This window comes from Tachyglossus aculeatus, chromosome 3 (assembly GCF_015852505.1).
Source record: "Tachyglossus aculeatus isolate mTacAcu1 chromosome 3, mTacAcu1.pri, whole genome shotgun sequence".
Lineage (NCBI taxonomy): Eukaryota > Metazoa > Chordata > Mammalia > Monotremata > Tachyglossidae > Tachyglossus > Tachyglossus aculeatus.
In genome coordinates, this window is record NC_052068.1 from 37409363 (window position 1) to 37481451 (window position 72089).

Genomic DNA, 72089 nt, shown 5'->3' on the forward strand with positions numbered 1-72089 from the left:
ACGTTAGATAATTGAAAGCTATTAATTTTTTAAGACTTGAACCAATTTTTATTCAAGTAGATCTGCTCAGTGGAGCACAACATTTTTAGTTTCCTTAGGTGGAATGTAGTTTAGGCAGACAATCTTGTTGGGATTTGTAACTTTGGCATATTATTGTTTGAACAGGTGAAACATGAATGGCGTAGGACCGTTCATTTCCCTAATTCTAGCTCATAGCTTGCTTAATATTCTCAACCGGCCAGAGGTAGTGAAATAATAAATGGGTGGCCCAGAGAGCCCCCCTATATGTTAAAAAGTATTTACTGTGAGAAGCAGCGTGGACTAGTGAAAAGAAAAGAGGATGGGTTTGGGAGTCAGAAGACTTGGGGTTTTAATCCCTGCTCTGCCAATTGCTTGCTGTATGAGTTTGGGCAAGTCACTTAACTTCTTTTTGCCTCGGTTCTCCTGTTTTCCCTCCTACATAGACTATGAGCCCCATGAGAGACAGTGACCTACCTAATTAACTTGCATCCACCCCGATTCATAGCAAGCACTTAACAAATACCATAAATATGGATAAAAATGATCATTCATTCGTTCATTCAATCGTATTTTTGAGCACTTACTGTGTGCAGAGCACTGTGCTAAGCGCTTGGGAAGTACAAGTGCTATAGTATTCCTAAATATGTCTTTTTAATACCAGCATGGCCTAGTGGACAGAACATGGGCTCGGGAGTTAAGAAGACCTGGTTTTTATTTATTTATTTATTTATTTATTTATTTATTTATTTATTTATTTATTTATTTTATTGGTACATATTTATTCTATTTATTTTATTTTGTTAATGTGTTTTGCTTTGTTCTCTGTCTCCCCCTTCTAGACTGTGAGCCTGCTGTTGGGTAGGGACCGTCTCTATATGTTGCCAGCTTGGACTTCCCAAGCGCTTAGTACAGTGCTCTGCACACAGTAAGCGCTCAATAAATACGATTGAATCCCTGCCCCACCACTTTCTGCTATATGACCCTGGGCAAATCCCTTAACTTCTCTGGGCCTCAGTTACCTCATCTATAAAATGGGGATTAAGGCTGCGAGCCCCTTTCGGGACGGGGACTGTGTCCAACCTGATTAGCTTGTATCTCCTTGACACAGAGTAAGCACTTAACAAGAAGCAGCGTGGCTCAGTGGAAAGAGCCCGGGCTTTGGAGTCGGAGGTCATGGGTTCAAATCCCGGCTCCGCCCCTTGTCAGCTGTGTGACTTTGGGTAAGTCACTTCACTTCTCTGGGCCTCAGTTACCTCATCTGGAAAATGGGGATGAAGACTGTGAGCCCCCCGTGGGACAACCTGATCACCTTGTTAACCTCCCCAGCGCTTAGAACAGTGCTTCGCACATAGTAAGCGCTTAATAAATGCTATCATTATTATGATTATTAATTACTACTAGTACCGCTACTACTACTGCTGTTACTAAAGATGGATTCCATCCATCCATCAATCAATCAATCGTATTTATTGAGCCCTTACTGTGTGTGCAGAGAGGGTACAGTATAAAAGAGGTGGGAGACATGTTCCCTGTCCACGATGAGCTTACAGTCTACCATGTGATGTGTACCCGCCTGTGAAGCTGGTTTCTCCTATGATGGAGGAGTCCTTTCCGGGGTCTGTGCCCCTTTGCAGGATGTTTTTCTCACTTCACTCTCCCTAATCTGTTCCTAGAGTAGCTTCTCCCCCACCACCGCCCAAAACCCTCCTCCCCATGGCTTTTGTATGTATCTTTAAACTCATTTGATTCTCCCTACCTGTAATTTACTGTCCATCACCTCTGTCCCATCATACTCTCCCAAGCACTTAGTACAGAGCTCTGCATACAGTAGGTGCTCAATAAATTGATAGAAAGTCTGTCTGTCTCACCTGCTAGATTGTAAATTCCTTAATACAGTACTCTGCTCAGTGTAAGTGCTTAATAAATGCTATTTATTGTGTCAACCAGTGATTCCCATCGAACATTTCTATGGGTAATGTTACCTGTCTACATGTTTTGTTTTGTTGTCTGTCTCCCCCTTCTAGGCTGTGAGCTCGTTGTTGGGTAGGGACCGTCTTTATATGTTGCCAACTTGTACTTCCCAAGCACTTAGTACAGTGCTGTGCACACAGTAAGCGCTCATTAAATACGATTGAATGAATGAATGAATGAACAGTAAGTGCTCAATAAGTATGATTGAATAAATGAGTGAATAATGTATTCTTCCATGTCTACCACATTTCTGGCACTAATGCATTCTGCCACCTTTGCCACATTTCATTCATTCATTCATTCAGTCATATTTGATGATGATGATGGCATTTATAAAGCGCTTACTATGTGCAAAGCACTGTTCTAACTGCCAGAGAGGTTACAAGGTGCTCAGGTTGTCCCACGGGGGCTCACAGTCTTAATCCCCATTTTACAGATGAGGTCACTGAGGCACAGAGAAGTTAAGTGACTCACCCCAAGTCACACAGCTGACAGTTGGCAGAGCCGGGATTTGAACCCCTGACCTCTGACTCCAAAGCCCGGGCTCTTTCCACTGAGCCACCCTGCTTCTGCTATTTACTGTTACTGTGTGCAGAGCACTGCACTAAGTGCTCGGGTAATGCATTTCTGCCACATTTCTGGCAGTAATGTCTTCCATTTTTGCTGCATTTCTGTGGATAGAAGCAGCATGGCTTAGTGGAAAGAGCCCGGGCTTTGGAGTCAGAGGTCATGGGTTCACATCCCAGCTCCGCCAACTGTCAGCTGTGGGACTTTGGGCGAGTCACTTCACTTCTCTGGGCCTCAGTTACCTCAGCTGTAAAATGGGGATGAAGACTGTGAGCCCCCCGGGGGGCAACCTGATCACCTTGTAACCTCCTCAGCGCTTAGAACAGTGCTTTGCACATAGTAAGCGCTTAATAAATGCCATTATTATTATTATTATAGTGCAGTTCTTCCCCCTTTGCCACGTTTTTGTGGGCAGCGCATTCGTCCCCCTTTAACAGATCTCTGGCAGTGTTCATTTTTGCCCCATTTCTGGTTTTCAGGTAGGGCCCCCAGAGCAGTTTCTGCCAGAAACGGGGCAGACCTGAGCGAGGAAGGGCAGCGAGGGAGAGCCGGGGTCAGGAGGCCTCCCTCCGGCCTCCCACTCCCTGCTTTCTCCGAAAACATCAGCCTACTTCCACACTGGCACACTCCATGTGTGCCACCATCAGCCAGTTCTCCATGCAGACTGCGCGGGCACCTTGGTTTTGCCCTGGGTCCTGCCTGTCTTGTTTCATCAGAGGCACACTGCACATGTCCTTGCAAGTGCCTTGCACATAGTAAGCGCTTAACAAATGCCATCATCATCATCATTATTATTCTCCAGCCGCCCTGGCATTTTGTCAGAGACGCTGTGGCCAAGTGGAAAGGGCCTGAGCGTCAGAGGATCCGGTGAACGAATGAACAATCTAACTTGTATCTTTCTCAGACTCAGAACGGTGCTTGACATATAGTAAGCATCTTACTGTGTATATATGTACATAGACTGTGCGCTCACTTTTTAGACTGTGAGCCCACTGTTGAGTAGGGACTGTCTCTATGTGTTGCCAATTTGTACTTCCCAAGGGCTTAGTACAGTGCTCTGCACATAGTAAGCGCTCAATAAATATGATTGATGATGATGATGACTGTCTCTATATGTTGCCAACTTGTACTTCCCAAGCGCTTAGTACAGTGCTCTGCACACAGTAAGCGCTCAATAAATACGATTGATTGATTGATTGATTATTCTATATATTTTATTAATGATGTGAATATATCTATAATTCTATTCATTTATTTGGATGCTGTGAGAAGCAGCGTGGCTCAGTGGAAAGAGCCCGGGCTTTGGAGTCAGAGGTCGTGGGTTCAAATCCCGGCTCCGTCACCTGTCAGCTGTGTGACTCTGGGCAAGTCACTTCACTTCTGTGGGCCTCAGTGACCTCATCTGTCAAATGGGGATGAAGACTGTGAGCCCCCCGTGGGACAACCTCATCACCCCGTAACCTCCCCAGCGCTTAGAACAGTGCTTTGCACGTAGTAAGTGCTTAATAAATGCCATTATTATTATTATTATTATGTCTGTCTTCATATTTTGTTTTGTTGTCTGTCTCCTCCCTTCTAGACTGTGAACCCATTGTTGGGTAGGGATTGTCTCCATAATGTTGCCAATTTGTACTTCACAAGTGCTTAGTACAGTGCTCTGCACACAGTAAGCATTCAATAAATACTATTGAATGAATGAATCTAACAAATGCCATCATTTTTATTATTATCACGCCTCCTAGTTTCATCCCCAATCTCACAGCCCTTTAGGGATGCAAGTAACCAGGTTTGTCCCAAAGCCGGCACTTTGGCCATTCCCACCTACCCCCAGAAGTCACGTGTCACCCCCGCCTCTCCCTTTTTTGGTGTCTAAAAGGGACTTGACATCTGGAAAATCCGAACCTCAGATGATAAAATCGAGAGAATTTTGATTGCTATTGTTTTTAGGATGCTAATCCATTAAGGCACCCAGCACAAATTTAAGAGGGGTGCTTCATGATAAGAGATCACTGGAGCCTTCTTTAGAGAGGGAAAGAAGATCATCCCGGCTCCACCAATTGTCAGCTGTGTGATTTTGGGCAAATCACTTCACTTCCCTGTGCCTCAGTTCCCTCATCTGTAAAATGGGGATGAAGACTGTGAGCCCCCATGGGACAACCTGATCACCTTGGAACCTCCCCAGCGCTTAGAACAGTGGTTTGCAAATAGTAAGCATTTAATAAATGCCATTATTATTATTATTATTTAGTAGACATGTGGTTTTTTTGTTTTTGTATTGGTTTAATTGGAAGGTGGGGTGTCAAGTCGGATCGGGGCTACGGAATTCTGTTGTACTCTCCCAAGTGTTGCGCAGAGTAAGTGCTCAGTAAATGTTATCGATTGGTTGATGGATGAATAGTCAGAATTCAGTTTACTGAGGGCCGGCTCCCCAGACGCCCCCAAATCGTCGCCCTCCCTGCAAAGCGAAAAGGCTACACATTGCATTCAAAGCTGAGAAGCAGCATGGCTCAGTGGCAAGAACCCGGGCTTGGGAGTCAGAGGTCATGGGTTCTAATCCCGGCTCTGCCACTTGTCAGCTGTGTGACTTTAGGCAAGTCACTTGACTTCTCTGTACCTCAGTGACCTCATCTGTAAAATGGGGATGAAGATTGTGAGCCCCTCGTGGGACAACTTGATTACCTTGTATCTACCCCAGCGCTTACAACAGTGTTCTGATGGTGTTGACACCTGTCTACTTGTTGTGTTGTCTGTCTTCCCCTTCTAGACTGTGAGCCCATTGTTGGGTAGGGACCGTCTCTTTATGTTGCCGATTTGTACTTCCCAAGCACATAGTACAGTGCTCTGCACACAGTAAGTGCTCAATAAATACAGTTGAATGATTGAATGCTTGGCACATAGTAAGCGCTTAACAAATACTATTATTATTATTATTTTAAACCTGAAACAGTGTGTCTTTCTTGAGAATCTGCCTTCTCGATGGTCCATTCCTGATGGAATGCAATGGAATTATTCTCTTGTACATATTTACTATTCTATTTATCTGGTACATATTGCTATTCTCTTGTACGTATTTACTATTCTATTTACTATTCTATTTATTCTATTTTGTTAATATGTTTTGTTTTGTTTTGTTGTCTGTCTCCCCCTTCTAGACTGTGAGCCCACTGTTGGGTAGGGACCATCTCTATCTGTTGCCGACTTGTACTGCCCAAGCGCTTAATACAGTGCTCTGCACACAGTAAGCGCTCAATAAATACAATTGAAAGAATGAAGAGTAACCGGAAATCTTCCAAACTGCAGTGGGATGGGCAGTCCGGTGGACTGCAGCCGGTGGGAAGCCCGCTCCGATTCCCGCCAGGAAAACTACCTGCGAAGCTTGCCCTCCGAGGTGGGGAATTCCCGGGTTCCCTTCCCCCTCCTCCTCCTTCTCCTCCTCTTCCTTCCTCTCCTCCTCCTTCCCCTCCCAGGGCCCAACCCATGCTTTACATTTTATCTCTGCTGCGGGGGAATAATAATAATAATAACAATAATAATGGCATTTGTTAAGCGCTTACTATGTGCAAAGCACTGTTCTAAGCGCTGGGGAAATTACAAGGTGATCAGGTTGTCCCACGGGGAGCTCACAGTCTTAATCACCATTTTCCAGATGAGGTAACTGAGGCCCAGAGAAGTGAAGTGCCTTGCTCAAAGTCACACAGCTGACAAGTGGCGGAGCCAGATTTTGAACCCATGACCTCTGACTCCAAAGCCTGGGCTCTTTCCGCTGAGCCATGCTGGGAAGACAGAAAAAGACCCAGAGAGACAGGAGACAAAGACAAAGAGACAGACAGGGAGACAGAGGTAGAGAATGACAGAGACACGGAGACAGAGATAGGCAGAGAGAGACATGGAGACAGAGATAGACAGGGACAGGGACACAGATCAAGACAGAGACACGGAGACAGAGATTGACAGAGACAGAGATTGACAGAGACAGGGAGACTGAGATAGACAGAGAGACAGAGACAGAGAGATGGGGAGACAGAGAGAGAGAGAGAGAAACAGGGAGATGGAGATGGACAAAGAGAGAGACAGGGAGACAGAAAAGGAGACACTGAGAGAGAGAGACAGGGATAGATGCAGAGAAACAAGGAGATAGATAGATAGATAGAGAGAGAGAGAGAGAGAGAGAGAGGAAGAGAGAAAGAGAGAGAGAGACAGGGATAGACACAGAGAAACAGGGAGATAGAGCGAGAAAGTGAGAGAGAGACAGGGATAGACACAGACAGGGAGACAGAAACAGGGAGATAGACACAGAGACACGGAGACAGAGGTTGACCGAGACAGGGAGACCGAGATAGACAGAGAGACAGAGACAGAGAGACGGGGAGACAGAGATAGACAGAGATAGACAGAGAGAGAAACAGGGAGATGGAGATGGACAAAGAGAGAGACAGGGAGACAGAAACGGAGACACTGAGAGAGAGAGACAGGGAGAGACACAGAGAAACAAGATGAAAGATAGATAGATAGAGAGAGAGAGAGAGAGAGAGAGAGAGAGAGAGAGACAGGGATAGACACGGAGAAACAGGGAGATAGAGAGATAGACACAGACAGAGAGACAGGGAGACAGAAACAGGGAGATACACACACACACAGAGGCAGAGATAGACACAGAGAGACAGGGATAGACACACACAGAGAGATAGGGAGAGACAGAAAGAGAAGGAGATAGGCAGAGACACAGAGACAGAGAAAGACAGAGACCCAGAGAGCGGGGGAGGGAGGCAGTGAGAGGGAAAGGGAGAGAGGGAAAGGGAGAGAGAAAAAGGAGAGGGAAAGAGGGAAAAGGAGAGAGGGAAAGGGAGAAACGGAGAGAGGGAAAGGGAGAAAGGGGAAGGGAGAGAGGGAGAGAGGGAGAGAGGGAGAGAGGGAGAGAGGGAAAGGGAGAAAGGGAGAAAGGGAGAGAGGGAGAAAGGGAGAGAGGGAGGGGGAGGAGGAGGAGAAAGGGAGGGAGGGAGGGAAGGGATCCTGGGGGAGGGGGAGGAAGGGAGCTTGCGGGCGGGGCGGGGGCGGGGCAGGAGGTTAGTAAAGGCGGGCCCGGCTGAGCGGCTCAGCACACCGCCTCACGATGAACGGCAGCGGCGGCGGGAGCGGCTGCGTTGGGTCGGGCGAGCGCATCAGCTGCATGAGCAGCGTCCAGTGGGCAGGCCCGTTGGCTGGCCCGGCCCGGGGCCCCCTCCAGCCCCTCTGGCTGCTGCTGAAATCCCGGGAGGCCCTGCTCCAGTCGCCCCTGTTCCCCGGGACGTTCTCCTTCGTGACTTACATGGGCTTCTGCCTGCCCTTCGTCCTCCTGGACTTTCTCAGCTGGAAGGTGCCAGCCCTGCGGAGGTACCAGCTCAACCCCCAGGCCTCGCCCTCTCCGCGTCAGATGCTGCTTTGCTTGGCTCAGTCCGTCTACCACCACCTGGTCTTCATCTTCCCTCTGACGGTGGCCCACTGGGCCTGGAGGCCGGTGGACTTCCCGGAGGCGGCCCCCGCGCTCCTCGAGGTCCTCAGCCAGGTGATCGCCTGCTTGCTGCTCTTCGACTTCCAGTACTTCCTCTGGCACTGGCTGCACCACAAGGTGCCTTGGCTCTACCAAACCTTCCACAAAGTCCACCACAAGCACACCTCCGCTTTTGCTCTGGCCACCCAGTATTCCAGCATCTGGGAGCTCCTGTCCCTGGGATTCTTCGCCACCGTGAACCCTATGCTCCTCCGGTGCCACCCTCTCACCGAAATGACCTTCTTCCTCGTCAACATCTGGCTCTCCGTGGAGGACCACTCGGGCTACGACTTCCCCTGGTCCACTCACCGGCTGGTGCCCTTCGGCCTGTACGGGGGAGCGCCCCACCATGACATTCACCACCTGAAGTTTAAGTCCAACTATGCCCCGTACTTCACTCACTGGGACTGGCTATTCGGGACCCTGGCCTCTCGCCATCCCAAGTAAGAACTTCTCTCCTCGACAAGTGCTTCTCTACTGAAAGGGGACCCTCCGGCATTTCACACGGGGATGGAGAGGGAAAGTATTTTTTTAAAAGTAATTTATGATCCAGATTTAAACCGTTATCACAGAAGTGTCTCCTGCGCCTTCTGCTATTTTTGTAGGGGGATGGCTAGAGTAGAATGGACTAGGTACCTGGGACGGTGCCCACCGCAGAGTGCCTGAGAGAGAGCGATGGCGATGAGACATTTGGCATTACTTTGTCAGATCTGTCATCGTCGACCAGTGGCTCCGCTCGTCTTTCGACACGTTCCTGAGAAGGGGATTGATTGTTACAGGCTTATTTCCTGTGAAGTATTTATGCTGGCTTATCCAGAATTCAGAATCGAATTCCAAGTTTCTACACGTGAAAAATGTTCCTGCTGTGCAGGAATGAATATGACTCTGTTCTATGTCTTTTCAATGTGTATTTCTGTTCCCCTCATCTGACATGATCTTTGTTGTACTCTCAAGAGAGTTTGATAATCACCTGCTACCTTAGTCAATGCTGTGAATGTAATTATAACAGAATATAACGTAGCAAGTCCTAGCTATAAGTCACTTCAGGCTTCCTCCCGCATTTAAGTTATCTAGTTTCATAGGAAGCCTATCCCAGATATAGAAGCTTTCCTATTATCCTCCGTAGTAGGGCACTTTGATGGGAAATGTTTATTGATCATTGTCAGTGTGCTGAGTATCATCTGGGATGTAAGGTAGGCTGGTCCTACTAATTATTACTATTAATAATATTTTTTTATTGTACCCTCTCAATATTGAGCACAGTAAGTGCTCAATAAATGTGATTGATTGTTAAGTGTGTCCACTACCGGAATAGATACAAGATAATTAATTTGGTGTATTAGGAGGGCAGGAGTGAGGGCAGTTGAGGGATAATGGGTATCGAATCTCCATTCAACAGAGGAGGAGTTAAGAGGCACAGAGAAGTTAAGTGACTTGTCCAAGGTCAGACAGCAAGTGGCAAGTGGACATTTCACAGTCCAAGAAGAGTCCATGCAATTTTGCCAAAAATCCATGAGGAAAGACACTTCCTCACTCTAACCTCTGGCTCCAGAATTTCCTTCTCAATCAGTCAGTCAGGCAGCCTGACTGGATTTAAAATAATAAAATTGCCCTTGCGAGTGGACTTTTCAGCAAAACAAGCGTGAGGTGAGAAGAGTGCAGGACATTCCAGAAAAAAGAGGAAGTGGGGATCGGAAGTTATGCACGTGGGAGGTGAGGGAATGAGGGAGCGGGCGAGGGCGGGTGGTGCTTTGAGCCAGTCCCGTGCTCTCAGGGTTTGCTGGGACTGACCCATCGCTATACAATCATGATGCCGAGCGTACATGGACAGTGAAAACATATCATGACTTTGCTATCTGTGCCTGGGATAGTTGAATGGATTGTATCTTTCGTGTGTGCCCTCGCCATTGCCCAGGGACAGAATTAGGGAAAGATTATAAGAACTGGCCTCAGAGTCAGAGGGCTGGCCACCTTAGACTCTCACCTCAGGGCTTTTGTGGGCAGCACTAGTTTCTGGCTGCTGCTGCTGCACTGTGGGGAAGAGTTTGTGGGAGAGGAAAGAGGCTCTTTTAGCTCCTGGCTTGAATTGCCCCAAAGCAATGTACCTAAAGAGGATTTCTGGTGAGTCTATTTAAAATTGATAAAATAGGTTCACAATGAAGCCATTACATCAGACAAAGAAAAATCAAGCTCTAACTGCCTTGGAGACCATTTTTATTCAGGTTCTATTTTGTAATGTGTACATTTCTCACAATTTTAATGGGGTTCCACTCATCACTCACTGGAACGAATCCTTTACAAAGCTTCTGTGAGACTTTGGCCTGTTTCTTCCCTACAGAAATTCAAAAGAACAAGCAATTTAAAAGAACACTCTGTTCAATGACTTGCATTTTGTCCTACTAGCCCTGTGGAAAAGCATTTTGCTTTCTTGTTCTACAAGTGGATTGATTTGTCTCACCACCTGAGCATTGGCGATGTACTGTTGGGATCGGGTCTGTCGTAAAGTCATGTGCGTTGACCGAGTGAAGATGGGGAGGGCCATTCTTGGGGCTGCAGGGGAATGCTGCGGTGGGTGTCGGATCTTTGGCTTTACCCCACCCAAAGTCCCGGAGCCCTCGCTGGATTTGAGAACTTTTGCATGTGAAATATGTGGAATAGTGGAGTGGATGAGGGAAGTTGAGTTTTAGGAGGGCAAGAGTTAGGTTAGTTAAGGGTAAAATGGTTGGCTAGTTCAGCCACCTGAGCAACTCAGGGCAGAGAGGACACTGAACTGAAAGACAATGGGAGACCACTGGGAGGAACCAGTGGAAAGTGGAAAGCTTTAGAGAGAGAAGATGGGGCAGGAAAGGTTCAAGTGGTCGCCGAGGAAGAGGCTTGGGGGTGGAGGGAGATTGGGAGAGCAGGGAGGGGCTGACTGGTTCATCGGGAGTTGGGAGCCATGGAGGACTAGAAGGCAGATCTTGAGAAGAAAGAAGAAGATATCTGCAGGGCTTCTGAGAGAATGAGAGAGAGAGAGAGAGACTTTTCTTGGGGAGGAATCCCTTTTCTCTCATCCTGACCTTCGGCAGGCAATCTCAGGAAGACCAGTTGTATTTCTTTTTGACCTTGACTAAATGGTCCCTTTCAAATGTATGGTTGGTTTTTACTTCCTCTGTAATGTTTATTATTTATTAATCATTGTACCAATTTGTAACTCTGAAATAAATGACTTCTTTTACAAAGATTCTCTCTGGAACGATACTGCCATCATCATCACGGTCAGCAGTGTGGCTCAGTGGAAAGAGCGTGGGCTTGAGAGTCAAAGGTCATGGGTTCTAATCCCTGCTCTGCCACTTGTCAGCTGTGTGACTTTGGACAATCAATCAATCATATTTATGGAGTGCTTACTGTGTGCAGAGCACTGTACTAAGCGCTTGGGAAGTACAAGTTGGCAACATATAGAGATGGCCCCTACCCAACAGTGGGCTCACAGTCTAGAAGGGGGAGACAGAGAACAAAACCAAACATGTTAACAAAATAAAATAAATAGAAGATATGTACAAGTAAAATAAATAAATAAATAGAGTAATAAATATGTACAAACATATATACAGGTGCTGTGGGGAAGGGAAAGAGGTAAGATGGTGGGGCTGGAGAGGGGGGAGGGGGAGAGGAAGGAGGGGGCTCAGTCTGGGAAGGCCTCCTGGAGGAGGTGAGCTCTCAGTAGGGCCTTGAAGGGAGGAAGAGAGCTAGCCTGGCGGATGGGCAGAGGGAGGGCATTCCAGGCCCGGGGGATGACGTGGGCCGGGGGTCGATGGCGGGACAGGTGAGAGCGAGGTACGGTGAGGAGATCAGCGGTGGAGGAGCGGAGGGTGCGGACTGGGCTGGAGAAGGAGAGAAGGGAGGTGAGGTAGGAGGGGGCGAGGTGATGGACAGCCTTGAAGCCCAGGGTGAGGAGTTTCTGCCTGATGCGCAGAGTGATTGGTAGCCACTGGAGATTTTTGAGGAGGGGAGTAACGTGCCCAGAGTGTTTCTGGACAAAGACAATCCGGGCAGCGGCGTGAAGTTTGGATTGAAGTGGGGAGAGACACGAGGATGGGAGATCGGAGAGGAGGCTGATACAGTAGTCCAGACCGTTCTCTGAGCCTCAGTTCCCTCATCTGTAAACTGGGGATTAAGACTGTAAGCCCCACGTGTGACAACCTGATTACCTTTAAGACTTTTAGAGAGAGACTTTTAGAGACTTTTAGACTGTGAGCCCACTGTTGGGTAGGGACTGTCTCTATATGTTGCCAACTTGTACTTCCCAAGCGCTTAGTACAGTGCTCTGCACACAGTGAGCGCTCAATAAATACGATTGATTGATTGATTTTATTCTCCCCAGTGCTTAGAACAGTGCTCTGCACATAGTAAGCGCTTAACAACTGCCATCATCATTATTATTATTATTGTTATCATTCTGAGGTGTTTATTAAACACCTACTGAGTGCCGAGCACCTACAGTAAAAGTTTAAGATATGGAATCAGCCCTCAAGGCACATATATAATCTAATAGGATCTGAACTGAATCAGAATTCTGGGTCACGGTCTGGGCACCTGAGCCTGGGGCTCTGAGACCTTCAGAGGGAATCAATCATTCAGTGGTGTTTATTGAGAGCTTACTATGTACAGAACACTGTACTAAACACTTGGTCAAGTACTTAGTACAGTGCTCTGCACACAGTAAGCGCTCAATAAATACGATTGAATGAATGAATGGATGAAAGTACCATCCAATTGAGTTGGTAGACACAATTGCTACCCTTAGGGAGCTTGCAGAGAACTTCCTCTCTCTGCAAAGTGGTGGTCACTTTCTATGGGTTTATGGACTCCTACCATATACTGTACCATAGAGAAGCAGTGTGGCTCAGTGGAAAGAGCACGGGCTTAGGAGTCAGAGGTCATGGGTTCAAATCCCGGCTCTGCCGCTTGTCAGCTGTGTGACTTTGGGCAAGTCACTTAACTTCTCTGTGCCGCAGTTACCTCATCTGTAAAATGGGGATTAAGATTGTGAGCCCCACATGGGACAAACTGATCCACCTTGTTTCCTCTCCAGTGCTTAGAACAGTACTTTACACATAGTAAGCACTTAACAAATACCAAAATTATTATTATTATTACCAGAGCCTGGACTCTGAGCCTGGAAGACCAGCAACTAGGTCCCAGCCCAATGCTCACTAGGTTCTTCCATACTCTGCCCCAATCCCCTGAGCTGGGGCTGGTCCCGTCAGGGCACTTCGAGGAGAGCATATCCCAGCTCTCAGATAATGATAATAATCATAATAATAATGGTATTTGTAGGGCGATTACAATGTGGCAGGCACTGTACTAAGCACTGGGATGGATAAAGGCAAATTGGGTGTAACACAGTCCCTGTCCCATGTGGGGATCACAGTCTTAATCCCCATTTTACAGATGAAGGAACAGAGGCACAGAGAAGTGAAGAGACTCATCCATGGCCACACAGCAGACAAGTGGCAGAGCCAGGAATAAGATTCCCAGGTCCTTGTTCTATCCACTGCTTCTCAGATCTGGGGTTATCTCTAGTGGGATCAGAGACTGAGACTGGGTTGTAGGAAGCACCCTGCCCTGGGCACCATTACAGCTATGAAGGATTTTCTAAGGCCTTCTAGAGTGGGGAAGCTCACCTCAAGCCAAAAGTGTTTCACCTTTCAGAAATGGGATCAGTATGATTTCCCCACTCTCAACTCAGCCAGATTAGAATTTATTGCTTTTCCTCTCTGGGAACTCCGATCGGGAAGAGTCCAGGTGCACAACACCGCTGGCGGAAAGCAAGGCACCAAGTCAGCCTCATCCAACTTAAACTCATCCATTTTTTGTTTTTATTTTTTTAAACTATGTGCCAGGTACTGTACTAAATGCTGGGGTAGATACAAGATAATCAGGTTGGATACAGACCCTGTCCCATATAGACACAGGCTTAATCTCCATTTTGGAGATGAGGGAATTGAGGCACAGAGAAGGTAAGTGATTTGCCCAAGGTCACAGAGAAGACACGTGGTGGAGCAAGGTTAAGAATCTAGGTCCTCTGACTCCAAGGCTCGTGCTCTTTCCACTGGGCCACTTTGATTCTCATAACAATAATAATAATCATAATGATGGCATTTGTTAAGCGCTTACTATGTGTAAAGCACTATTCTAAGTGCTGGGGAGGATACAAGGTGATCAGGTTGTCCCACTTGGGGCTCACAGCCTTCATCCCCATTTTACAGATGAGGTAACTGAGGCACAGAAAAGTGATGTGACTTGCCCAAAGTTACACAGCTGACAATTGGTGGAGCTGGGATTTGAACCCATGACTCTGACTCCCAAGCCCGTGCTCATTCCACTGAGCCACGCTGCTTCTCCTCACTGCCTCACTGCCGCAACTCTGCCTTCTCCCCTCTTCAGCCACACTATGACTCCTCCCTCACTGACCCCCATTCCCACTGCTCCCCTCAACGATTCAGTAGTTTTAACTCCCTCAAACTCCCAGTGCCCACGCCTTCTCCCCTCTGTCACCTTCTATGAGCAGGCCAACTATTTTTTTGATGAAATTGAAACAGGTGTGAACTTCCCTAAATCTTCCTTTCACTTCACCAGTCCTCTCCTAACCCTCCATTAACTCTCTCATCCTTCACAGCTGTCTCTCCAGAGGAGATCGTCCACCTGCTTCCAAAATCTACTCTCATCTTAGAAAAACACCTGTGCCCAATATCCTTGCCTCCCAGAGTGCCATCTCCAACTTCTTTCTCTCCACTGGCTCGTTCCCCTCTGTTTTCAAAAACACCCGTGTGTCCTATCTTTTTAAAAAGCCTTCTCTCGACCCCACTACATCATCTAGTTATCACCCCCATCTCCCTCCTCTCATTTCTATCTAAACTCTTAAAGGGATTGCTCACTGCTTCTACTCCCTCTCTTCTAACTCCTCCTTTGATCTTCTGCAATCTGACTCCCTCTCACTCCATTCCACTCCATTCAAACTACTCTCTGCAAAAGAACTCTTAGCATCAAACCTAACTCTCTCTATCTCTGAGCAGCCTTTGGCACTGTGGACCACTCTCGTCTCCTGGAGACACTCTCCAACCTTGGTTTTTATGACCCAGGTTCTCTCCTGGTTCCTCTCTTACCTCTCTTGCTGTTCCTACTCGGTTTCTTTCACTGGATCTTCATCTGCCTCTGATTCCCTGATTGTGGTGGTCCCTCAAAGCTCAGTTCTGGTACCTCTTCTTTTCTCAATCTCTACCCACTCCCACGGGGAGTTCCTCTGCACTCACACCTTCAACTTTCACCTCTACATGGTTGATTCCCAAATCTACCTCACGATCCCTGATCTCTCTCCTCTGAATCAGTTTTATTTATTGAGTGCTTACTTGTGCAGAGCACTGCACTAAGCACTTTGGAGAGTAAAATATAACAGAGTTGATAGACATAGTCCGTGCCCAGAGGGAGCTTGCAGTCTATATGGAGGAGTTTACAGTCTGGAGGGCTTAAAGTCTCAGTCTCACATTTCTTCCTGCCTCCAGGACATCTCCACTAGGTTGTTATTCATTCATTCAATCGTATTTATTGAGCGCTTACTGTGTGCAGTGCACTGTACTAAGCGCTTGGGAAGTACAAGTCAGCAACATATTCAGTCCCTACCTAACAATGGACTCACAGTCTAGAAGGATGTCCCACCAACACCTCAAGCTCGACATGTCTATAAGTGAACTCATTTTCCTGCTCAAATCCTTTTCTCCCCCAACACCACTACCATCCTTTCCATCTTTCAAGACTGCAACTTTGCATTATCCTTGACTCCTCTTCCTCTCTATCCACCACCCCCCATATTCAGTCAATCACCAAATCTTGTTGGTTCTTTCTTCACAGCATCTCCAGAATCTGGTACATTCATTCCATCCAAATTGCCACCATGCTTCTCTGAACAAGTCTTATATCCTGACTCTACTGCATCAGCCTCCTCGCAGACCTCACTGCTTCTAGCCTCTCCTCTCTCCAGTTCATTCTTCACTCTGTTGCCCCGATCATTTTTCTAAATCCTCTTTCTGCACATATCTCCCCACTCCTCTAAAACCTCCAAAGACTGCCCACTTCTTTCCACCTCAAAAATAAATTCCTCACCGTTGATTTTAAGGCACTAATTCATCTCTCTTTCCCCTCTATTAATCCTCACACCTCTCTCATTACACCCCAGCTAGAACCTTTCACTCCTTCCAAGTCAACCTATTTACTCTGAATCTTCAAAGCCCTTCTAAGGTCACATCTCCATCTTATTTCCCCCTCTACTCTCACCCCAACACTTTTGTGCCACCTAAGCACTTGGGTACTTAGGTAGCACTTAAGAACATATTGCTAAACTGTGTTTTTTTTCTTTTTTTTTTTTTTGGTATTGTTAAATGTTTACTATATGCCAGGCACTGATTTAAGAGTGGGGTAGAAACAAGCTAATCAGACTGGACAATGTCTCTGTCCCACACAGGGCTCACAGTCTTAATCCCCATTTTACAGATGAGGTAACAGAGGCTCAGAGAAATCAAGTGACTTGCCAAAGGTGGGATAAGAATCCAGGTCCTTCTGACTCTCAGGCCTGTGCTCTATCCACTAAGCCACATCCATGTTGTACTCCTCCTCTGGATGTTCCTAATGTATGTACATGTCTGACTAACTGGGGCCAATGATAGATAACCCACAGAGACCAAGGAAAGTTTGGAAAGTTAGAAAGTTTCATGTCTGTTGCCCAGATTTCAGCTAGTAGTTAGTATTGGCAGGAACCAGAGGCATACAGAGTAGCCAAGTCTGGATTTATTCCTCCCAGTCTGGTTTTGCCCCGGACAGAGTGTTTTTTAATTGGGCTGTTAAATTGGACATAAACACTTTTATGTTGGTGTTAGTATATTTGGACAAAGCCTCCCCTCCCTCCGCCGTGGCTCCTGCCACCAATCATATGGCTCAGATACCACGCCAAACACCTCCTAGATCGGACGGGGAGGGCAAAGGCTCCCAAGCAAGTGGGGGGATTAGAGCTTCCCCTTAAGAAATGCTCTAAGGCTACATGAAATCCATATATTTCAAAAAAAGGTAGCATCATGGTGTAGTAAATACAGCAAGGACTTGGAAGTCAGAAGGTCCTGGGTTCAAATTCTGGCTCCACCACTTGCCTCCTGAGTGACCTTGGGCAAGTCACTTGTTACTCTGTACCTCAGTTACCTCATCTGTAAAATGGGGATTAAGACTGTGAGCCTCGTATAGGACAGAGAATGTGTCCAACTTGATTTGCTTGTGTCCACCCCAGCGCTTAGTACAGTGCCTGGCACATAGCAACAAATGCCACAATTATTTTTTTTAAATTTTTTGAGAAGCAGCATGGCCTAGTGGATAGAGGACGGGCTTGAGAGTCAGAAGGTCATGGGTTCTAATCCGGCTCTGCCACTTACCTGCTGTGTGACTCAGGGCAAGTCACTTAACTTCTTTTTGCCTCAGTTTCCTCATCTGTATAATGGGGATTAAGACTATGAGCCCTATTTGGAACAGGGATTGTGTCCAACCCGATTAGCTTGTACCTACACCAATGCTTAGAACAGTGCCTGGCACATAGTAAGCACATAATAAATAATAATAATTATCATTATCATTATTATTATTATCATCATCGCTTCAAGCCATGTGCCTGGCATGCCATGCTGACATATATGATGCTACACTAACGTGTGATGTCATACATGCTCCTTACCTGTGCTAGGGAAGGACCATCAACAGCCCTCCCACTGGGAAACCAGACAGGACAAGAAAGGAGTACCCTCCGGGCAACCAGATTTCTAACTTTGATGGAAATTTGAGGTAAGATTTCTAAGGTGCTAAAATAAACAAATAAATCTGAAGTGAACTGATTTTCCCCATCGTGCTTTGCACTGTTTGGACCATAATTTTCTGGGGGTTTTTTAATGGTATTTGTTAAGAGTTTACTATATGCCAAGCACTGAACTAAGTGATGAGGTAGAAACAAGATAATCAGATTGGACACAGTCCATGTTCTATGTGGGGCTCCCAGTCTTCATCACCATTTTCAGATGAGGCACAGAAAACTGAAGTGAGTTGTCCAAGGTCACACAGCAGATAAGTGGTGGAGGACGGATTAGAACCCAGGTCCTTCTGACTCCCGGGATTTTGCTCTATCCATTAGGCCACACTGCTCTTCTTGTCTTATACTTGCCATTCTACTTAATCATTGCAAATGAAGAAGTTTCTACTGCCTTTCGTCATCAAACATTCCCAGCTCTCTCTCACTTTAATCTAGGGCAAGTATAAAGAAAGTAGAGAAAAATCGAGCAAGAGGAGCCAGTGCAAAGGAAAAGGGGCTTAGGTTCCCAAGATTGGACTGGGATGATGGCACAATTTGCCTAAGAGTTGTTTGGTTGGCTTACAAAGTTGTCTGGGTGTCCTACCAATCCCAAGGTGAAAGAGTTGAACTATGGTCCAACATGGTGCCGCTTCCCCTCTCCCCTTTCCCCTAGTCACAAGGTGCAATCTGACACCAGCTTTTTTGCCCGATAAACATTTTGTAGAGCAAAATCCTCTGAATTGTTGTGGAAAATCACTGATTCTGGCTGGGAGCTGGGCTGGTGATACAGAAGAGGAGGAACCAGTAGCAAAACTGAGAAACAGCATGGCACAATGGATAGAGCATGGGCCTGGGAATCAGGAGGTCATGGGTTTTGATCCTGACTCCTCCACTTGTCTGCCATGTGACCTTGGATAAGCCACTTCACTTCTCTGGGCCTCAGTTACCTCATCTGTAAAATGAGGATTGAGATTGTGAGCCCCATGTGGGACAGGGGCTGTGTCCAACACAATTTGCTTGTATCCACCCCAGTGCTTAGTACAGTACCTGACACCTAGTAAGGGCTTAACAAATACTATAATTATCATTATAATTATGAATAAAACCCTGGGTTACTGGGGTGGAGAATAAAGGAGATTGTGGGCAGGGAATGTATCTGTTATATTGTTTTGTCACGTGCTCCCAAGCGCTTAATACAGTTTCCTGCACACAGTAAATGCTCAAGAAATATGATTGATTGAATAATGAAAGAGAGGGTGAAATTACCATCAAAACACAAAGACCACTGTAAAGGGTTAATATCAATTCCTCCCTCCCTTCCCTAAATAAGATTTTGTTCCCATCTCAGACTGTAAGCCTGATGTGGGCAGGGACTGTCTCTATTTGTGTATTGTATTTTCCAAGTGCTTTAGTACAGTGCTCTACACAGTAAGTGCTCAATAAATACAATTGAATGAATGAATGAATCTGGATGTTGGCCCCGATGGAAGGGGAATCTGAGGAAGGGTTGGGAGAGATACCTCCCCGCTCCTGACCTTGAAGGACACAGGACAAGTGGAAGTCAGGTCAAATTGAGACCCAAATTAACAGGGCCGGTTGTCCTAGACACAAATAATAATAATAATTATGATATTTATTAAGCACTTACTGTGTACCTATTGTCCCTATGTGCTTATAGTCTCTGTTTGGGGGAAGCTGTTATTTGAAATAGCCAGTAGCCGAATCCGGTGAATTCTATCGGTCCATCTAACCATGACGTGAATGTGTCAGCTTGAGGAAAATGCAATAGTAGATGTGGAAAAGTTAGAAAATCCACATCCATCTTAATGATGCCAGCTTATACTTCCCAAGCGCTCAATAAATACGACTGAATGAATGAATGAATGATATCACTAATATCTGATCTGTAGCCAGTCAGCATGTGAGGGATTTTAATCTAGTTCCAGTTGCAATCAGCTTGATAGCAGAGAGTCTGTACCGTGATATGTTGTTCTGGTGTGTCCACTGAAGGTTGGTAGCCCTAGCATGGGGTTTCTGGCCCTGGGAGGCTGGTCATCTGGGACAGCCGATTCCAGTTGGCTAGTAGTGCCACCTCAGGGCCGTGGGCACTGCTTTCAGGCAGACACAAACTGTCCCGGAAACTCAGAATGTTGATCCTGAGCGCAAGGTGCCTGCAGACGCTCCACGAGCCCAGTGGCTTCCAGTGGACTTTAATGGACCATCTGGGAAAGCCTGGAATGCCTCTGCTCTACCTGCTTGGAGAACTTAAAAGGGACTTAAAATGGTCTAAACACCATGCCAACCTCGTTCACTTCAAGTTTATCCTTTCCTGCCTTAACTCAGCCCTCTCCTCTGCCAGACTAAACTATTTCTCCTCCCTTATTGACACCCATGCCCATCATCCCTGTCAGCTCTTCTGTACATTCAACTCCCTTCTCAGGCCTCCGGTTCCTCCCCCTCCTCCTTCCCTCACCCCCAATGATCTGGCCTCCTACTTCATTAACAAAATTAAATCCATCAGGTCTGACCTCCCCAAAGTCACTCCCCCCTCTTCCCCAACCCCCCGGCTCTCAACACTCTTCGCTACTCTCCCATCCTTCCCAGCAGTATCCTCAGAGGAGCTCTCCTCCCTCTTCTCAAGTGCTACTCCAGCCACCTGTGCTTCTGACCCCATTCCCTCTCATCTCATGAAATCTCTTGCTCCATCCCTTCTCCCCTCCTTAACTTCCATCTTCAACCGCTCACTCTCCACTGGTTCCTTCCCCTCTGCCTTCAAACATGCCCATGTCTCTCCCATCCTAAAAAAACCCTCTCTTGACCCCACCTCACCTTCTAGTTATCACCCCATCTCCCTCCTACCATTCCTTTCCAAACTCCTTGAACGAGTCGTCTACACGCGCTGCCTCGAATTCCTCAATGCCAACTCTCACCTCGACACCCCCCGGTCTGGCTTCTGTCCCCTACATTCCATGGAAACTGCCCTCTCAAAGGTCACCAGTGACCTCCTGCTTGCCAAACCCAACGGCTCATACTCTATCCTAATCCTCCTCGACCTCCCAGCTGCCTTTGAACCTGTGGACCACCCCCTTCTCCTCAACACGTTATCCAACCTTGGCTTCACTGACTCCGTCCTCTCCTGGTTCTCATCTTATCTCTCTCTGGTCATTCATTCTCAGTCTCTTTTGCAGGCTCCTCCTCCCCCTCCCATCCCGTTACTGTGGGGGTTCCTCAAGGTTCAGTTCTTGGTCCCCTTCTGTTCTCGATCTACACTCACTCCCTTGGTGACCTCATTCACTCCCACGGCTTCAACTATCATCTCTACACTGATGACACCCAAATCTACTTCTCTGCCCCTGCTCTCTCCCCCTCCCTCCAGGCTTGCATCTCCTCCTGCCTTCAGGACATCTCCATTTGGATGTCTGCCTGGCACCTAAAACTCAACATGTCCAAGACTGAACTCCTTGTCTTCCCTCCTAAACCCTGCCCTCTCCCTGACTTTCCCATCACTGTTGATGGCACTACCATCCTTCCCGTCTCATAAGCCCTCAACCTTGGTGTCATCCTCGACTCCGCTCTTTCATTCACCCCTCACATCCAAGCCGTCATCAAAACCTGCAGGTCTCAGCTCCACAACATTGCCAAGATCCACCCTTTCCTCTCGATCCAAACTGCTATCCTGCTCATTCAAGCTCTCATCCTATCCCGTTTGGACTACTGTATCAGCCTCCTCTCCGATCTCCCATTGTCCTGTCTCTCCCCACTTCAATCCATACTTCACGCCGCTGCCCGGATTGTCTTTGTCCAGAAACGCTCTGGGCATGTTACCCCCCTCCTCAAAAATCTCCAGTGGCTACCAATCAACCTACACATCAGGCAGAAACTCCTCACCCTGGGCTTCAAGGCTGTCCATCACCTCGCCCCCTCCTACCTCACCTCCCTTTTCTCCTTCTACAGCCCAGCCGGCACCCTCCACTCCTCTGCCGCTAATCTCCTCACCATGCCTCGTTCTCACCTGTACCGCCGTCGACCCCCGGCCCAAGTCATCCCCCTGGCCTGGAATGCCCTCCCTCTGCCCATCCGCCAAGCTAGCTCTCTTCCTCCCTTCAAGGCCCTACTGAGAGCTCACCTCCTCCAGGAGGCCTTCCCAGACTGAGCCCCCTCCTTCCTCTCCCCCTTCTCCTCTCCATCCCCCCCCCCGCCTTACCTCCTTCCCTTCCCCACAGCACCTGTATATATGTATATATGTTTGTACGTATTTATTACTCTATTTATTTTACTTGTACATAGCTATTCTATTTATTTTATTTTGTTAATATGTTTTGTTTTGTTCTCTGTCTCCCCCTTCTAGACTGTGAGCCCACTGTTGGGTAGGAACTGTCCCTATATGTTGCCAACTTGTACCTCCCAAGTGCTTAGTACTGTGCTCTGCACACAGTAAGTGCTCAATAAATACGACTGATTGATTGAACTAGAATCACTCATCTCGAAGCAGACTGGCAAGCCACGGACTCTGCTTCTGTACGTTAATTAGAAAGGAGAATTTGAGGGAAAATAATTATGGTTTTTGTTCATTCATTCAATCATTCATTCAATCGTTCTTATTGAGCGCTTACTGTGCACAGAACACTGTACTAAGCGCTTGGGAAGTACAAGTTGGCAACATATAGAGACATATAGTGCTGTGTGTTAAGCACTTACTATGAGCCAAGCACTGTACTAAGGGCTACATCAACAGGGAAATATTTATAGAGCCCAGCTTCAATCAGCTAAGTCCCTTTCCTTGTTGGTCCAAATCTTCTCCCTTGGGAAGCTTTCCCAAACTCGTGAAAAGCGTGGGGTGGGGGTGGGGGAAAATGAGGAATGTATCTACCAACTCTAGCAGTAATAATGAGGAGTATGTCAAGCACTGTTCTAAACATTCATTAATTCATTCAATCAATCGTATTTATTGAGCGCTTACTGTGTGCAGAGCACTGTACTAAGTGCTTGGGAAGTACAAGTTGGCAACATATAGAGACGGTCCCTACCCAACAGCGGGCTCACAGTCTAGAAGTCTAAACACTGGGATAGATACAAACTAATCAGGTTAGACACCATCCCTGTTCCACATGGGGCTCACAGTCTTCATCTCCATTTCACAGGTGAGGTCACTGAGGCACAGAGAAGTGAAATGACTTGCCTGAGGACACATAGCAGACAAGTGGTGGAGCTCGGATTAGAACCCAGGTTTTTCAGACTCCAGGGCGCATGCTCTATCTTTTAGGCCACACTGCTTTTCTGTGTTGGAAAGAATCTGTAACTGTTATCATTATGGCCCTTTCTCTCTCCAAAACAGGAACCATGTGTCTTAAACAGCAGCCACCTCTAACACATCCCTATTTTCTTGTGCTTTTCACAAGTTTTTATAACAAATGCCACTGTTATTATCATTCCTACTCTCTGCATTGTATGTATGTTTATTTCTGTCTTCACTTATTTATTCTGCAGTTTCATCCAGATGTATTTTTACTGTAACCTGTTATGGTCTCCTTCTTGCTCTGATGAATTTTTGCTGGCCGGTATCCCCCATTAAATTGTAAGGTCACAAGGGCAGGAAACATGAGTCTTGCTCCTCTTACACTCTCCCAGGTGCTGTAGTGCAATAGGCAATCAATACTGTTAATTGATTGATTTGGGGTATCATGTGATCCAGGGGGAGCAGAGAGCCCTGATGATAATCTCCCAGCACTGGTATGATGAATACATTTGGAGAGAGGTGGTTAGAGTGATTTCTCTTTCTCTCTCTCTCTTTGGGGTATCATGTGCCCGAGGGGGAGAAGAGAGCCCTGATAATCTCCCAGCACTGGTATGAAGGAATTAAGTGCTCACTATATTGTGAACTCCTTAAGGGTAGCAATCATGTCTAATGTTCTTTCCCAAGCGCCTAATACAGTGCTCTGCACAGAGTAAGTGCTCAATAGCTACAATTAGGTGGCATTGATTGTTTGCCCAAGGGAGTTGGTGAATAATGGAATCCTTATTCCATTATAAAGTCAGCATCATAAAGTCAGCGTGGCACAGTGGAATGAGCACAGGCTTTGGAGTCAGAGGTCATGGGTTCGAAACTCAGCTCCTCACCGTGTCTGCTGTGTGACCTTGGGCAAGTCACTTAACTTCTCTGTGCCTCAGTTACCTCATCTGTAAAATGGGGATTAAGACTGTGAGCCCCACGTGGGACAACCTGATCACCTTGCATCCCCCCAGCGCTTAGAACAGTGCTTTGCACATAGTAAATGCTTAACAAATGCCATCATTATTATTATTATTTGGAGAGAGGTGCTTAGAGTGATTTCTCTTTCTCTCTCTCTCTTTGGGGTGTTATGTGACCCCGGGGGAGCAGAGAGCCCTGATAATCTCCCAGCACTGGTATGATGAAAACATTTGGAGAGAGGTGGTTAGAGTGATTTCTCTTTCTCTCTCTTTCTCTCTCATGTGACCCAGGGGGTGTAGAGAGCCCTGATAATCACCTCCCAGCACTGATATGATGAAAACATTTGGAGAGAGGTGGTTAGAGTGATTTCTCTCTCTCTCTCTCTTTCTCTCTCTCTCTCTCTCTTTGGGGTATCAGGTGACCCAGGGGGAGCAGAGAGCCCTGATAATCTCCCAGCACTGGTATGATGAATACATTTGGAGAGAGGTGGTTAGAGTGATTTCTCTTTCCCTCTTTGGGGTATCATGTGACACAGGGGGAGTAGAGAGCCCTGATAATCATCTCCCAGCACTGGTATGATGAAAACATTTGGAGAGAGGTGGTTAGAGTGATTTCTCTTTCTCTCTCTCTCTTTGGGGTATCATGTGATCCAGGGGGAGCAGAGAGCCCTGATAATCATCTCCCAGCACTGGTATGATGAGTACAATTGAAGAGAGGTGGTTAGAGTGATTTCTCTTACTCTCTCTCTCTTTGAGGTATCATGTGACACAGGGGGAGCATAGAGCCCTGATAATCTCCCAGCACTGGTATGATGAAAACACTTGGAGAGAGGTGGTTAGAGTGATTTCTCTTTCTCTCTGTCTGTCTTTCTCTGTCTCTGTTCTTTGTGCCCAGAGCTGAGAAGAGAGCTAGACACATAGTAAGTGCTTAACAAATACCATTATTATAATTCCTCTATTTCTTTCTCTTTTTTGATATTTGTTAAGCGCTTACTATGTGGGTAAAACTGGGGCTGGGGTGGGTAAAACTTAATTAGGTTGGACACGGTCCCCATCCCACCTGGGGCTCATAGTCAAAGTAGGCGGGGAGAACTGGTATTTAATCCCCATTTCAGAGTTGAGGTAACTGAGTCATAGAGAAATTAAGTGACTGTTACAAGGCCTCGCAGCAGACACGGTGGAGTGGGGATTGGGACTCAGGTATAATAAGAATTATGGTATTTGTTAAGTGCTGACTATGTGCTAAGCTCTGTTCTAAGTGCTAGGGTAATAAAAGGTAATCAGGTTGTCCCACATAGGGCTCACAATCTGAACCCCTATTTTACAGATAAGGTAACTAAGACACAGAAAGGTTAAATGCCTTACCCAAGGTCACACAGCAGACAAGTGGCAGAGTTGCGATTAGATCTTTCTCATTCCTTCTCTCTTCCCTCTGGGGCCTTGAGTGTATAGTTCAACTTCTGGAGCTGTGACCCAGAGAATCAAGATCAACATTAGGCCTCTTTTACAGAGGAGGAAACAGAGACTGAGAGAGTAAATGATTTTCCCAACAGACAAAAAGCTCAGTGTCTGGGTGTGGGATGCTGAATGGAAAATGGAATAATTAGATCCAAGGCATTTAGATTTCTTCTCACCCTTCCTTAGGTTTGGGATGTTTCTCTTTTTGCCCTCTGGTAGGGGAGGCAGGATGGTAACTCAGAGGCTGGGAGAAAAGTCTGCTTTTGAGTATCTATTTTTAGAAGGTCACCCAGTTGAGAAATCAGTATTGCTGACAAATCAGACACTTTTTTTAACTGTATTTGTTAAGCACTTACTATATGTTAAGAACAGTACTAAGAGCTGGAGTTGGGCAGGGAATGTGTCTGTTTATTGTTGTATTGTCCTTTCCCAAATGCCTAATACAGTGCTGTGCATACAGTAAGGGCTAAATAAATATGAATGAATAGACAAAGCTAATCACGTTGAAACACTTGTGGTTTCAGCTTTAAAAGAATCAACCAGAAGCTGCAGAAGGGACACCAAGCGACATCTCTGAGGAAATCTCCCAATTTTGCGGGTAAAGACTCCAGAAGAGGCAGCAGTTCTAGCTGTAAAAGAAATCCTCTCTTAATTAGCCTAGCAATGACACCACTCTATCTGGTTTTGGGAGAGAGAGCTCACTGATAAGCACTCATCTTTCCTCTTATGTTCTGGAGATAGTTGATCCCGCTTCCAGGTGGCTCAACTGAACCAGAGATGGGCATGGGTTCAGGGGATTAGGCAGAACTCTGAGCAACTTTGCAGGCCTGAGAGAGCACAATGGATCAATGTGAAACATCTGGAGGAGGCCACAATACTTGCAGTCATAAAGCCAAGACTAGGTGGAGGTCCTTTGCCTGTCTGAGACTGCAGCCAGTACAGTGCTCTGCACACAGTAAGTGCTCAGTAAATACGATTGAATGAAATGATGGTTGATCCCATCGTGTATATATGAATTAATGCCATAGATGAACTTCTTCCTCCTAGACTGTGGTCCATGTTTAGGAATCCAAGGTCCATCCCACAAATAATAAAAATAATAATAATGGCATTTATTAAGTGCTTACGATGTGCAAAGTACTGTTCTAAGTGCTGGGGAGGTTACAAGGTGATCAGGTTGTCCCACTGGGGGCTCACAGTCTTAATCCCCATTTTACAGATGAGGTAACTGAGGCACAGAGAAGTGAAGTTACTTGTCCAAAGTCACACAGCTGAAAATTGGCGAAGCCAGGTTTTGAACCCATGACCTCTGACTCCAAAGCCCGTGCTCTTTCCACTGAGCCATGCTGCTTCTTAGCTTAAAGCCAACAGTGAGGAGTTTTTGCCTGATATGAAGGTTGATAGGCAACCACTGGAGATTTTTGGGGAGTGACATTCCCAGAGCGTTTCTGTAGAAAGATAATCCATGACCTCTGACTCCAAAGCCCGGGCTCTTTCCACTGAACCACGCTGCTTCTCCAAATGTCTGTGCCCCCCCCCACCCAAATATCTGTAATTTATTTATATTAATGTCGGTGTATCTGTAATTAATTTACATTTATGCCTTTCTCCCTCTCCAGGACTATAAATTAGTTGTGGGCAGGGAATGTGTCTACCAACTCCACTATGATGTTGCATTATACTCTCCCAAGTGCTTGGTACAGTACTCTGCCCACAGTAATTTCTACGTAAATACCACTGATTGATGAATATGCCTTTATAATTTTTGTCTTGTCTTTTGCGGTCGAGTTGTGTCCGACCCATAGCGACACCATGGGCAAATCTCTCCCGGAACGCCCCACCTCCATTTTGCCATTGTTCCAGTAGTGTATCCATAGAGTTTTCGGGGTAAAAAAATATGGAAGTGGTTTACCCTTGCCTCCTACCACACAGTAAACTCGAGTCTCTGCTCTCGACTCTCTTCCATGCCACTGCTGCCCAGCATAGGTAGGTTTTGACTTGTAGCAGATTGTCTTCCACTCACTAGCCACTGCCCAAGCCAGGAAAGGAATGGTTAGACCTCTGCTTGACTCTCCCTCCTGTAGCCAGACTGGTAGAATGCTGGAAACTCTCCAGGTGCGACCCTGAGAGGGGATTTGGAATTTTACTGGAAGGAATTTACATTGAATGGAGCTAATAATAATCATAATGATGGCATTTATTAAGCGCTTACTATGTGCAAAGCACTGTTCTAAGCACTGGAGAGGTTACAAGGTGATCAGGTTGTCCCACCGGGGGCTCACAGTCTTAATCCCCATTTTACAGATGAGGTAACTGAGGCACAGAGCAGTGAAGTGACTTGCCCCTCACCTCCTCCAGGAGGGCTTCCCACACTGAGCCCCCTCCTTTCTCTCCCCTTCGTCCCCCTGTCTTACCTCCTTCCCTTCCCACAGCACCTGTATATATGTATATATGTTTGTACATATTTATTACTCTATTTTACTTGTACATATCTATTCTATTTATTTTATTTTGTTAATATGTTTAGTTTTGTTCTCTGTCTCCCCCTTCTAGACTGTGAGCCCACTGTTGGGTAGGGACTGTCTCTCTATGTTGCCAACTTGTACTTCCCAAGTGCTTAGTACAGTGCTCTGCACACAGTAAGCACTCAATAAATATGATTGATTGATTGACAAGTGGTAGAGCCAGGATTTGAACCCCTGACCTCTGATTCCAAGCAGCGTGGGTCAGTGGAAAGAGCACTGGCTTTGGAGTCAGCGGTCGTGGGTTCAAATCCCGGCTCCGCCAATTGTCAGCTGTGTGACCTTGGGCAAGCCACTTAACTTCTCTGGGCCTCAATTACCTCATCTGTAAAATCGGGGTTGACTGTGAGCCCCCCTGTGGGACAACCTGATCACCTTGTATCCCCCCAGCACTTAGAACAGTGCTTTGCGCATAGTAAGTGCTTAATAAATGCCATTATTTTTTTTTTTCCACTGAGCCACGCAGCTTCCCAAATGATTCTTCTAGATGCTGGATTCATTAGCGATGAAGAGGTCATTAAAACTAACCTCTTAAAAAGAAACCTAGATTGTAAGCTCCTTAGGGAAATGCTTTGATCTTTTTTGGCACTCTTCTTCCAAGTGCATAGTACTGTGATAATAATGATAATTGTGGTATGTGCTTAATATGTGCTAGGCACTGTACTAAGCAGTGGGCTGGCTACAAGCAGATCTGGTTGGACGTAGTCTCTGTCCCCTGTGGAGCTCACAGTCTCAATCCCCATTTTACAGATGAGGTAACTGAGGCACAGAGAAGTGAAGCGACATGCCCAAGGCCACACAGCGGGCAAGTGGCAGAGCCAGGATTAGAATCCCTGACCACCTGATTCCCAGGCCCATGCTCTATCCACTAGGCCACACTGCTTCCCTGTTCTCTGCTCTAAGCCATGCCGCTTCTCATACTCATCACATAGTGAGAAGCGACGTGGCTCAGTGGAAAAAAGCACGGGCTCTGGAGTCAGAGGTCATGGGTTCAAATCCCAGCTCTGCTAATTGTCAGCTGGGTGACTTTAGGCAAGTCACTTAACTTCTCTATGCCTCAGTTACTTCATCTGTAAAATGGGGATGAAGACTGTGAGCCCCATGTGGGACAACCTGATCACCTTGTAACCTCCCCAGCATTTAGAACAGTGCTTTGCATATAGTAAATGCTTAATAAATTCCATCATCATCATCATCATAGTAGGCACTCATAAATATCAATGTTGGATCAATCGACTGATTGAGCCTCCCCCTCTAGACTGGAAGCTCGTTGTGGGCAGGGAATATCTGTCCTATTACTATATTATACTCTCCCAAGCATTTAGAACAGTGCTCTGCACTCAGTAAGCGCTTAATAAATATGATTGACTGAACGTGGGATCCTAGCATGTCCCTAGGCATCCATCATTCCTAGACTGGTTCTGGCCAAAAGGGCTTCCAAGGAATAATTCCTTTTCTGTCAAAGGGGCATGGACAATCCTCTTCATTTCACTTCTCTGAGCCTCAGTTCCCTCATCTGTAAAATGGGGATTAAGACTCTGAGCCCCACGTGGGACTACCCGATCAACTTGTATCCCCCCCAGTGCTTAGAACAGTGCTTTGCACATAGTAAGCGCTTAACAAATGCCATCATTATTGTTATTATTATTAGAATCTGTCAAGCTATTGAATCCAAATTTCTGGAATCGAGTCTACATCTCTCTCTTTTCTGTTGGCATTTGTTAAGCTCTTACTATATGTCAAGCGCTGGGGTAGATAGAAGCTTATTAGGCCAGATAATGTCCCCGTTCTACCCTGGGCTCACAGTATAAGTAGGAGGGAGGACAGGTATTGAATCCCCATGTTGCAGCAGGGGAATCCAAAGCACTGAGAAATTAAGTGACTTGCCCAAGGTCAAATAGCAGTTAAGTGGCAGAGCCCGGTGGTGGATAGAGCACATCGCCAATTGTCAGCTGTGTGACTTTGGGCAAGTCACTTCACTTCTCTGGGCCTCAGTTCCCTCATCTGTAAAATGGGGATTAAGATTGTGAGCCCCACGTGGAACAACCTTATCACCTTGTATCCCCCCCCAGCGCTTAGAACAGTGCTTAGCACATAGTAAGCGCTTAACAAATACCATCATTATTATTATTATCTTGGGAGTCAGAATGTCACGGAGTCTAATCTCAGCTCTGCCATTTCTTTGCTATGTGACCTCGGGCAAGTCACTTCACTCCTCTGTGCCTCAGTTACCTCATCTGTAAAATGGGGATTGAGATGTGAGCCCCCTATGGGACAGGGACTGTGTCCAACCTGTATCCACCCCAGCTCTTAGTACAGTGCCTGGCACGTAGTAAGTGCTTAACAAATGCCATAATTATTATTATTAGAATTATTATTATTAGAACAGGAGAGGCAGCATGGCATACTGGATAGAGCACGAGCCTGGGAGTCAGAATGACATGGGTTCTAATCCTGGCTCTGCCACTTGTCTGCTGTGTGACCTTGGGTGAGTCACTTTACTTCTCTGAGCCTGTTACCTCACCTGCAAAATTGGGATTAATAATAATAGTGTTGGTATTTAAGCACTTACTATGTGCCAAGCACTGTACTAAGCGATGGGGTGATACAAGGTAATCAGGGTTGTCCCATGTGGGGCTCACAGTCTTAATCCCCATTTTACAGATGAGGGAACTGAGGCACAGAGAAGTGAAGTGACTTGCCCAAAGTCACACAGCTGACAAGTGGCAGAACAGGGATTAGAACCCGTGACCTCTGACTCTCAAGCCTGGGCTCTTGCCACGCTGCTGTGTCCAACCCCATTTGCTTGTATTCACCTCAGTGTTTAGTACAGTGCTTGGCACATAGTAAGCATTTCATAAATGCCACAGTTATTATATTATTATTATTATTAGGTCAGAATTAGAACCTGAGCGCTCTGGCTCCTAAACCTGTGCTTTATCCAAAAGGCCTCACTGTTTCTCTTTTGTGTTATAGTTTCCTAAGCACTTTAGTAAAGTGCTCTGCACAAAATAAGCACTCTGCAGTCAATAAATACCACTGATTTACTGATTGATTGATTAGATCCTAAAGAGGCCATGAGGGTTATCTGCTACTTGATGTGAGAAAGAGGTGTTATGGTTAGATCCAGCTCCTTCCTTAAAACTGAGAGAAATGAATGTTTGCTCTAGAATTTCTCTTTTTTTAGATTCTACATTGAGTAAAGTGCTGCTTATTAAATGATCAATCAATTCATCAATGGTATTAAGTGCATACTGAGTCTGTACAAAGCCCATGGGAGAGTACAGTGGAAGAGATACATCCCCCTGCCCTCAAGGAGTTTACCATTTCTAAAGGAGGAGACAGAACATTTTTTTTTCACAAACAGAAGAAGGGAGGACAAGGACATAACAGAAAATATAGTGAAATAAAAAATTGAATATACAAATAGATATATGTACAAATGTAAGGACTGAAGATAGGCCACCTAATTGCTATGAATGGTTATGTTGATATTAGGGACATTTGGATTAATCAGGGAAGTCTACCTGGAGGATGTGGGGTTCCAAAAGGGCTTTGAAGAATGGAAAAGGAATGGTTTGGGAGTTTCGGGTCGGGGGGAAAGGGCGAGGGAGGGATTGGCGGCGGGAGAGTCAAGAATGAGGTATGTTTCTAGACTGTGAGTCTGTTTAGGGACCGTCTCTACATGTTATCGGTTTGTACTTCCCAAGCACTTAGTACAGTGCTCCGCACACAGTAAGCGCTCAGTAAATACGATTCAATGAATGACTTTAGAAGGTGAGTTTGGAAAGAGCAAACTGTGTGAGCTGGGGGATAGCGGGTAAGAGAGTGGAGAGCCTTGAAGCTATCTGTGGGCAATTTTTGCTCAGGTGGAGGTAGATGGGCAGCCACTGGGTGATTCTGAGGAGTGAAGAAACAGTACAGTTCCCTGCACACAGTAAGCGCTCAAGAAATACGATTGAACGAATGAATCACAGGATGATGGTCCGGGCAAATAGTGAGTAATGGAAATTGAAGGAGAGTGAGACTGGCAGCAGGAAGGCTAGAGACTAATACAGTACTCCATCTTGATATGCTTGGACTGGAGGAGTGGCTATTTGGGTCTAGAGGAAGTGCTTAGTTCAATCCTCTACACACAGTAAGCGTTCAAGAAATAATATGATTGACTCAAAGGGCAGTTCCAGGAATGTTGTGGAAGAACTTTCCAAGTGCTTAGTACAGTGCTCTGCACACAGTAAGCACTCAATAAATACGATTGAGTGAATAAATTAATGAAGAACCTATATGATTCAGGAATGAATGAATGATCTTAGAAAATTTTCCTAAGAGCCTGACCTAATTCAAACAAAAAGACATTCTAATTCTGAAGTTCTTCAAGGAGAGTGACTTGCTTCTTAAACATTCCTAGACTTCTGTCTATTTCATTGAAGAAACCCAGAAGGAAGGCAAAATTTAGTTATCAAGTTTATTTTTCCATACTCCTACCTCTACTTTCAGTTGTGTCAATATCCTTTCTGACATTGTATGCATCCAATTTACATCCGCCTTTTTCTCCAAATAGACTGCAAACTCCCAAAACCTCAGTAACAATAATAATAATAATGATACTATTTATTTGTTAAGCACTTATTATGTGCCAAGCACTATTCTAAGCACTGCAGGAGATACAAGGTAATCAGATTGTCCCACTTGGGGCTCACAGTCTTAGAAAAGCAGCGTGGCTCAGTGGAAAGAGCATGGGCTTTGGAGTCAGAGGTCATGGGTTCAAATTCCAGCTCCACCATTTTTCAGCTGTGTGACTTTGGGCAAGTCACTTAACTTCTCTGTACCTCGGTTACCTCATCTGTAAAAGGGGGATTAAGACTGTGAGCTCCACGTGGGACAACCTGATTACCTTGTATCTACCCCAGTGCTTAGAACAGTGCTTGGCATATTGTAAGCGCTTAACAAATGCCATCATTATTATTAATCCCCATTTTGCAGATGGGGTAACCGAGGCCCAGAGAAGTGAAGTGACTTGGCCAAAGTCACACATCTGACATGTGAAGGAGCCGGGATTAGAACCCATGACCTCTGAATCCCGAGCCCGGGCTCTTTCCACTGAGCCACGCTGCTTACAATGTCCTTCAAACAATGCGTATCTTTATGACCATATTACCAGGAGTTGGGATAGAAATTCTTCCAGAATTGTAGCACCTTTTTGGCTATAGTTCTGGATAGTCCTGGGTTCTAATCCCGGCTCTGCCACATCTCTACTGTGTGAGCCTGTGGGCAGGTCATTTTCACCTGTATATATGTATATATGTCTGTACATATTTATTACTCTATTTTACTTGTACATATCTATTCTATTTATTTTATTTTGTTAGTTTGGTTTTGTTCTCTGTCTCCCCCTTTTAGACTGTGAGCCCACTGTTGGGCAGGGACTGTCTCTATATGTTGCCAATTTGTACTTCCCAAGCGCTTAGTACAGTGCTCTGCGCACAGTAAGCGCTCAATAAATACGATTGATGATGATGATGATGAGACCTCTGAACCCTAACTGGTACTAGGGACGGTCAGGAATGGGGGTCATTTTTCAAGGTACCAAGTTTTTCTAGGGATATGTCAAAACTGTGACAAGAAGTGTGGCGTAGTGGATAGAACACGGACCTGGGAGTAAGAAGGATCTGGGTTCTAATTCTAGCTCTGCCACTTATCTACCATATGACTTTGGACAATTCCTTTAACTTCTCTGGGCCTCAGTTACCTCAACTGTAAAATGGGGATTAAGACTGCGAGCCCTATGTGGGACAGGGACTGTGCAATTTGATTGTATGCACTCTAGTGCTTAGTACAGTGCCTGGCACATAGTAAGTGCCTATCAAATACCACAATTGTTGTTGTTATTATTAGTTAGCCTGGGGAACCTTACTTTCACAAATCTTTTGACGTGTTCAGAATAAGTCAAGTGAGGGGTGAGGTTATCAGGCCTGTTGCAGATTCTGGTGAGTCCCCAGGAATTTTATCAATCAATCAATTATTCATTAAGTACTTACTGTGAGCAGAGCACTGTACTAAGTGCTTTGGAAAGCATAATATAACAGCATTGCTAGACACATTCCCTGCCCACAAGGAGTTTACGCTCTGGAGGGAGTTTTAAACTAGGAATTTCTGGAAATAACAGAAACATGACTCTTCCCAGACTTAATCAACCTCCCTGATCATAGTCTCCGGGATGCAATGAAATGGACATAGAAGCAGTGTGGCGTAGTGCCCTCTTCTAGACTGTGAGCCCACTGTTGGGTAGGGACCGTCTCTATATGTTGCCAACTTGGACTTCCCAAGCGCTTAGTACAGTGCTCTGCACACAGTAAGCACTCAATAAATATGATGGATTGATGATTGATAGTGAATAGAGCATGAGACTGAGAGGCATGGGTTCTAATGCTCGCTCTGCTGCTTGTCTGCTACGTGGCCTTGGGCAAGTCACTTCATTTCTCTGTGTTTCAGTTACCTCATATTTAAATTGGGGATTAAGAATTTGAGCCCCATGTGGGACAGGGCCTTTGTACAGCCTGATTTGTTTGTATCCACCCTAGTGCTTAGTACAGTGCCTGGCACGTAGTAAGCACTTAACAAATACCACAATTGTCATTATTATTATTAAGTGCTCAGAAGGCTGTAAGCACTCAATAATTACCACTGATTGATGGGTGTGTCCTGGGGAATTCTGGGTGATAAATCTTGGGGAGTTGGGGAGGAAAAAATGGAATGTGAGAAAACTATGCAGTGGTCAGAAATATATGTTGCCAACTTGTACTTCCCAAGCGCTTAGTACAGTGCTCTGCACACAGTAAGCATTCAATAAATATGATTGATTGATTGACTAGAGCCTAGCTACTAGCTTTTGTTTTTAATGGTACTGGTTAAGTGCTTACTATGTGACAGGCACTGTGCTAAGCCCTGGAGCAGATACAAAACAACCACATTGGACATAATCCATGTCCTACATGGGCCACAGGTCTTAATCCTCATTTCACAGATGAAGTAACTGAGGCACAGAGAAGTTAAGTGACTTGCCCAAGGCCCTAGTCATAGAGCCTGGATTGGAACCCTAGGCCTCTTACTTCAAGGCTCTGCTCTATCTACTAGGCCACGTTGCTGTGAAACTAAGGTGATTCTGTCACTTGGCTGTTCTGGGAAGTTGGGGAGGAAAAAATGGAATGTGAGAAGACGATGCAGTGGTTGGTCAGAAATGATGATGATTTTAATAAGTATTTCTGAAGTGCCAGGCACTGTGCTAAATACTGGGGTAGACAGAAGATAGTCGAGTCAGACATAGTCCCTGTCCCTCTTGGGGCTCACAGTCAGATGGAGGGAGAACAGGACAGCTGGTCAAAGTCTTCCTCTTAAAAACTAAACAATCCCAGTATCTTTACCCTTTCTCCATCGGCTCTGTCTTCCAACTCTATTTTTCTCTTTCTTCCCTGGATAATCTCCAGTTTCTCTTCATTATTTTTAAAGGGCTTTGGCCAAAATTGGAAACCATGCCGAACACTTCAGCTCTGGGTGGAAAAAAAATTATTCCCCACTCAATCAATTAATCAGTGGTATTTGAGTGCTTACGAACAGAAGCAGTGTGGCTCAGTGGAAAGAGCACGGGCTTGGGAGCCAGAGGTCATGGGTTCTAATCCCAGCTCTGCCACATGTCTGCTGCGTGACCTTGGGAAGTCACTTGAATTATCTGAACCTCAGTTACCTCATCTGTAAAATGGAGATTAAGACTGTGAGCCCCAAGTGGGACAACCAGATCACCTTGTATACCCCCCCAGCGCTTAGAACAGTGCTTTGCACATAGTAAGAACTTAACAAATGCTATCATTACTATTATTATTATTATTACTATGTGCAAAGCACTGCACTAAGCACTTGGGAGTATCCAAGACACGTCCCCTGCCTATAATGAGCTTACTCTTTCATATCATTATCCTGTTCACATATCCCACTTCCATTTATTTAATAATCACTCTGTTCTGCTGATTCACATGCAGTTTCCTGCCAGCTAGAGTCCTGGGTCTTTTTCTGCTATGCTTGACTTAGCATTCCCCCTCAATCTTCATCTAGCTCTGTTATGCTTCATGAGGAGCTGTAGTTTATCCCAATTTGGGAAGGCATGGGGGACTTGCTGGAAATAAGTCCATGTGTGTGGGACAGGGACTGCGTGTCCCACAAGTACAGTGCTTTGAACATAGTAAGTGCTTAACAAATACCTCCATCAACGTCCTCTACCCTAGTTGTCCACACGAAAGCCAGCCTTAGCACTTGGGTATTTTATTTTATTTCCTAACATCATAACTAGTTGTAGCCAGTCAATCAATTTTATTGAACACTTACTGTATGAAGAGCACTGTACTAAATGCTTGGGAAAGTACACTGTTACAGTAAACAGACACACTCCCAGCCCACAATGAGCTTATAGTCTAGAGGGGGAGACAGAGCTTAATATAAATAGTAGTAATTGTAGTATTAGTATTTATTAAAGCATTTATTCTTTGCAGAGCACTTTGCTAAGTGCTAAACGGGTAGAAATTGGCCCCAGGTCCTGCCCTTCAAAGATCTCCCAAACTAGGCATATAGGTGGGAAAGGAGGACTGAAGAAAGGCATGTTCATTCATTCATTCAATCCTATCTATTGAGCGCTTACTGTGGGCAGAGGACTGTACTCAGCACTTGGAAAGTAGAATTCAGCAATAACGAGAGACAATCCTTGCCCGTACTGGGCATACAGTCTAGAAGGGGGGAAACAGATATTAAAACAAGTAAACAGGCAGCAGTGAAGAGCTAAAACATTAAAACAGTTCAAGGAACAAGCACAAATTTGGAATATACAAAATAGAAAGAAAAGTGGAAAGGATGTGTGACTGGAGAGGGTGGAGAAAGATCACTTGTGTAGTAAATTATATTTTATTTGGATTTTCAAGTGAGCCCTATGTGGGTCAGGGACTGTGTCCAAACCAATTTGTTTGTATCCACCCCAGTGCATAGTACAGTGCCTGGCACTTAGTAAGCACTTAACAAATATCACATTTATTATTATGATTATGATTATTATAGTGCTCAGAAGGCAGGAAGCACTCAATAAATACCACTGATCGAATTTGTGGCTCAGTGGAAAGAGCCTGGGCTTGGGAGTCAGAAGGTCATGGGTTTTAATCCTGCTCTGCCACTTCTCAGCTGTGTGACTCTGGGCAAGTCACTTAACTTCTCTGTGCCGCAGTTACCTCATCTGTAAAATGGGGATTAAGAGTGTGAGCCCCATGTGGGACAGCCTGATTACCTTGTATCCCCCCCCCCCCACCCCAGTGCTTAGAACAGTGCTTGGCACTTAGTAAGTGCTTGACAAATACCATCATTTTTTTTTTTACTAGCTTTTTTTTTAATGGTATTGGTTAAGCACTTGCTATGTGACAGGCACTGTACTAAGCACTGGGGTAGATACCAAGTAACCACATTGGACATAGTCCATGTCCCACATGGGTACATTTTACAGATGAGGTAACTAACCAAGTGACAAAGTTTGGTCCTCTGATTTCAAGGCTCTGCTCTTTCTTCTACACCATATTGTTGTGAAAGTAAGGTGATTCTGTCACTTAGTTGTTCTGCTGGGAAGTTGGGGAGGAAAAGAAAGTAATGTGAGAAAACCATGCAGTGGTCAGAAATGATGAGTTATCAAGCGCTTCTGAAGTGCCAGGCATTGTGCTAAATACTGGCGCTTACCAGATACCGTAATAATAATCATAATCATTTGTGCATTCAATCACTTATTTTCTGCTACTTCATCCCGCTAGACTTGAACCACTCTTCCTGTTACCTCTTCCTAAACACAATACTTGTAAATAATTTTTGTCCATCTCCCCTTCTAGACTGGAGGCAGGGAGTGAGTGTCTTGCTTCCCCTGGACTTTCTATCGAGCCCTTAGCAAATGCTCTTTAAATATTACAAATCAACTTCCTAAGGGCGGGAGGTTAACTGGCTCGGTCCACACAGTTTTTAGTTTTGGGGAGATGCCCAGGGGACTAGTAAGTTTCTACAGGGTCTATTGAACCATTCCAAGGTGCTGGGTCGGTTCCAAACAACTACCCAGTTCTTCCACAGGGATCCAGAAATTGGGAATGGACAAAGTGGAGCTTAATTCATTTAATTGTATTTATTGAACACTTACTGTGTGCAGAGCACTGTACTAAGCGCTTGGGAAGTACAAGCTGGCAACATATAGAGACAGTCCTTACCCAACAACGGGATCACAGTCTAGAAATCCTCCAGAAGGTGCTGTTGGCTCCCTGAATCACTCAATCTATGGTATTTATTGGGCACTTACAGTATGTTGAGCACTGGTTAAGCATCTGGGAGAGGACAACAGTAATAGAGTAGGTAGACACATTCTCTGCCCTACAAGGAGTGCTTAGAACAATGCCTGACTCTGTAGGAAGTGCTTAACAAATGCCATTATTATTATTATTAGTTTAAATAGAGAATAGAGAAGCAGCGTGGCTCAGTGGAAAGAGCCTGGGCTTTGGAGACAGGTCATGGTTTGTTTTTTTTAATGGCATTTATTAAGCGCTTACTATGTGCAAAGCACTGTTCTAAGCGCTGGGGAGGTTACAAGGTGATCAAGTTGTCCCACCGGGGGCTCACAGTCTTAATCCCCATTTTACAGATGAGGGAACTGAGGCACAGAGAAGTTAAGTGACTTGCCCAAAGTCACACAGCTGACAAGTGGCAGAGTGGGGATTTGAACCCATGACCTCTGACTCCAAAGCCCATGCTCTTTTGATCTGTATCTACCCCAGAGCTTGTCCCACCGGGGGCTCACAATCTTAATCCCCATGTTACAGATGAGGGAACTGAGGCACAGAGGAGTTAAGTGACTTGCCCGAAGTCACACAGCTGACAGTTGGCGGAGCTGGGATTCGAACCCATGACCTCTGACTCCAAAGTCCGTGCTCTTTCCGTGGGCCACGCTGCTTCTCACCCGGCTCCACCACTTGTCAGCTGTGTGACTCTGGGCAAGTCACTTCAGTTCTCTGGGCCTCAGTTCCCTCATCTGTCAAATGGGGATGAGAACTGTGAGCCCCACGTGGAACAACCTGATCACCTGTATCCCTCAAGTACTTAGAGCAGTGCTTCGCATAGTGAGCGCTTAACAAATACCATTATTATTATTATTTTTAAAAATCCACCCAAATCGCTGGCAGGCGTGGGGACTCTGAGGGTGTCCCTGCTTGGTTGTGGCATCCAAGACACTACACAACCCAGCACTGCATCTCTGACGGGTACATTGCCAGCAGCAAGCAGAAACACTTCCATGCGGATTCATTTTTTCATTCAATCGTATTTATTGAGCAATTACTGTGTGCTTCCCAAGCAACTTGTACTTCCCAAGCACTTAGTACAGTGCTCTGCACACAGTAAGTGCTCAATAAATACGATTGATTGCAGAGCACTGTACTAAGCACTCGGAAAGTACAATTCAGGAGCAAATAGACAATCCCTACCCAACAACAGTCTCATCATCACTAGAGAGTCTTATTCATCCCATCCTCACCCTGCCTCCAACTGGAGGGGTCTTGGACGGGTGTGCTGGATTGTGTTTCTGCAGGGGGAACACGGAGGAGGTGGAATTCTTTCCCACTTTGGGCAAACCCACAGGAAATTATGCTTCTCTTGTTCTTCTGCACATGGGGAGAATGGGGTTCAAAGTCCTTTTCTCCCTTCTCATTAGACTGGGGGCCCCATGTGGGGCAGGGACTGTCAAGTCTGCTTATAGTGTACAAACTCCAGTGCTAAGTACAGTGCTTGACACTTAGTAAGTGCTTAACAAGTAGTAAAGTTATTAATGTTGAGGGCAGGAATGTGTCTGTGTATTGTTGTATTGTATTTTCCTAAGTGGTTAGTACAGTGCTTTGCACACAGAAAGTGCTCAATAAATACAATTGACTGTTAGTAGTAGTAGTAATAGTAAATCTAGGGGGAGGGTTCAATGATTTGTTGGAAAGACTTTAGATGTGCTCATTGCTGATAAATTTGTCAGAGTTTAAGCTTTTTGTCAATTGGTTCACTTTAGGACCATCCCTTCAAAGCTCTACTTCCCTTCAAAGCCCTACTGAGAGCTCACCTCCTCCAGGAGGCCTTCCCAGACTGAGCCCCCTCCTTCCTCTCATTCATTCAATCGTATTTATTGAGCGCTTATTGTGTGCAGAGCACTGTACTAAGCGCTTGAGAAGTACAAGTTGGCAACATATAGAGACGGTCCCTACCCAAAAGTGGGCTCACACTCTCCCCCTCCTCCCCCTCCCCATTCCCCCCCACCTTACCTCCTTCCCCTCCCCACAGCACCTGTATATATGCATATATGTTTGTACGTATTTATTACTCTATTTATTTATTGTATTTAAACATATTTATTCTATTTATTTTATTTTGTTAATATGTTTTGTTTTGTTCTCTGTCTCTCCCTTCTAGACTGTGAGCCCGCTGCTGGGTAGGGACCATCTCTATGTGTTGCCAACTTGCACTCCCCAAGTGCTTAGTACAGTGCTCTGCACACAGTAAGTGCTCAATAAATACTATTGAATGAATGAATGACAGGGACTGTCAAGTCTGTTTATAGTGTGTGTACCCCAGTGCTAAGTACAGTGCTTGACACCTAGTAAGTGCTTAACAAGTAGTACAGTTATTAATGTTGAGGGCAGGAATGTGTCTGTGTATTGTTGGATTGTATTTTCCTAAGTGGTTAGTACAGTGCTTTGCACACAGAAAGTGCTCAATAAATACGATTGACTGTTATTAGTAGTAGTAATAGGAAATCTAGGGGGAGGGTTCAATGATTTGAAAGACTTTAGATGTTCTCATTGCTGATAAATTTGTCAGAGTTTAAGCTTTCTGTCAATTGGTTCACTTTAGGACCATTATGACTGCCATTGATGCTCCCTGTGGGCAGGGAACTTGTTGACCAACTCTGTTATATTGTAGTCTCCCAAGTTCTTAGTACATTGCTCTGCAAAGTTAGTGCTCAATAAATACATTGATTGTTTAAAGTTCCTTATTTCCTGCCAAGATGCAGCAATACATTGTAGAGAAGCAATGTAGCCTATTGGAAAGAGAATGGGCCTGGAAGCCCGAGGACATGGGTTCTAATTTCGATCCGCCACCTGTCTGCTGTATGACCTTGGGCAAGCCACTTAACTTGTATACATGTATATATATATGTATATATGTATATATATATGTATATATGTCTGTATATATGTATATATGTTTGTACATATTTATTACTCTATGTATTTATTTATTTTACTTGTACATATCTATTCTATTTTATTTTGTTAGTATGTTTGGTTTTGTTCTCTGTCTCCCCCTTTTAGACTGTGAGCCCACTGTTGGGTAGAGACCGTCTCTATATGTTGCCAACCTGTACTTCCCAAGTGCTTAGTGCAGTGCTCTGCACACAGTAAGCGCTCAATAAATATGATTGATTGATTGATTAACTTCTCTGTGCCTCAGTTCCCTCATCTATAAAATGGGAATTAAAACTGGGAGCCCCATGTGGGGCAGGGACTGTTTGAGCTGATTAGCTTTTATCTACTTCAGCGCTTAGAACAGTGCTTGACACATAGTAAGTGCTTAACGAATACCATTATTATTATTATCACTGTTATTCTTTCATTCATTCAATCGTATTTATTGAGCGCTTACTGTGTGCAGAGCACTGTACTAACCGCTTGGGAAGTACAAGTTGGCAACATATAGAGACGGTCCCTACCCAACAGCGGGCTCACAGTCTAGAAGGGGGAGACAGACAACAAAACAAAACATATTAACAAAATAAAATAAATGGAATAGTAAATATGTACAAGTAAAATAGAGTAATAAATATGTACAAACACATATACAGGTGCTGTGGGGAGGGGAAGGAGGTAGGGCGGGGAGGATGAGGAGGGGGAGAGGAAGGAGGGATTATTGTTATTATTATTACCCTAGTGCTTAGAATAGTACTTGGCACAGAGTAAGTGCCTAATAAATATCAAAAATTATTATTATTATAATTAATAATAAATTAATAATTTATCTGTTCTAGAAAGGGGAGGAAAATCAGTAGTATTCATCTACCTCCTACAGTGTGCAAAGCACTATATGAAATACCTGGGAGAGTACAATGGGGTAAGACACAATCCCTACCTTCAAGGAGTTACAGCCTAACAGAAATGGTTGAGCGGAACGTGATTAATATTCTCCTCCATTTGTTTCAGACTTTCAGAACAACATACAATAGCCGAGGATGAAAGTCCACCCAGAGGGCAGGGTGAACACCCAGTGAAGGTGGAGAGCCTGGGAAAGGATTGGCAAGACAGAATCATCTTCTCCCCTGGGAGGTAAAGAAAGGAGTGGCACCCAGTCGAAAGCGCACAGGCCTGGGAAACTGAGGATCTGCGACTCTCTTGCTGCGTGACCTTGGGTAAGTCATTTTACTTCTCTGGGCCTCAGTTTCCTCATCTGGGGATTCAATATCTGTTCTCCCTCCTACTCAGACTATAGCCCCATGTGGCTCAGGGACTGTGTCTGACCTGATCATTTTGCATCTATCTCAGCACTTAGAAGAAGTGCTGGTACATTCTACTTCAAGGCAAAGTTCTTCCTCTGAGGGTAAAGCTTTGGCCAAGAAAACCCAACTGCTTTGTCCCAGGGGCTCTAGGGGAGCTTGGGCAGATGGCCTAGGGGAAAGGGAAAAGAGGCATCGGCTCCATTTCTACATAGCCATTGGCAGCGGTCCGGCTGGTTGCTGCCCAGTGGAGTATTTTTCTTCCATAGTTTGGGACCCGTATCCAAGCCTGCTGATTGAGGCTAATGACTTGATGACAATATTCTGGATTTCCAGACCACCTATTTCCCAAGAAGCCAAAGCCATTTCCCATTTCCTTTTGTGCGAAGCCACGAGTCAGGTGGCAGTATTAACCGACTACTTCTTCAGTAAGTGTGCCTGGAGCAGTTTGGTGGCAAGATAAAACCTCAAGCCCACATCTTTCTTACAAGTGTGAATGGAAGCAGTATTGTTTTCGGTCTTACGAAAGGGGGATTGGCAACTGTTTCTTTTTGACATCATTTTTCGGGGGGGTTGCAACATGAGCTTGACTCATTCATGCATGTCTCCCATGCTGCTCGGGCGTGCCGGGACCCTAAGCTTCTCTCCTCCACCTGCTGCTAGCATGGTGTCTGAACTTTGGCCGTCGGGTGGTCCCCAAGGACCCCTTCAGGGAGGCAGGGAGTCGGGGGCAGGTGTTGTGGGGAGGGGAAGAAATAAAGGTAGAGCTCAGTGTCTCTCAGGTGATTGTGTGGGAATCAGAGTGGGCTCTGTGGGCAGGACTTGGCAATGCTGGGCTTGACGATTGTTACCCCTGGCTACCCGGGGCTCGCTCCAACAAACACCAACTCACTGCTCAGAGCTACATTTGCCCTGAGCTGATTCAGGTCAAACATTGTTATTTCCTCTGGAAAAAATCCTCTCAAAAATATTGTTAGAGCTAACTGATCGTGGCTGGGAACGGCTACCAGGGTGAAGATGAGAGTGGGAAGAAAAAAGATGCAACTGCTCTCTTATACTCTCCGGAGTGCTTAATTCAGTGTTCTGCTTCCAATGTGGACTTAATAAATATCGTTTATTGATACTTGTTGAGTATTTACCAAGTGCAAAGCACTACTAGAGAAGCAGCATGGCTCAGTGGAAAGAGCATGGGTTTTGGAGTCAGTGGTCATGGGTTCAAATCCCGGCTCCGACAATCGTCACCTGTGTGACTTTGGGCAAGTCACTTAACGTCTCTGTGCCTCAGTTACCTCATCTGGAAAATGGGGATTGACTGTGAGCCCTCTGTAGGACAACCTGATCACTCTGTAGCCTCCCCAGTGCTTAGAACAGTGCTTTGCACATAGTAAGTGCTTAATAAATGCCATCATTGTCATTATTGTTATTACTAAGCAGTTGGGAGAGTACAATAGATTTGGTAAACATGTTCACTAACCCAAAATAAATTACATCTAGGGGAAGGGATAGGTGAGAAAATGTACCTAAATTCTGTGGAGCTGGGGGTGGGGTGAGTAACAGAGTGCTGAGGGGGTTCAGACCCAAGTGTGCAAGGGACACAAACAGGAGATGAGTAAGTGAAATGTGGGCTGAGTCAGAGAAGAACTCTTAAGGAAATGTGATTTTCGGAAGTTGATCTATCAGATATGAAGGGGGAGGGAGTTCCAAGCCAGAGGGAGAACATGGGCAAGTGGTTGGTGGTGAAGTAAACAAGATCGAGGTACAGTGGTATATTCATTCATTCATTCATTCATTCAATCGTATTTATTGAGCCCTTACTGAGTGATAATGATGATGATGGCATTTATTAAGCGCTTACTACGTGCAAAGCACTGTTCTAAGCACTGGGGAGGCTACAGAGTGGTCAGGTTGTCCCACGGGGGGCTCACAGTCTTAATCCCCATTTTACAGATGAGGTAACTGAGGCCCAGAGAAGTTACGTTACTTGCCCAAGGGCACACAGCTGACAATTGGTGGAGCCGGGATTTGAAACCATGACCTCTGACTCTAAAGCCCGGGCTCTTTCCACTGAGCCATGCTGCTTCTGTACTAAGCACTTGGGAAGTCCAAGTCGGCAACATATAGAGACGGTCCCTACCCAGCAATGGGCTCACAGTCTAGAAGGGGGAGACAACAAAACAAAACATGTGGACAGGTGTCATCATCAGAACAAATAGAAATAAAGCTAGATGCACATCATTACCAAAATGAATAGTAAATATGTTCAAGTAAAATTAATAGAGTAATAAATCTGGACAAACATATATACAGGTGCTGTGGGGAGGGGAAGGAGGTAGGGCGGGGGGGATGGAGAGGAGGAGAGGAAAAAGGGGGCTCAGTCTGGGAAGGCCTGGATTGGTATGCAGTAGGAGAGTAGCTAGCTCGCTGTTGAGTAGGGACCGTCTCTACATGTTGCCAACTTGTACTTCCCAAGCGCTTAGTACAGTGCTCTGCACACAGTAAGTGCTCAATATATATGATTGAATGAATGAAAGGGAGAAAGCTGATGGAGTGCCTTAAAGCCAATTGTAAGGAGTTTCAGTTTGATGTGGAAGTAGTTGGGCAACCAACACCGGAAAGTTTTGACGGAGCATGACCTAATGGAAAGATCATGGGCTTGGGAGTCAGGGGTCCTGCGTTTTAGCCCCGATTCCACCCACTTGCTTGTTGTGTGACCTTGGGCAAGTCACTTAACTTCTCTGTGCCTCAGTTCCCTCCTCTGTAAAATGGGAATTTAATACCTATTGTTCCTCCTATTTAGGCTGTGTGAACCTGATTCTACTGACCCAGCACTTAGTAAGCATTTAACAAATACCACAGTTACTATTATCAAGAGTGGAGAGATGTGTGCACAATGTTTTTTTGTTGTTGTTGTTTTGTTGGGGTTTTTTTTGGAAAATGATCTGGGCAGCAGAGTGAAGTATGGACTGGAATGGGAGGAGATCAGAGGCAGGGAGGTCAGCGTGGAGGCTGTTGATTATTTATGGTCCTACCCCCTCCTATAGATCCCTGAGAGCAGTGGATGAAGGGAAACTTTACAATTTATCCATTGCTTTAGGTGCCTGCTCTTGAGCTGTGGGGAGGACCTGGAAGAACAGAACATGGTCCCCTCTGCAGGGATGGTCAGCCTAATGGGGGAAACAGGGGAGACACAGATGGACTGGTTTTAAGGCCAAGACATGAAGGAAGGCTGGGGGTGTAAAAAGAAGTAGATGAAAAACAAATACAGTTTTTCAGCATCTCCAGAACTGCTAGGGGATAGTAGCTGATCTCATCTATCGCTGCCAAACTCTCACCCATGTCCTGCCTCAGTCTGGAACACCCTCCCTCCTCACATCCATCAGGCAATGACTCTTTCCCCCTTTCAAAGCTTTACTGAAGGTACATCTCCTCCAAGAGGCCTTCCCTGACTAGGCCCTCCTTTCCTCTTCTCCTGCTCCCTTCTGCACTGCTCTGACTAGCTCCCTTTATTCATCCAGCCTCACAGAATCATGTACAGATCTCAACTTATTTAAATTAATGTCTGTCTCCCCCCTCCCTAGACTGTAAGCTCATTATAGGCAGGGAATGTCAGTTTACTGTTATACCTTACTCTCCCAGGTGCTTAGTACGTGCTCTGCACATGGTAAGTGTTCAGTAAGCACGACTGACTGCCTGACTGAAAGGATCAGATCCAACAGAGGCTATCTCCGTGCTGCAGATGGGGAAATTTCTTAATTTCTATTTATTCTGATGACACGTGTCCACATGTTTTGTTGTCTGTTTACCCCTTCTAGACTGTGAGCCCATTGTTGGGTAGGAACCATCTCTCTATGTTGCCAACTTGTACTTCCCAAGCGCTTAGTACAGTGATCTGCACACAGTAAGCACTCAATAAATATGATTGAATGAATGAATGAAATTGAGGCACAGCAAGGTTCAGTGGCAGAGCCAAGACTACAAGCCAGGACTCCCGTCTCGATAGTGATGTTGCCATTTCCCTCCCTGCTGCTGGGATCTGGGCCCATGGGGAAATGGGCATCTTCCTTGGTTTGCAGTAGAATGGAACAGGAAGGGCGCTGCCCAAACACGCTTCAGTGAAGAATTGTCGGATGAGAATGATGGAGTTTGATTGGGAGATTCTCAAAGTGGATGTGCCGAAAAGCCCACAGCCCTAGTTCCATGAGGAAAGCCGATGTGTACGCACCCGACCCTTGTGTGTACCACCTGCAGCCTGGCAGGCTGGATCTGACTTTAGAGGAAGTGCACTCACTCTGGGGGATTGGGGTCATCTGTGGGGTCATCCTTGGGGGCTGGAGGGCCCCCAGAGTGAAGCAGAGGGACGCCCTCCTCTGAAGACGGTGACCATACATATGAATGAGGCCCGTGGGCATGTCTAATAATAATAATAATTATCATATTGAGCATTTACTTTGTGCCAGGCACTGCTCTAAGCACTGGGGTGAATACAAGCAAATCGAGTGGGACACAGTTCCTGTCTCACGTGGAGCTTAAAGCCACAATCCCCATTTTATAGATGAGGTAACTGAGGCCCAGAGAAGCAAAATGACTTGCCCAAGGTCACACGGCAGACAAGTGGCAGAGCGAGATTAGAACCCATGACCTTCTGACTACAGGTGTGTGCTGTAACCCCAACGCCATGCTGCTTCTCTGACAGAATGACATTGGTCCTGCCAGAATGGGGGTGAGGAAACAACCGGCTGACCTTCTTAGGGGTCGGGATTGGGGGATGGAGAGTCATTCTCGGCTGAGAGCAGTAAAACCCGGAGACCCTGGGGTCATGGCTGTCTGCTGGGGAGGTTCGGGGTAGCCTGGGGCTTTCGGCTCAAGTCAGAGTCCTCACCCTCGGCTTCAAGGCTGTCCATCACCTCGCCCCCTCCTACCTCACCTCCCTTCTCTCCTTCTACAGCCCAGCCCGCACCCTCCGCTCCTCTGCTGCTAATCTCCTCATCGTGCCTCGTTCTTTCCTTTCCCGCCATCGACCCCCGGCCCACGTCATCCCCCGGACCAGGAATGCCCTCCCTCTGCCCATCCACCAAGCTAGCTCTCTTCCTCCCTTCAAGGCCCTACTGAGAGCTCACCTCCTCCAGGAGGCCTTCCCAGACTGAGCCCCTTCCTTCCTCTCCCCCTCATCCTCCTCTCCATCCCCCCATCTTACCTCCTTCTCTTCCCCACAGCACCTGTATATATGCATATATGTTTGTACATATTTATTGCTCTATTTATTTTACTTGTACATATCTATTCTATTTATTTTATTTTGTTAGTATGTTTGGTTTTGTTCTCTGTCTCCCCCTTCTAGACTATGAGCCCACTGTTGGGTAGGGACCATTTCTATATGTTGCCAATTTGTACTTCCCAAGCGCTTAGTACAGTGTTCTGCACACAGTAAGCGCTCAATAAATACGATTGATTGATTGATTGAGGAGCCATGGAACATTCGGCTGCCTGGCCTCTCAGCTTCAGGGTTTCCCGGGCCTGGGCCAGACACCTGCTGCCTATTTTCCAGCAACCATAGGCACAGCACCCAAGCGGCTCCAACAGTGCAACCAGTTTTGACTGTGCCCTGTGAGGGCCCATGGGTAATCAATCCCCCTTTTAGACTGTGAGCCCACTGTTGGGTAGGGACTGTCTCTATATGTTGCCAATTTGTACTTCCCAAGCGCTTAGTACAGTGCTCTGCACGTAGTAAGCGCTCAATAAATACGATTGATGATGATGATCAATCAATGATATTTCTTGAGTGTTTACTGTATGCAGAGCGCTGTAGTAAGGGCCTTGGAGAGTACACTCTACCAGAGTTGGTAGATGTGTTCCCACTGGAGAAGCAGCGTGGCTCGGTGGAAAGAGCACGGGCTTTGGAGTCAGAGGTCATGGGTTCGAATCCTGGCTCTGCCACATGTCTGCTGTGTGACCTTGGGCAAGTCACTTCACTTCTCTGAGCCTCAGTGACCTCATCTGTAAAATGGGGATTAAGACAGTGAGCCCCACGTGGGACAACCTGATCATCTTGTATCCCCCCAGCGCTTAGAACAGTGCTCTGCACATAGTAAACACTTAACAAATGCCATCATTATTATTATTATTATGAAGTGGCCAGCTACCCAGCCATGCTCCTGGGGACCCAGATCTAGCCTGGGCACCCACTCCAGTGCCAGGTGCTGTGGGCATCCACAGTCACCACCAGTTGATCACTCGGGGCTGCTTCCCTGCCCTCAATATATTTACTGAGCACTTATTCATTCATTCATTCAATCATATTTATTGAGCGCTTACTGTGTGCAGAGCACTGTACTAAGCGCTTGGGACGTACAAGTTGGCAACATATAGAGACGGTCCCTACCCAACAGTGGGCTCACAGTCTAGTAGGGGGAGACAGAGAACAAAACAAAACATATTAACAAAATAAAATAAGTAGAATAAATATGTACAAGTATTACTGTGTGCAGAGCACTGTACTAAGCACCTGGGGGAGTACAAGCATTTGGAGAAGCAGCGTGGCTCAGTGGAAAGAGCCCAGGCTTTGGAGTCAGAGGTCGTGGGTTCAAATCCTGGCTCCACCACATGTCAGCTGTGTGATTTTGAGCAAGTCACTTAACTTCTCTGGGCCTCAGTTACCTCATCTGTAAAATGGGGATTAAGACTGTGAGCCCCCCGTGAGACAACCTGATCACCTTGTAACCTCCCCAGTGCTTAGAACAGTGCTTTGCACATAGTAAGTGCTTAATAAATGCCATTATTGTTATTATTGTTACAGTATAACAGAAACATTCCTGCCCACAATGAGGTTACAGTCAGAGAAGCAGTATGACTTAGTGGTTAGAGCTTGGGCCTGTGAGTCAGAAGGAGCTGGGTTCTAGTTCCAGCTCTGCCCCGTGTCTTTGGTGTGACCTTGGTCAAGTGACTTCTTCACTTTTCTGCACCTCAGTTCCCTCATCTGTAAAATGGTGTTGAAGACCGTGAGCCCTATGTGGGACAGGGACAGTGTCCAACCTGACTAACTTGTACCTATCCCAGTGCTTAGAACAGTGCTTGTCACATAGTAAGCGCTGAACAAGTACTGTAATAATTATTATTAGAGGCAGAGACAGACATTAATGTCAGGCTTGAAGTCAGTAAATTAGAGATATGTTCGCAGCCTGGCCCCAGGCCTGGTGTAGGTAGAAAGCTCTGCTCTAGGGGATGGGTTCCCAAGTGCTTAGTACAGTGCTCTGCACACAGTAAGCACTCAATAAATACGATTGATTGATTGATTGAGAGCAGGGGGCTTGGGGAGGAGCCCTCTTCAGTCACATGATATCTGCCCTTCTGCCCAGGGGTGAGGAAAGAGGTGGAAAGAGCGGAGACCTTTCCCATTCATGCCCAAGCACAAGCAAAGATAATGTTTGTTCATTCATTCAATCGTATTTATTGAGCACTTACTGTGTGCAGTGCACTGTACTAAGCGCTTGGGAAGGACAAGTTGGCAACATATAGAGACGGTCCCCACCCAACAGCGGGCTCACAGTCTAGAAGGGGGAGAGCAACAACCACGTTGGTGCTGATGAGGACGTGGGACTGGGCTCTGGGTGGTGTCCTGCTGGGAGCCCGTTGTTGGTCTATATGTTGCTTAACTGTACTTTCCAAGCACTTAGTACAGTGCTCTGTGCACAGTAAGCGCTCAATAAATACAATTGAATGAATGAATCCAGTTAAAGCCCTGGGATCAGATCAGTTGACATCCTGCTGACTTTGTCCTTTACAGCCCTGGGATGGGGTTTGGAGTGGATGTTGTGCTGATGCTGTCCAGCCACAATCCACACAGTCACAATTCACACAGACAAGAAGCAGCGTGGCTCAGTGGAAAGAGCCCGGGCTTTGGCGTCAGAGATGGGTTCGAATCCCAGCCCCGCCACTTGACAGCTGTGTGACTTTGGGCAAGTCACTTAACTTCTCTGGGCCTCAGTTCCCTCATCTGTAAAATGGGGATTAAGACTGTGAGCCCCCACCATGGGACAACCTGCTCATCTTGTAATCTCCCCAGCACTTAGAACAGCGCTTTGCACATAGTAAGTGCTTAATAAATGCCATTATTATCATTAATCCTCAGATTGGATGTGGGGATGTCCAACAGACATTGTCCAGCTATAGCTCTGGGATCAATCGGCTTCTATACGACATGTTCCTTGGAACATCTGGATTATTTATTGGTCAGACGCAGGGAGGATGTTGGGTTTGGCCCCGATTCAGGTTTTGGTGTGTTGGGGGATGTTATTTAGGGAAATTACCAGATTTCAGGTCCTGTAGTCAGCCGGGAATACTACAAGGTGAGAAGAGTGTCATCTCCTGCAGGAAGAAGGATGCACGGATCTTGAAGCTCTGTAACGCTCTGTGCCAGGCATTGTTCTAAACGCTCGGGTAGATACAAGGTAATCAGGTTGTCCCACGTGGGGCTCACAGTCTCAATCCTCATTTTACAGATGAGGTAACTGAGGCACAGAGAAGTTAAGTGACTTGCTCAAGGTCACACAGCTGATGGGTGATGGAGCTGACTCCCAAGTCCGTACTCTTGCCACTAGGCCACTCTGCTCTAATAATAATAATGACATTTGTTAATAATAATAATAATGATAGCATTTATTAAGCGCTTACTATGTGCAAAGCACTATTCTAAGCGCTGGGGAGGTTACAAAGTGATCAGGTTGTCCCACGGGGGGCTCACAGTCTTTATCCCCATTTTACAGTTGAGGGAACTGAGGCCCAGAGAAGTTAAGTGACTTGCTCAAGGTCACACAGCTGATGGGTGATGGAGCTGACTCCCAAGTCCGTACTCTTGCCACTAGGCCACTCTGCTCTAATAATAATAATGACATTTGTTAATAATAATAATAATGATAGCATTTATTAAGCGCTTACTATGTGCAAAGCACTATTCTAAGCGCTGGGGAGGTTACAAAGTGATCAGGTTGTCCCACGGGGGGCTCACAGTCTTTATCCCCATTTTACAGTTGAGGGAACTGAGGCCCAGAGAAGTGAAGTGACTTGCCCAAAGTCACACAGCTGACAAGTGGCGGAGCTGGGATTTGAACCCATGACCTCTGACTCCAGAGCCCGGGCTCTTTCCACTGAGCCACGCTGCTCTAGTGATAGTTGTGGAGGAATAAAGTATGGAGGTGACAGGTCAATCAGGGAATAATAATAATAATAATTATTGTACTTGTTACATGCTCACTATGTGCTAAGCACTGTTCTAAGAGCTGGGGTAGATACAAGTTGATCAGGTTGGACACAGTTCCTGTCCCACGTGGGGCTCACACTCTTGGGGGAGAAGCAGCTTGGCTCAGTGGAAAGAGCATGGGCTTGGGAATCAGAGGTCATGGGTTCTAATTCTGGCTACACCACATGTCTGCTGTGTGACCTTGGGCAAGTCAGTTAAGTTCTCTGAGTCTCAGTTCCCTCATCTGTAAAATGGGGATTAAGACTGCGAGCCCCACATGGGACAACCTGATCACCTTGTATACCCCCAGCGCTTAGAACAGTGCTTTGCACATAGTAAGCACTTAACAAATGCTATTATTATTATTATAGATTTTACACTTCACAGATGAGGTCACAGGGGCACAGAAAAGTGAAATGACTTACCCAGGATCAGACAATCACTCATCCTACCCGCCTGGATTACTGCCTCAACCTCCTTGCTGACCTCCTGTCTCTCCCCACTCCAGTCCATACTTCACTCTGCTGCAGCGTGGCTCAGTGGAGGGAGCACGGGCTTTGGAGTCAGAGGTCATGGGTTCAAATCCTGGCCCCGCCAATTGTCAGCTGTGTGACTTTGGGCAAGTCACTTCACTTCTCTGGGCCTCAGTTACCTCATCTGTAAAATGGGGATTAAGATTGTGAGCCCCACGTGGGACAACCTGATTGCCTTGTATCCCGCAGCCCTTAGAACAGTGCTTTGCACATAGTAAGTGCATAACAAATGCCGTCATTATTATTATTATTACCTGGATCATTTTTCTACAGAAAAACATTCAGGACATTTCACCTCACTCCTCAGGTAACTCCAGTGGCTGCCCATCCACCTCTTCATCAAACAAAAACACCTCGCCATTGACTTTAAAGCACTCCGTTACCTTGCCCCCTCCTACTTCAATCACTCAATCAATAGTATTTATTGAGCACTTATTGTGTGCAGAGCACTGTACTAAGCGCTTGGGAAGTACAAGTTGGCAACATATAGAGACAGTCCCTACCCAACAGAGGGCTCACAGTCTAGAAGGGGGAGACAGAGAACAAAACCAAACATGCTAACAAAATAAAATAGAATAGATATGTACAAGTAAAATAAATAGAGTAATAAATATGTACAAACATATATATATACACACTTCATCTCTCTCCTCTCTGTCTACAATCCAGCCCACATTCTTTTCTCCTCTAGTGCTGACCTTCTCACTGTGCCTCGATCCCACCTATCTCGCTTTTGACCTCGAACCTGGATTCTGCCTCTATCCCGGAACGCCCTCCCTCCTCAAATCCGACAGACAATTACCCACCCCCCATTCAAAGCCTGCACATAGTGAGCGCTTAACAAATGCCATCATTACTATTATTATTATTATTAAAATGGAGATTAAGACTGTGAGACCCATGTGGGACAACTTAATCACCTTGTATCCCTCCTCAGCGCTTAGAACAGTGCTTGGCACATAGTAAGCACTTAACAAATTCCATCATTATTATTATTATTATTATTATCTGCTCCACGAGGCCTTCCCAAACTAAGCACCCCCTTTTCCTCTTCTCCCAATCAATCAAACTATCGTATTTATTGAGCGCTTACTGTGTGCAGAGCACTGTACTAAGTTCTTGGGAAGTACAAGTTGGCAACATATAGAGACGGTCCCTACCCAACAGTGGGCTCACAGTCTAAAAGGGGGAGACGGAGAACAAAACCAAACATACTAACAAAATAAAATATCTCCCTTACTTGCTTCCTTTAATCTTCCCCCATCCCCGCCTCACAGCTCTTATGTACACATCTGTAATTTATTTGTACAGATGTCTGTCTCCCCAGCTCTGGACTGTAAGCTCGTTAGGGGCAGGGAATGTACTGCACTTTTTCAAGTGCTCAGTAAAGTGCTCTGCGCACAGTAAGCGCTCCTTAAATTGAGAAGCAGTGTGGCTCAGTGGAAAGAGCCTGGGCTTTGGAGTCCGAGGTCATGGGTTCAAATCCCTTCTCTGCCCATTGTCAGCTGTGTGACTTTGGGCAAGTCACTTTACTTCTCTGGGCCTCGGTTCCCTCATCTGGAAAATGGGGATGAAGACTGTGAGCTCCCCATGGGACAACCTGATCACCTTGTAACCTCCCCAGCTCTATGTGCTTTGTACATAGTAAGCGCTTAATAAATGCCATTATTATTATTATAAGCAGTGTGGCTCAGTGGAAAGAGCATGGGTTTGGGAGTCAGAGGTCATGGGTTCTAATCCTGGCTCCGCCGCTTGTCAGCTACATGACTTTGGGCAAATCACTTATATTCTCTGTGCCTGTTACCTCATCTGTAAAATGGAGATTAAGACTGTGAGCCCCACGTGGGACAACCTGATCACCTTGTATCCCTTCAGCGCTTAGAACAGTACCTTGCACAGAGTAAGTGCTTAACAAATGCTGTTATTATTATTATTATTATTATTATTATTATTATTATTAAATATGATTGAATGACAAGTGGTGGAGCCAGGATTAGAAATTAGGTCCTTCTGATTCCCAGGCCCGTGCTTTTTCCTCTAGGCCACACTGCTTCCCTGGTGTGATTCTGGTGGCCTCCTTGTGGAGATGTGATTCTTAAAGGGTCTTACAGATGAGGAAGGCTGTGGTCTGCCGGATATAATCGGGAAGGGAGTCCCAGACAGGAGGGAGGGTGTGAGCCAGAGGTCAGCGGCCAGAGAAATGAGAATTGGGCACAGTGAGTAGGTTGGCATTAGAGGAACTAGGAACCCAGCCTGGGTAGCGACGGAAGAGGAGTGAGTCTAAACGGGTGGGAAAGCTGATTCATTCCCTAACCAAACCCATTACCTCACAATATCCCAACAGCTATTCTTAGCACTCACTGATGCCTTGCCTCAGACAATGTTGAACCCCACCTGGAAAACGGAAGCCAATTGTTGCAGATACACTAGCCGACGGGGAAGCCTACTTTAAATAATAATTGATTACTGGAAAGAGCGTGGGCCTGGAAGCGAAAGAGCCTGGGTTCTAATCCCAGCTCTGCCTCTTGCCTGCTTAGGGAAAATCACATCACTTCTCTGAGCCCATTGTTGGGTAGGGACCGTCCCTATATGTTGCCAACTTGTACTTCCCAAGCACTTAGTGCAGTACTTTGCACACAGTAAGCGCTCAATAAATACGACTGAATGAATGAATGAATGAACTGAGAGGCCCACGATTGAACTGAGGCCCACCAGAGACAAACACTGACTGACCTGATTAGCTGGTATCTACCCCTATGATTAGAACAGTTTTTGAAACATAATAAGCACTTAACAAATATCATTAAAAAGTTAGTGTTGATACTTGTCATGTGTTTACTATGCGCCAAGCAATGAGTTGAGTGGTGGGTAGATACAAAATGATCAGATCAGACACAGTGTCTAATCTAGAGTTCTCTGAACTCACAAAGAAGGTCAGTCAATAAATTGTATTTAATAATAATAATAATAATTATGGTATTTGTTAAGTGCTTACTATGTGCCAAGCACTGTTCTCAGCCCTGGGGTAGATACAAGGTAATTGGGTTGTCCCAAGTGTCCCAAGTGTCCAAGTGGACCCACTGAATCCCGACTCCACCACATGTTTGCTCTGTGACCTTGGGCAAGTCACTTAACTTCTCTGAGCCTCAGTGACCTCATCTGTAAAATGGGAATTAAGACTGTGAGCCCCACGTGGACAACCTGATTACCTTGTATTCTCCCCGGTGCTTAGAACAGTGCTTTGCACATAGTAAGCACTTAACAAATGCCATTATTATTATTGATCCAGACCCTGGGACCCACGTAACATTACACTGGAAGTTGGGTTGGGCACACACGTCCCATGATAATGTCCAAGTTCTTAGTGCAGTGCTCTGAACACAGTAAGTGCTCAAGAAATATAATTGATTGACCTCATACACAACACGGCACAAAAAATGATCCAGGTCCTCAAGATTCATTCATTCAATCAATCATATTTATTGATTTATTTATTTACTGACCCCCTAAGCCCTCCCCAGTTGTTCCAGAGCCTTTGGGTTTGCCTCCAAAGGTCCTGGGTGCTGTTTCTGAGCTGTGGACCTCAGCGGCAATCAATCAATCAATCATATTTACTGAGCGCTTACTGTGTGCAGAGCACTGTACTAAGCGCTTAGCACTGTACTAAGCAGCAGGAGGGAGGCTGCCTGTTTAAAATATAAACAGAAGCAGAAGTAGCCTGACTTAATGGATAGAGCAAGGGACTGGGGGTCTGAAGGACCTGGGATCTAATCCCGGCTCCAACACATATCTGCAGTGTGACCTTGGGCAATTCACTTAAGTTCTCTGGGCTTCAGTCACCTCATCTGTAAAAATGGGGATTAAGAGTGTGAGCCCCATGTGGGACAGGGACTGTGTCCAACCTGATTAACTTCTATCAAGTTAATCAGTTGTGTTGCCAACCTGTACTTCCCCAGTGCTTAGTACAGTGCTCTGCACACAGTAAGTGCTCAATAAATACGATTGATTGATTGATCTACCCCAGTGCTTAGAACAATGCTTGGCGTATAGTAAGGGCTTAATAGCACTCATTATTCCAAATCTTGTTTGTTCTACCTTCACAACATTGCTAAAAGCCTCCCTTTCTTTTACAACTAGAGAAGTAGCGTGGCTCAGTGGAAAGAGCCTGGGCTTGGGAGCCAGAGGTCATGGGTTCTAATCCCACCTCTGTCACTTGTCAGCTGTGAGCCAGAGGTCATGGGTTCTAATGCCATCTTCGCCACTTATCAGCTGTGTGACTTTGGGCAAGGCACTTCACTTCTCTGTGCCTCAGTTACCTCATCTGTAAAATGGGGATTAAGACTGTGAGCCCCCCGGGGGACAACCTGATCACCTTGTAACCTCCCCAGCGCTTAGAACAGTGCTTTGCACATAGTAAGCGCTTAATAAATGCCATCATCATCATCATCATCTCCTCCAAGAGGCCTTCCCTAATTAATCTTCTTTTTAACCTGGCTGGTCTCTCCTGTCTCTCTCTCTGTCTCTCTCTCTCTGTCTCCCTGTCTCGGTCTCTGTCTCTCTCTCTCTCTCTCTCTCTCCCTCCCTCCTGCATCGTCTATGCACTTGGATCCCAGCTCCACCTCTTATCAGCTGTGTGACTTTGGGCAAGTCACTTAACTTCTCTGTGCCTCAGTTACCTCATCTGTAAAATGGGGATTAAGTCTGTGAGCCCCACATGGGGCATTCTGATTACCTTGTACCTACTCCAGTGCTTAGAACAGTTCTTGGCACCATAAGTGCTTAACAAATAATAATAATAATAATAATGGCATTTATTAAGTGCTTACTATGTGCAAAGCACTGTTCTAAGCGCTGGGGGGGATAAAAGGTGATCAGGTTGTCCCACATGGGGCTCACAGTCTTAATCCCCATTTTACAGATGGGGTAACGGAGGCCCAGAGAAGTGAAGTGACTTGCCCAAAGTCACACAGCTGACAAGTGGCGGAGCTGGGATTTGAACCCTGACCTCTGACTCCAAAGCCCAGGCTCTTTCCACTGAGACACGCTGCTTCTCAATACCATCATCATCATCTGTGGCCTTTGGGCATTTGATATTCATGCCACCACCAACCCAACTACCCTTATGTACAAATCTTCAAATTAGATATTATACATTATTTATTCATATTAACATCTGCCTTCCCCTCTAGACTATAAGCCTGTTCTGGGCAGGGAACATGATCACTAATTCTGTTGTATTGTACTCTCCCAGAAGATTAGTACAGTGCTCTGCATATAGTAAGCGTTCCATAAATACCCTCGATTGATTGATAAGTGCTTAATAAATGACATTATTATTATTATTATTATTATTATTATTATTATTGAACGACTCTGCCCCATGGCCCTGTTACTCCCTAACTATGCCACCTTGTGGCCAAGCAGGATCGTTACAAGATCCAGCTTTGCATTTTTCAAAAATTGTGTTCATTAAATGCTTCCTTGCGCTAAGCACTGGGGTAGGTATAATAATAAAAATAATAATGATGATGATGATGGCATTTGATAAGCACTTACTGTGTGCCTAGCACTGTTCTAAGCGCTGGGATAGATACAGGGTTATGAGGTTGCCCCCGTGGTGCTTACAGCGTGGCTCAGTGGAGAGAGCCCGGGCTTGGGAGTAAGAGGTCATGGGTTCTAATCCCGGCTCCTCCACTTGTCATCTGTGTGACTTTGGGCAAGTCACTTTACTGCTCTGGGCCTCAGTTCCCTCATCTGTAAAATGGGGATGAAGACCGTGAGCCCCATGTGGGACAACCTGATTATCTTGAGTCCCCACCCCGGCACTTAGAACAGTGCTTGGCACATAGCAAGCACTTAACAAATGCCATTATTATTAATCCCCATTTTACAGGATGAGGTAACTAAAGCACAGAGAAGTTAAGTGACTTGCCCAAAGTCACACAGCTGGCAAATGGCAGAGTGGGATTAGAACCCATGACTTCCAACTCCTAAGCCCATGCCCTTTCCACTAAGCCACGTTGCCTCTCATCAGGTTGGGCACAGTCTCTGTCCCACGTGGAATTCACAGTCTAAGATGCAGGGAGAGTAGATATCATCTTCATTTTACAGATGAAGGTATTGAGGCATAGAGGGAGGATTAATGATTTGTCCAAGAGTCACACAGCCGGCCAGTGGCCGAGCTGGCACTATAATTTGGTTGTTGTCCTGACTTCCCCCCAGCTCCTACCTTTCCCTTAGCTTTTCTTGTCCATGGGCTCCATTGCCCATTACATCGCGGTTCCTCTTTCTCTCTTTCCACCATCCTTGATCATCTGCCCACACCTCTCAGCTTATCTTCCTTTTTCTTGACTCCTCTGATCTCCGTCCGGCTCCACATTAGTCATTCCTCGATTACTAAATGCTGCTCCCTTTGTGATATCTCAGACTCTCTCCCTGGCCTCTTCTCAGAACCTCCACTCTGAGACAACGACATTCCCACCAACCACCCAAGCTACAGACAGTCCACAACTGAACCATCCTTCTAATAATAAGAATAATTATTATTAATTATTAATAATTGCCGTGCCAAGAACAGTGCTTGGCATATAGTAAGCGCTTAAAAAATACCATCATCATTATTATTGTTAAATATTGCTACGTGTCAAGCACTGCTCTAAATGCTGGAGTGGGGACAAGTTAATCAGGTTGGACATAGTCCCTCATGGGGCTTACAGTCTAGGTAGGAGGAAGAATAGGGATTGAGATGCCATTTTACAGAAGGGGAAACTGAAGCACAGAAAAGTTAAGTGACCCGCACAAGGTCAAACAACAAAGAAGTGTTCAAACTCAGATCTTCTGTCCCCACTGAGACTCCCCCGGGATGCTTGTGAAGCCCTCCTGGCCCAAACTCAAGGGCTCAACCCCTCAACTCCATCCACCACTCAAAAATCCTTTCTCGCTCCTGTCCCTCAATCACTCGCACTCTGCAGCTCCAGATTATAATCTTCTTTTTTGCTTCTGCATGAAATAACTGGGATATTTAAGTGTTTACTGTGTGTCCAACACTGTACTAAACTCTGGGGCAGATACAAGATCATCAGGTCAGACACAGTTTCTGTCTCATGTGGGACCCACAGCTTGAAGGAGAGAGGACAGGTATTAAGCCCCCATTTTATAGATGAGGGAACAGAGATGCAGAGATCAATCAATCAATCAATCATATTTATTGAGCACTTACTGTGTGCAGAGCACTGTACTAAGCGCTTGGGAAGTACAAGTTGGCAACATATAGAGACAGTCCCTACCCAACAGTGGGCTCACAGTCTAAAAGGGGGAGACAGAGAACAAAACCAAACATACTAACAAAATAAAATAAATAGAATAGATATGTACAAGTAAAATAAATAAATAGAGTACTAAATATGTACAAACATATATACATATATACAGGTGCTGTGGGGAAGGGAAGGAGGTAAGATGGGGGGATGAGGTCACTCTGCAAGTGGCAGAGTGTGGATTAGAATCCAGTAGTGTGGTTTAGTGGATTGGGTATGAGAGTCAGAAGGACTTGGGTTCTAATCCTGGCTCTGCCACAGGTCTGCTGCATTTAACTTCTCTGTGCCTCAGTGACCTTATCTGTAATTTAGGGATTAAGACTGTAACCCCCATTTGGGACAGGGACTCTATCCAACCTGATTTACTTGTATCCACCCCAGTGCTTAGTATAGTGCCTGGTACCCAATAAACACTTAAAAATACCATTTATTATTATTATGGAGCATACTCAGAGTGGGCAGATGAACATTTCAGACGCAAGGAAACCCAGTCTTGGGCAGTCTGACAGAGCAGGGAGTTGCCGGGAAACCACAGCAGTGGGCAGACCAGCCTGGCATATGACAACTAGATAATCGAGCATGGACCGTGAGGAGATAGGAAAGTTTCCATAGAGCAGCCCCTCTGACTCCTTTTTTTCTCTGGAGAGCCATGGGAGAGGCATAAACCTTGGGGAGAAGGATTAGAGTAGATGAAGAGAAGCAGCTTGGCCTGGTGGATACAGCACGGGCCCCTGGGAATCAGAAGGCCCTGATTTGTAATTCTGACTTTGCCATTTATCTACTGTGTGACCTTGGGCAAATCACTTCACTTCTCTATGCCTCAGTTAAATCATCTATAAAATGGGGATTAAGATTGTGAGCCCCATGTGGGACATGAACTATGTTCAACCTGATAATCTTATATCTTGTATCTGCCCCAGTGCTTAGTAGAGTGCCTGGCACATTGTAAGCGGTTAACAAACACACAAAAAAGAAAACAAAAAGATGAGCACTGGAAGAATTTCCTGGTGGGGAGGGATACCAGCTGTTGGACTTGGGACTTGGGCAGGGATTGAGGGAAGCAGGAGGATCGCCTTCGTAGGAGGTTTGAAACCAGGATGGTTTTCATCTGCCGGAGATCATTTGTGCGGTCTGGCCTAAAGGAAAATTGGATGGATTGGTAATCTATCAAAGACCCTTTCGGCCAGAGGGAACCCTTCGTGTCCGTTGTTTGGTGAGGGTCTCAGGGCGAGAGGAGGACAACGGTGGCTGGCTTGGAAGAGAAAATTGCTGGAAGCCAGAGAACTTGTTTGTTAAATTTAGACTGTGTCCTGAAGAACACAGCTGTGGCATTTGTGAATGTTTGTAGCTTAATGAAACGTAATTGGACATTTATTTTCTCAAAAATTCCCTATAGCTGGACCTGAGTTTATGTTGTGTTACATATCCTTGGTTGCTGAGGAATAAACATTGTCTCTAGCCCCAAAGAGGTGGTCAGCTAATAAGGCATTATAACAGGAAAACTTGTTTATGCCAAGGAATTAAAAAAAAAGGATGTAGGCCAACGAGAAATCATCAGTTTAACAACTTTCAGAGACAAGCCAGGACTACAGTCTAAGGGAAATGATCTGGAAAACTGTTTTGGGTGGATTTGGGGAAGGGAGAAGCAGCCTGGAATAGTGGAAAAAACACAGGCCTGGGAGCCAGAGGATCTGGTTTCTGCCACTTAGTTGCTATAATAATAATAATGATGGCATTTATTAAGCACTTACTATGTGCAAAGCACTGTTCTAAGTGCTGGGGAGTTAACAAGGCGATCAGATTGTCCCATGGGGGTCTCACAGTCTTAATCCCCATTTGACAGATGAGGGAACTGAGGCACAGAGAAGTTAAGTGACTTGTCTAAAGTCACACAGCTGACAATTGGCTGAGCTGGGATTTGAACCCATGACCTCTGACTCCAAAGCCCAGGCTCTTTTCACTGAACCAATGACCTTTGGCAAGTTGTTCAACTTCTTAATCAATCATGTGATCGATGGCATTTATTGAGCACTGACTATGTGCAGAGCACTGTACTAAGTCCTTTTTTGTGTTTTTTAAGTGTTTATTATGTGTCGGGCACTCTACTAAGTGCTGGGGTAGATATAAGTTAATCAATTTGGAGAGTATAATATGAAAGAGATGGTAGACACGTTCCCTGCTCACAGTGAGCTTGCAGTCTAGAGGGGAAGACAGACATTAAAATAAAGGAATGATTTACAGATACGTACGCAAGTTTTGTGAGGCTTAGGGTGGGTACGAATCCAAGGGGATGGAGAGGGAGTTGGGGAAACAGCTTTATCAGGGAAAGTCTCTTGGAGGAGATGTGACCTCAGTAAAACTTTGAAGGTGGGAGAGTGGTGGTCTGGCGTATATGGAGGGGGACGGTGTTTCAGGCCAGAGGGAGGATGTGGGAAAGGGGTTGGCAGCGAGGTAGATGGGATTGGGACTCCAAGAGCAAGCCGGCACTAGAGGAGCAGAGTCTGCGGGCTGGGCTGGAGTGGAGATCAGTGAGATGAGGCACGAGGGGCTGAGCTGATTGAGTGTTTTAATGCCAATTCATTCATTCAATCGTATTTACTGAGAACTTACTGTGTGCAGAGCACTGTACTAAGCACTTGGAAAGTACAAGTTGGCAACATATAGAGACGGTCCCTACCCAACAACGGGCTCACAGTCTAGAAGACGGGCTCACAGTCTAGAAGATGGCCAACGGAAAGGTATTTTTGTTTGATGGTTGGATTTTTTCAATGGTATTTGTTAAGTGTTTATACCAGGCAGTGTACTAACTGCTGGCATAGATACAAGCTAATCGGTTTGGACACAGTCCCTGTCCCTCTTAGGGCTCCACAGTCATAGTCATTTTATACTGCAAGCCCACTGTTGGGTAGGGACTGTCTCTATATGTTGCCAACTTGTACTTCCCAAGTGCTTAGTACAGTGCTCTGCACACAGTAAGTGCTCAATAAATACGATTGATTGATTGATTGATTTTATAGATGAGGTAACTGAGGCACAGAAAAGTTAAGTGATTGGCTCAGGCTCCACAGTCATAATCTCCATTTTACAGATGAGGTAACTGAGGCACAGAAAAGTTAAGCGACTGGCTCAGGCTCCGCAGTCATAATCTCCATTTTATAGATGAGGTAACTGAGGCACAGAAAAGTTAAGCGACTGGCTCAGTGTCACACAGCAGACAAAGGGTGGAGCTGGGATTAGAACCTAGGACCTTCTGATTTTTTGGCCAGTGTTCTTGAGGAGTGAAGAGCTGTGGAATGAACAGGTTTTTAGCAAAATGATCCAGGAGGCAGAATGAAGCCCAGACTGAAGTAGGGACAGACAGGAGGCAGGGAGTTCAGCGAGGAGGCTAATGCAGTAGTCAAGGCGAGATAAGAAAAATGCCTCAGTTTCCTCATATGCAGCTGACAGTCCAGAGTCCGACCCGAGTATTGTGTATCTACCCCAGCGCGTAGAACAGTGTTTGATACAGAGCCCGCGCCTGGGAGGTCGAAAGACCTGATTCCTAATCCCCGATCTGCCACTTGTCTGCTGGGTGACCTTGGGCAGGTCACTTCTCTGGGTCTCAGTTCCCTCATCTGTAAAATGGGATGACGACTTCCAGCTCCATCTGGGACAGGGACTGTGTCCACCCTGATTTTCTCGGATCCACCCCAGTGCTTAGTGCAGTGCCTGGCACATAGGATTATTATTACCAACGAAGCGCTTCACAGATCCCATTATTATTGTCATTTTATAATTATTATTACTAAATCAGGGCAACGCGGAAGGGGGCGGGAGGTGAGGAAATGAGGATGGGTGCATGGCAGTGGTCTGGGGTATTTGTTAAGCACTTCCTATGTGCGAGGCACTGTACTAAGTGGGGATTAAGACTGTGAGCCCCACGTGGGACAACCTGATCACCTTGTATCCCCCCAGAGCTTAGAACAGTGCTTGGCACATAGTAAGCGCTTAACAAATATCATAATTATTATTATTATTAATGGAGTTTCAGTGTCCCATAATAATAATAATAATGGTATTTGTTAAATACTTGCTATGTGCCAGGCACTGTACTAAGTGCTGGGTTGGTTACAAGCAAATCGGGTTGGACGCAGTCCCTGTCCCACATGGGGCTCTGAGTCTTCATCCCCATTTTACAGATGAGGTAACTGAGGAAGTGAAGTGGCTTGCCCAAGGCCACACAGCAGACAAGTAACAGAGTCAGGATTAGTACCAATGACCTTTTGATTCCCAGTTCCATACTCTATCCACTTCGCCATGCTGCTCCTCGGCCTCATGTGGGAGAGAGACTGTGTGTAATCTGCATATCATGTATCTACCCCAGTGCTTAATGGAGTACTTGGCAAATAGTAAGTACATAACCAAGACCATGCTGCTGCTGCTGATTTTTATAGTTATCTACACTACATATATGAATAACCTAGTCAGACCCAGGCCCTGCTGGGAATAGATTCCGCTTGGATCAGCGGAGATAGATTTCAGTCCCTGGGTCTTTTATCTTAAGCTGTTGAGTTGTCTCTGAGCGCTTAGTACAGTGCTCTGCACACAGTAAGCGCTCAATAAATACGATTGAATGAATGAATGACCCATAGCGACTCCATGGAGACATATCTCCTAGAACGCCCCACCTCCATCTGCAATTGTTCTGGTAGGGCATCCATAGAGTTTTCTTGGTAAAAATACAGAAGTGGTTTACCTGTACCTTCCGCACAGTAAATTAAGTCTCCGCCCTTGACTCTCCCTTGTGCTGCTGCTGCCCAGCATAGGTAAGTTTTAACTTGCAGCAGATTGCCTTCCATCGCTAGCCACACAGCAGACAAGTGGAGGAACCAGGATTGGAATCCAGGTCCTTCTGACACCCCAGCCCATACTCTATCCACTAAACCATACTGCTTCTCTGTATTCTATGTATTTTAGTCCTGTCCCCAGCACTTATGTAAACAGGCATATTTATTGGTATATTAATTGTATATTAATTTGTATGTCAATTATTATTTCAGCTGGCTCATCACGGTATACTTGTGGTTGTTATGTTCTTAGTCTTCCTTTGTGTACGTACTTCCTGTCTGTCCAAATAGTCCATTAGACTCTTAGCTTCTTGAGAGCAGAGTCCATGTATTTTGCTTCTGTTGTTCTCTCTCCAGTGCTTAGTGCAGTACTTTGCCCTCAGTAGGTGCCCAATAAATACCACTGATTGATTGAACTCCAGGTCTCCCATGGAGATGATTCCATGATGAAGGAACCTGATAAAGGGAACGTGGCCTAGTGGGAAAAGCACAGTGCTAGGAGTCAGGAGACCAGGATTCCAACCACGATGCTGCCACTTGCCTGCTGTGTATGTCCTTGGACAAGTCACTTGACTACTCGGTGCCTCAGTTCCATTATCTGTAAAAATGGGGATTAAATATCTGTTCTCCATCCCCTAGACTGTGAGTTCCTTGTAGGACAAAGACTATGTCTGATCTGATTGTATCTTTCCCAGTGCTCTGCACAATGCTGGGACAAAGTACTTGCTTAGCAAACACTGTTATTGCCATTGCTATTATTATTAATAATAAGGGACTCAAGGGAGAGGCTCAAACCCTGGGAGAACTGGAACTCAGATCTCAGCATCAGAGAATTGCAGAGGATTGGGGTTTCAGAAGGGAACCTGGTAAATGAACTTTGGTCTGATTAGTTACGTCGGCAACAAAAGACACACTTTTTCCTTCTCTATCTTCTCTTCTTTATCATCAACTGTAGAAGGAAGTTAAACTGTTCTTCTCTCTTAGACTATAAACCCCACGTGGAACAGGGATCTGATTATTTTGCCTTTACCAAAGGTCTTATTACAGTGTTTAATACATAACAAGAGTTGAATAACTATTACTGTTGCTATTATCATCATCATCAACATCATCATCTCCCCGCAATCATGGCCAGGCTGATTACCCTCACCCTGCCTCAGTTTCAATTATTCCAGGAGTCAAAACTGTAAGTTCATTAAGTCCTTACTATATGTTACACGCTGTACTAAACACTGAGATGGATACAAACTAATCGGGTTGGACACAGTCACTGTCTCACATGGGGCTCACAATCATAATCCCCAATGTGGGCAGGGACCATGTCTACCACTTCTGTTACATTATACTCTCCCAAGTGCTTAGTACAGTGCTATGCATACAGTAAGCACTCAGTAAATAGAAAAGCAGCGTGGCTCAGTGGAAAGAGCACGGGCTTTGGAGTCAGAGGTTATGGGTTCAAATCCCGGCATTGCCATTTGTCAGCTCTGTGACTTTGGGCAAGTCACTTAACTTCTCTGTGCCTCAGTTACCTCATCGGTAAAATGGGAATGAAGACTGTGAGCCCTCCCATGGGACAACCTGATCACCTTGTAACCTCCCCAGCGCTTAGAACAGTGCTTTGCACATAGTAAGCACTTAATAAATGCCATTATTATTATTACTATTATTCATTGATTGATTGCAAGGGTATTCTATTTATTTTATTTTGTTAGTATGTTTGGTTTTGTTCTCTGTCTCCCCCTTTTAGACTGTGAGCCCACTGTTGGGTAGGGACTGTCTCTATATGTTGCCAACTTGTACTTCCCAAGCGCTTAGTACAGTGCTTTGCACACAGTAAGCACTCAATAAATACGATTGATGATGATGATGAAGGGTAAGACAACCATGAACACGATGTTGGTTTGGAGACTGTTTTGTTGCTAATTTTAGTTGCTGTTTAGTTTGAATTCCCTCCACCTTGATCTACAATGACTGGACCAAGTTGGAAATCACCCTGAGCCGTGAATTCAGAAAGGCGACTTTCATCACCTCCTCTTCTCTCCCCTCCCCAGCTGCCATTTAAGGGCAGCTGCTGCTGAGTTATGGAGAAAGTGGGATGAAGGGTCAGGAGGCAACATGGCCTAGTGGAAAGAGCATGGATGTTAGAGTCAGAGGACCTGGGTTCTAATCCTGACTCTGCCACCTGTCTGCTGTGTGACCTTGGGCTTCTCAATTTTTCTGAGCCTTAGTTTCCTCATCTGCAAAAGGGGGATTAAATCCTACTCCCTCCTACTTAGACTTTCAGCCCTGCATGGGTCAGGGTCTGAGTCCAACATGATTATATTGTCTCTACGCCAGTCCAGTGGCTGGCACATAGTCAGCGCTTAAGTGCAGTTCTTTTTAAAAAATGAAGATAATGTGGGACAGTTTGTGGTAGAAGGATTTCAGACTCACCTTCAAGTTTCTAAGGAGGTGAACTAAAAACTAGCTGGATTCATAGTCAGTAACTTAGTCTGGGCAGTGAACAAGATAACAGAATTTTACATCAGCGCACTGGAGGCTGCTGCTTCTTGTATAACTCGGCTCCCACTAGATTGTAAAATCCTTCTGGAGTGTAATCTCATTGTGGACAGGGAACATGTCTACCAACTCTGCTATATTGTTCTCTCCCAAGCGCTTAGTAAAGTGCTCTCAGTAAGCACTCACTAAATATGATTGATTATAAGGAGCTACTGACTTTTAAAAAAATTGGTATTTGTTAAGTGCTTACTATGTGCCAGACATGATACTGAGCATTGGGGTAATAATAATAATAATAATAATAATAATAATAATATGGCATTTATTAAGCACTTACTATGTGCAAAGCACTGTTCTCAGCACTGGGGAGGTTACAAGGTGATCAGGTTGTCCCATGGAGGGCTCACAGTCTTAATCCCCATTTTACAGATGAGCTAATCAAGTTGGTCCCACTTCATTCATTCATTCATTCATTCAATCGTATTTATTGAGCGCTTACTGTGTGCAGAGCACTGTACTAAGAGCTTAATAAAACGCTCAATAAAAACGCTTGAATGAAAGAATGAACACGGGGCTCACTGTCTTAATCCCCATTTTACAGGTGAGGTAACTGAGGCCCAGAGAAATTAAGCGACTCACCCCAGATCACACAGCAGACAAGGGGCAGAGCCGGGATTAGAAGTCAGGTTCTTCTGAATCCCTGGCCTGGGTTCTATCCACCAGGACATGCTGCTTCTTAAAATACAGTTCTCTGAATCAATCAATCGTATTTATTGAGTGCTTACTGTGTGCAGAGCACTGTACTAAGCGCTTGGGAAGTACAAGTTGGCAATATAATTGAATGGGACTGTAGCTGAGCAGAAAGAGCTGAAATTGCCTCAGTGAAGACCTTTCTGAGGCTCTGTGGAGCACTGCCGACTAACTCCCTCCTGGGAAACTGATGGAGTAGAGGGTTTAGAGCCTCACATTCCCATCAGTATTCCTCAATCTGGGATCTGATGATGATTCATTCATCATTCAATCATTTATTGAGTGCTTACTGTGTGCAGAGCACTGTACTAAGTGCTTGGGAAGTACAAGTTGGCAACATATAGAGACGGTCCCTTCCCAACAGCGGGCTCACAGTCTAGAAGGGGGAGACAGACAATAAAACAAAACATATTAACAAAATCAAATAAATAGAATAATAAATGTGTACAGGTAAAATGAATAGAGTAATAAATACGCACAAACATATATACAGATGCTGTGGGAAGGGGAAGGAGGTAAGGCGGGGGAGATGGGGAGGGGAAAAGGGGGAGAGTAAGGAAGGGGATGATGAATGGGTGTGTGCTGTGTATGTGTTCTTGTCTCCACAAATGAATGGTCAGAAAGACATAACTGAATCCCAAGAGCTTAGTACAGTGCTCTGCACATAGTAAGTGCTCAATAAATACGATTGATGATGATGATGAATGGTCAGAAAGACATAACCGTAATGGTGCACCAGAACTACTGAGGCGAGAGAAGATTATCTAGATCGGGAGATTTGAGAAGAAAGCTGGACCTGAGAAACAAAACATGCTGAGAGGCCTCAATTCTTTAGTTGCTCTTTGGTTGCTGTTTCAAAGCTTGATGATTCAATGGAACGATTAGGTGATGACTGACAATCAATCAATCAATCGTATTTATTGAGCACTTACTGTGTGCAGAGCACTGTACTAAGCGCTTGGGAAGTACAAGTTAGCAACATATAGAGACAGTCCCTACCCAACAGTGGGCTCACAGTCTAGAAGAAGACAGTGGGTGAAAATTTCACAAGTTAAAAACAGAACAGATAAATTTTGGAGGGTGGATTTATATTCCTCTGCGTGCCGCCTCTGTGAAAACGATTTTGTAAGGAACTAAGGAAACATGAGCCCTGATCCTTACCTGGAAGGGTTTTAGTCTGTGGTAGAAAGGGACAGTTGAAGTACAAGGTGGAAATATTAGTATAACGGATGTTTTAGTTCAATGTGGTAATATTACTTTAACCACTTGCCGCTGTCCCTTCTGTCAGCACGTCTTGATGTTGAATGATTTCTTTCTGAGCAGAGTGAACCGAAACTGGCAGGGAAGGACGGCCAGTGTTGCTGAGAGGAACTTGGGAACAATTGACAGTTTCCTGTTGGCAGGAACGTTCCCTATCTGACCAGGAATTGCAGGGCAGAACCTGCCCTCTGGCACAGAACAGGTGTTGATGGTGATCAGAGGGGCCCGTGTGGGTGTCAGGACCTTGTAAAGAACCAACCAATATCTGCATTGCCAAAGGGCTGCGGAGACCCAGATTAGGTTCCAGGAGAAGTAGTCTATGGGCCTGGGAAAGGCCTGAGAGGATGTGGGCAGCTTCCTGGCTAGGATGGCCACAGACAGAATTCAAAAATACGGGATAGACACACACTCACACACACAACTGCATGCTAGGGTTGCCACTGACAAAATTCACAAATCTTGGGGACACACACACACTCACTAGTACAGGATGGGGCAGGCCATCTGAAAATCTGACTGGAAAAAAAAATGGACAAGGGTCCACTTTGTATCCCACGTTTCTTCTAAACAGAAGCAGTGTAGCCTATTGGAAAGAGCACAGGCCTCGGAGTCAGAGGACCTGGGTTCTAATCCGGCTACACCACTTATCTGCTGGGTGACCTTGGGCAAGGCACTTAACTTTTCTGTGCCTCAGTTACCTCAAATATACAATGGGGATTAAGATTGGTGCACCCACATGAAACAGGTATTGTGTCCAACCGGATTAACTTGTATCTATCCAAACACTCAGCATAGTACCTGGCAAATAGTAAGTGCTTAACAAATACCATTTTTAAAACAAGAAATAAACAAAAAGAGTACAAACAGGCTCTCACGTCCCCTGCCATCACAACCCTACCATTTTCCCCACACCCTATCAATCAATAAGTGATGTTTTTTAAGTGCCTACTGAGCAGAAAACACTGTTCTAAGTGCTTGGGGAAAATACCATTCTTTCCTATCAAGGAGCTAACCATGAAATGGGGGGATTCTGGCGGATGTTGTTGGCTCCTGTCTTATCCCTCCACTCAAACTTTTGTCATTTGGCTGAGAATTTTGGCTAGGCCATGAAAAACAAATGATGGGCATCTAATCCCCCATCCTCCATGCCCCTATTCCTGTACCGCTTCATCTAATTAAGCACCATGGTTTCTCTACTCATTCATTCATTCAGTCGTATTTATTGAGTGCTTACTGTGTGCAGAGCACTGTACTAATCGCTTGGGAAGTACAAGTCAGTGAACATATAGAGACGGTCCCTACCCAACAATGGGCTGACAGTCTATCACGTTCCTCTTCCCATCTTCATCGCCAATGCAGTGGCCGCCCTGTTACCCTGCTCTCTACAGATCCTGAAGGCTTTTCTGAACATGCCTGGGTGTTGATATAATTGATTCCCAGAAGGCCCGCCTCTAAGCCGACAGGAGAAATTTTCCCTTAGAGATCTCTCGTCCTAGTATTGGTACTGTTTTCTACCAAAAAGGAATGGAAATAGCAGCTGTGAGACCAGAAGGCGGGAGATTTGGAGGAAAAATATCATTTATTTGAGAGTCCTCTAGACTGTGGACAGGGAATGTGTTTCTTCACTTCAGTGTGTACTCTGCCAATTAGTATAGTGCTCTTCACACAGTAAGTGCTCAGTAAATAGCACTGATTGGCTGAGAACTGATATGTTAGTGACAGTTGTTTAATAAGGACAGGGTTGCGGGTGGGGGAAGGAGGACCTAGGAAAAAATAATTCTGCCTTGTGTTTTGTGTTGCTGCTATTGCCTGTATTCAGGCTCCTCCTCATCCATACTGACTGAAAGCCCCCTGGGAGCAGAGCACTTTATTTAGGGATAGGGAGTCACTAGCAGCGTTAGCATCACTTCCTGGCTGAATCTGAGCCATTGTGGGACTGAAACTACAACAGACCACTGCTCTCCCCACTTTCAAAGCCCTTCAGCCACCCGTCTCCTCTAATAAGGAATAATAATTACGGTGTTTGTTAACCACTTACTATGTGCCAAGCACTGTGCCAATTACTGAGGTAGATACAAGATAATCAGGTTCGACATAGTCCCTGCCCCACATTGGGCTCAAAATCTAAGTAGGAGGGTGAATAGGGACTGAATCTCCATTTCTACAGTTGAGGAAACTGCCCAGAGAAGTTAAGCGGCTTCCCCAGTGTGGTGGAGGCAGGATTCGAACCCAGGTTATTTGACTTCCAAGCCCATCCTCTTTCCACTAGGCCAGGCTGCTTCTTTTAAGGGACTGGGCCTAGAAGGCCTTCCCTGGTTAATTTCTAATGGCTCCTTTTTATATCTCCCCGTCACGTCTGCACCACACAAGATTTTAAGTACACACAACCTCCTGTAGCACTTTTGTACATATATTACAACCTTGGTGTCATCCTTGGATCCTCACTATTCATTAATTCATTCAGTCAATCGTATTTATTGGGCGCTTACTGTGTGCAGAGCACTGGACTAAGCACTTGGGAAGTTCCACTCTCACTTTCAGGTATGGCTAAATCCTGACTGAAAGCCCCCTGGGAGCAGAGCACTTTATTTAAGGACAGGAAGTCACTAGCAGCGTTAGAATCACTTCCTGGCTCAATCTGAGCCACTGTGGGACTGAAACTACAACAGACCACTGCTCTCCCCATTTTCAAAACCCTTCAGCCACCCATCTCCTAAATTTAGCAGGCTAAATCCCGCTGTTTCTTACTGCTCAATATTTCCCAAATCCACCCATTCCTCTCCATCCAGACCACTGCCCAGCTCTTGTCAAATCCTGGCTGGAGTCATGATCAGCCTTCTCACTGGCCTCTCTCCCGCCAGCCTCTCCTCTCTCCAATCTATCCATTGCTGCATGGATCATTTACTTGAAGTGTCTCTCACCTCAGATCTCCCTTCTCCTTCAATCCCTCCAGTGACTTCCCATTTCCCTCTATAACA

General features: G+C 45.6%; 1 protein-coding gene and 1 non-coding gene across 2 annotated transcripts; one reads left to right on the plus strand and one right to left on the minus strand.

Moving 5' to 3' along the window:
* Positions 1-7669: 7669 nt before the first annotated feature.
* Positions 7670-8600, plus strand: CH25H (cholesterol 25-hydroxylase). Its single transcript, XM_038743369.1, has one exon. It carries the CDS (start codon positions 7670-7672, stop codon positions 8531-8533), a length of 864 nt encoding a protein of 287 aa, XP_038599297.1. The 3' UTR covers positions 8534-8600.
* An 18988-nt stretch (positions 8601-27588) lies between these two features.
* On the minus strand, positions 27589-27725 carry LOC119926131. Its single transcript, XR_005450036.1, has one exon. It is a non-coding gene; the product is annotated as a small nucleolar RNA SNORA7 (small nucleolar RNA).
* Between the last annotated feature and the right edge of the window lie 44364 nt (positions 27726-72089).

Excerpts from the sequence above, each read along its gene's own strand:
- CH25H (XM_038743369.1), top strand. The coding sequence starts at position 7,670 with ATGAACGGCAGCGGCGGCGGGAGCGGCTGCGTTGGGTCGGGCGAGCGC.